We start from the raw sequence: 72,089 nt of genomic DNA, 5'->3' as shown, positions 1-72,089 counted from the left end.
TTGATAAATCATTTGTAGAATGATGTTGATGCTTTCAAAGTCTAGATTCTAACTATGAGATCTCTTTTCCTAACTTGGTTATCTCTACCAGTGGAACACACTTGAGTTGCTTTACAAAGTTTGTACTTAAAATATTTGTGTGTGTGGTTCCCTACTATTCACATGCAGTCCACTTGTAAATATCATGCCCAAACCTACTGGTGTGTCAGCTTGGATTACGTTTTCAAGTATTTAAGTTAAAAAATAAGTTATTTTGAAAACAATTAAAGTGTTTGGAAGTTACTGAAAACTATTTTTTTAAATGTATTTTAAACAATTTTCATAAAAATTAGTTTAAACAAAAATGAATTTCTTGAAAACAATTTTTCTTAAATCAATCCAAACCCACGTTAAGCTAATTTAACTCATTACTTATTAAGCATTCATATTAATTTTTTCCTTCTTCCATTATCATAGATTTATAATTAATTAAGATTTTAAGCAATTCATTTTCATTTTTAAAAATTACTAGTTCAAGTGTTCCTAAAAAGTAATTTTAAACGTGTCGTACGCAAAAAAAAAAAAAAAAAAAAAAAAAACTGAAATGCTATTTTTAGTTCATGAATTTTGATGAAAAAATTATTGTAAATGATAAAACTATTGAAAAATAATTACATTTTCAATGATTACAAAATATAACAAAATTTCAAATATATTCCTTATCGACACAATGTAGTTTTCACAAGGGGTGGAATTTGATCTACTATTACCTACGATAATTTAAATTTTTAATTTTTTAAAAATGCCATGAGGAGAATGGTGATGAGTACCGAAGAATAGTGGTAATTGTCAAACGTGAATGTTAAATAAGAAAATTTGGAATCAATTACAAATTGTCACCTCATTTACTAAAATAATTGTATTTGGGATTAACTAAATATTGGCATGTGTCCCAAATTAAATTTAAAGACAAGTTAGACAATTCTAATGATGTCACATATCTTTATTATGACAATTGGATCAAATTAATTATGTTGGTTCAATTAAATATTATTCACTTGTGCTAAAATTCAATTGATAAAAAAAATAAGCTTAATTTAGCCCAAAATTAAATATGTCCCAAATCCATAGACCGACCAGGCCCAAGTCCATAAAAGCCTACCAGGAAACTCTATAAATAGAGAAGTTCTCTTTATTTGTGTAGGTGGGAAATTTTTTACTCCAGAAGGCCTAGAGAGAATTCTCCTAAACAGCTAGAAGACTCCCCAACTCTTGAGGTCGACCACCCTCGAAGATTGAAGCTCATTTGAAGATACAAGCTTTCTTCCAAGGCTCCAACTTCAAGAACATCACGTGCTTCGTTTCCTCAAATCAAGCATAAACATCCAACCGAGAGAGAATCAGAGGATCAAATTCTAAAGATCGAACCACATCGCATCAAATTAACATAAATACAACATCAACACAAGTTCAACTCCACGAATCAAATTTCTCTGGAAATCTCGTGTGAACAAATTGGCACGTCCAGTGGGACATCTCTATCTCTCATCTCTCTGTCGTCATCCAAATCTATAGATAAGCTAATAGCACCAAGAAAAGTTGCATCCAAAGCTAAAGTCACAAACGACTCTTACACTGGACTTGTCACCCAAAGTCACTCAAAGAGAAGCATGCAAGAACAAGAACAAAGTTCTGTCCTCAAGAAGAAAAGTTGGAAATAACTGATAGAATCTCCTAAAGGCGGGATCACAATCAGAGAGAATCCTTTGTTCAATAACTTTATGTCTGCTTCTAATCTATTAGAAGAAGAATTACACCTTGAAGTAGTGTCTGTCATGATGGTAGGTGTGACAGCTGAGGCAGCCATGGAAGAGATGGAGAGGAAAATAAATTTCCTAATGAAAGCTGTCGAGGAGCGAGATCATGAAATCGCCGCCTTGAAAGATCAAATTAAGGCTTGTGAAACTACTGAGTCGAGCAAAACTCCTGCTGTGAAAGCTGACGATAAAGGAAAAGTTGTGTTGCAGGAAAATCAGATGCAACAATCCATCTCTATCGCCTGCCTGTTAGTCCAACAGCTACAAGATATGATTACAAGTTCCATAAGAGCTCAGTATGGAGGACCACAACAAACTTCTTTCATGTACTCCAAGCCATACACTAAGAGAATCAATGACTTACGAATGCCTGTTGGATACCAACCTCTAAAGTTCCAAAAATTTGACGGAAAGCGCAATCCTAAGCAACACATTGTTCACTTTGTTGAAACATACAAAAATGTAGGATCAAGAGGAGAACAACTAGTCAGACAGTTCGTTCGAAGCTTAAAAGAAAATGCTTTCGAGTAGTATACTAATCTAGAGCTGGAAGTAATTGATAGCTGGGAACAGATGGAAACAGAGTTTCTCAACTGCATCTATAGCACTAGGCATTTCGTTAGCATGATGGAGTTGACGAACACCAAACAACGGAAGGGAGAGCCAGTCATTGACTACATAAACCGATGGATAGCTCTAAGTTTCGATTGCAAAGACAAGCTCATAGAACTATCTGTGGTGGAGATGTACACCCAAGGTATGCATTAGGAACTTCTCTATATTTTACAAGGAATAAAACCTCGCATGTTTGAAAAATTGACAACTCGCGCCCATGATATGGAGCTAAGTATCGCCAAAAGAGGAGCAAAAGATTTCTTAGTTCAAAGAACGAGGAGTGAAAAGAATGAAATCAATGACACTAAAAAGATTGCAAATAGTGTCCTAAACGAGTCTATGGTTGTTTAAAAGACTCCATTCAAATCTTTCTCTAAAAGAAAAGAAACAAAACTTGAAAGAAATCATAATGGCGACAAAAAGCGACACCTAACTCTTAAAGAAAGACAGAGAAAAGTTTATTCCTTTCCTGACTCTGAAGTTGCAGACATGTTGGAGCTATTAATAGAGAAACAACTTATTTAGTTTCCAGAATGTAAACGACCAGAGCAAGCAGGAAAAGTAGATGATCCTAACTACTGCAAGTATCATCAAGTCATTAGTCACCCAGTTGAAAAGTGCTTCGTGTTGAAGGAGCTAATTCTAAAGTTGGCTCGTGAAAATAAGATTGAGCTAGATATTGAAGAAGTAGCTCAAACAAATCATGTTGCAGTCAAGATGACTTCAAGTGTTATGCCATCAATGTTGCTTTATGATCAAGGGAAATTTTGATTTAATTTAGGACTTTCGAACCTATACTTGTTCAATTCCAACAAAAGATCATGACGACAAACTCTAAAAATAAAGAAGAGCCTATTAAGGATGATGGCAAAGAATGGATAATCGTGGCTCTTCAAAAAGGGAGACAAATAAATTCCACTCAAACGAAGTCACACTTCTATCAAAAGCATTCAAAAGGAAACATCTCTCATAAAAATAAAGGAAAAAGAAACAAGAAGATGTCGAAGCCTAGGCCTATCAAAGGAAAAGACGATGACTTCTTCCGACCTCGACGATCGATAACTTTGATAGAATTCTTTCCAAAAAGATTTCTTGAGGATAATCCAAAAGAAATATTAGAAGTCACTACATGTCATGCTGTCAGCGTAGTAGAAGTCGATAACAACTATGCGTCTTCTGAAAAAGTCGACAATTCAAATGAAATTAAGCAAAGGACTTCTATCTTTGATCGTATCAAGCTTTCAACTACTCGATCATCAGTCTTTAAAAGATTGAGTATGGTCAAGAAAGAAGAAGAAAACCAATGTCCAACATCTACTTCCACTCCAACTTCAGCTTTTAAAAGGCTAAGTATTTCCACATCGAAGAAATATCGACCTTCAACATATGCTTTTGATCGTCTAAGATGACGAACGATTAACAACAAAGAGAGATGTAAATTTTGAAGATAAAGCTATTTCATGAACAAAACAATGATGACGGTAAGATTCACAGTCGTGTCCCATCACACATGAAGAGGAAGTTATTGGTTGACATAAGTACAGAAGGCTCCTTGACAGTGAAGCCAAGACTTATTATATTCACCAATTCTACAAACAAAGAGGGTGAAAAAATCCTTGATGAAAATATGAGCTACTAAACATGCAAAGCTCCTTATCGCAAGAGCCTAAACTACATGGTGCTCCTAGCCCACAAGAGCTTAAAAGGTGAATGGCCAAAAAAAAAATGTTGAACTACGTTATGACTTGATCTCTATGTTATAAAAAGGGAACGTAGGCAGTTTAAAGTTCACTTTAAGTTCAGTTGCATGCAAAAAAACAAAATTATGCATTGTGATGATGTAGGTTCATAGTAAAGGATGCATAAACATCACAAAATGAAATTCAGGAGCAGTCACACCAGAATAAGAACATTTTCATTACCATTCAACAAAATCTTGCATTTACAAGAATACAACGAAAAAAAAAAAGAATTGAGGCAAAGGGGGCAAAGTTAAAGCTTCCCCTTGAAGTTCTTAAATTCTTCACGTGTAGCCTCCAGGCTTATATGAACCGTAGCAAGGGCCTCGGTGGCTTCTTTGGTGATAACAAAGATGTTTAATTGTCTACCTTCTTCAGATAGCTAGCTTTGTCTTCCTCAAGAAACTTCTTCATTGCTTCTTCAAGTTCAAGTTCAAAGGCTTTAAACTTAATCGTTTCAGGTGCGGCTTCATCTCTTCTCCAAAATGTCGACCAGCGAAATCTACTCCTCTCCGATATGTTAAAGACGAATATCTTCCCATGTGTTGCGACCGAGAGGATCTTCATCTTCATCTTCTCACATGTGTTGCAGTTGAGAATGTCGTCGTTTAAAATATATTGCAGCCGAGAAGGTCATCGTCTCAAATATGTTGCAGTCGAGAAGGTCATCTCTCAAATATGTTGCAGCCGAGAATATCGTCATCTCAAATATGTTGTAGCCGAGAATGTGTTGTCTCAAATACGTTATCGCCGAGAAGATCGTCATTTCAAATATGTTGTCACCGAGAACGTCGTTGTCTCAAATATCTTACAGTTGAGAAGATCGTCATCTCAAATATGTTGCAGTAGAGAAGATCGTCATTCTTAAATATGTTGCAGCAAAGAAGATCGTCGTCTCAAATATGTTGCAGCCGAGAATGTCGTCGTCTTATATATGTTGAAGTCGAGAATGTCAGTGTCTCAAATGTGTTCCAATTGAGAATGTCGTCATCTCAAATATATTGCAGCTGAGAAGGTCGTCGTCTCAAATACGTTGCAACCGAGAAGGTCATCGTCTCAAATATATTGTAGCCGAGAATATCGTTGTCTCAAATATGTTACTGTCGAGAAGGTCGTCATTTTAAATATGTTGCAGCCGAGAAGATCGTCGTTTTTAAATATGTTGCAGCAGAGAAGATCGTCGTCTCAAATATGTTGCAGTCGAGAATGTCGTCGTCTCATATATGTTGGAGCCGAGAATGTCAGCGTCTCAAATATGTTGCAGTCGAGAAGGTCGTCGTATCAAATATGTTGCCATCGAGAAGATCGTCATCTCAAATATGTTACAACCAAGAAGGTCATCGTTTCAAACATGTTGCAGCCGAGAATTTCGTCGTCTCAAGTATATTGCAGTTGAGAATGTCGTCGTCTCAAATATGTTACAGTCGAGAAGGACGTCATCTCAAATATGTTGCAGTCAAGAAGAGCATTGTCTTAAATACGTTGCAACCAAGAAAAGCATCGTCTTCATTTTCTCACATGTGTTGCAGCTGAGGCAATCAACATCTTTATCTTCATGTGGCGCAGGAAATCATCATTTTCAATGTGGCGCGCGCGATCATCATCTTCCATGTAGCACGACGCAGATGATCATTATCTTCAATGCAGTTAAACGATCATCCTCTTCAATGCGGCACACACGATGATCATCTTCAAGGTGGCACAACTGAGACGATCAACATCTTCATCTTTAATGCGGCGTAGTAGAAACGATCATCATCTCTATCTTCAGTATGGGCACAGCAGAAACAATAATCATCTTCATCTTAAATGTGGTCGTCATCCTCATCTTAAATGCGACACAGTAGAGATGATCATCATCTTCATCTTCAATACGGTGCAACAGAGGCGGTCATCATCTTTATCTTCAATGTGGCGCAGTCTAAGCGATCATCATCTTCAATGCGGCACAGACAACCATCCTCTTAAATGCGGCACACACGATGATCATCTTCAATGCGAGGCAGTTGAGTCCATCTTCTCTTAGTTAGTTTCTATCAGAAAGTACTACGAGATGTCAGACTCCGGACAAGTATCGTTCTACAAATGAAGATCACCAGAAGCAAGTTAGTGCTGATGACATGGTCTTGGAACAAAGAATATATAAAAGCAAAGTGGACGAAGAAGCAGTAGGGCATCATGATAGAGTTACATCTTCTATCATGAACAAACCCCAAGAAGCAGCAAGGCGTCATGATAGAGTTGCATCATCTACATGAATAAACCCCATACACTGGCGAAGTAGTAGGACGTCATGATAGAGTTGCATCGTCTATCATGAACAAACCCCAGAAAAGTGAAATCTGAGATTTTATTCCAAAATAAAATAACATAAGATAATTCAATTTTAATTTTATTTAAAAAAAATTAAAAAATTAAAAAATGTTTAAATATCTCAAAAGTGAAATCCGAGATTTTATTCTAAAATAAAATAATAGAAGATAATTCAGTTTTAATTTTATTTAATTATTTAATCATTCCAGATCCTCTTAGAAATTGAACTTGTTAGCCTTATAAATAGATCAATACTTTGATCATTCTTTTCTCATCAAGTAGAACAAAGGCATGAGAGAAAAAACTTCTGTTCTCTTTTTTTTTTTCCTTTTTTTCTTTTTTTGTTAACTTTTAACTTAATTTTTTTTTTCTATTTGTTTAAGCCTTTGAAGGTACCATGCAAGTATATATGAGGTTTCAGTCTCCTCGACGTCCTGCTACTTAGATATTTCAACATTTTTTAATTTTTTAATTTTTTAAATAAAATTAAAATTCAATTATCTTATGCTATTTTGGAATAAAATCTCGAATTCCACTTTTTGAGATAATTAAGCATATTTAAATATTTCAAAATTTAGATTTTACCCCTAAATTAAAATTAAAATTAAAATTTTACTCTTATTTTTATCTCAAATTTAAATTTGAGTCATAAATCTAACTTTATCCTAAGATTGAGATCTCGTATTTATCTCAAAATTAGATTTAGTCATTTTATCCCAAAATTAAAATTGATCATTCCAAATTCTCGTGCATCTAAGGACAAATTAGGGTATGCTAGAAACCTCATCTTTGTCTCAAATAAAAATATGGTTCTAAATTTTATCAAAAAAAAAATCATCAAATTTTTATCCTCAAATCAAAGTAAGTTGAGGATAAAACCTTAAACTTTTCTTAAATTAAGGATTGACCATATTCCAACCTTTATTTCAAATTTAAATCAAACTCATGTACTAGATTCATAGTTTGATTAATTTGATATGTCAAATTGAGCAAAAAAAACAAAAAAACTCGTATTTGGACTTTAAATTTATCTTTTCGAGAATCACCTACCCATACATGTGCATAAATCTCGGAAGGGACATTTGTTGAATAAGAAATTTTGGAACCATTTACAAATTGTCACGTCATTCACTAAAATAATTGTATTTCGGATTAACTAAAAATTGGCATGTGTCTCAAATTAAATTTAAAGACAAGCTGGACAATTCTAATGATGTCACATATCTTTATTATGACAAGTGAATCAAATTAATTATGTTAGTTCAATTAAATATTATTTACTTGGGCTAAAATTTAATTGAGCCCAAAAATAAGCTTAATTTAGCCTAAAATTAAATATGACTCAAATCCATGTGATTGAGCCCATGGTATGATCCATAGACTAGAACAGACCCAAGTCCATAAAAGTCCACCAGGGAACTCTATAAATAGAAGAGTTCTTTTCATTTATGCAGGTAGAAAATTTTTTACTCTAGAAGGCCTAGAGAGAATTCTCCTAAATAGCTAGAAGACTCCCCAACTCCTGAAATCGACCACCCTCGAAGATTGAAACTTCTTTGAAGATACAAACTTTCTTCCAAAGCTCCAACTTCAAGAACATCACGTGTTTCGCTTTCTCAAATCAAGCGTAAGCATTCAGTTGAGAGAGAATCAGAGGATCAAATTCTAGAGATTGAACCACATTGCATCAAAGCAACATAAATACAACATCAACACAAGTTCAACTCCACGAATCAAATTTCTCTAGAAATCAACACAAGTTCAACTACACGAATCAAATTTCAACAGCGAGTTTTTAGGTTTTTTTATTTTATTTTGTGGGATTGGATTTCCATTTCTCAACCATTGCCCTTCATGATGCATGAAAGCACAAGTCTTATTCATTATTACCTTAGACCTATCATTTACCTATTACACTGCATATATATGAATTGATATGGAGAGGGTAGGAGTGGGAGGAGTAATATATATTCATATTGTATAATGTGAATGAGAGTATGACATGTGTGGACTTCCAAGAAATGACATGGACAGTTAATAAAATATACATGTCAATATAAAAAGTAAAATGTTTGTAATAAAGTTAGAGAATGAGAATGGAGTTTAATTACTAGGACAGATGAAAAGTTGTCTTTGTTAACTAAAAGTAGTTTTAAAACTTTCATGATGATTAGTTATCGACTAGTAAATGCTTGTGTGAGTGGACAAAAGAAAGTTTATCAAAACTAAGGTCATTTCTGAAAATTAAAAAATACGTGGTTCACCCTTTATTGCTATATGATTCATAAAAAAATAAATACATGTGTATAAAAATAAAAAAGTAATGATGTATGATTTTTAGATTCGTACATATCATCCAACACAAATTAATGTCAACTAAACTAACCTCTTTCTAATGGTTGAATTTTGGATTTTACTTGATTTTTAATTTCTTAATTATTATTTGGAAAAAATTGGGTTATGGTAGAATTTTATTGGAAATGATAAAATGCACGATTAGATCGTGTATTTTGAAATTATGTAGGATTGGTTATTGAGAAGTGGGCATTAATTATAACGTTACTACATGCCTCCAAAGATTGAAAAGTTGGATGGCATAAAATCAAGCTTATTAGAAAGTAAATGAAACAATTTTGTTTTTGGCAATATACATATCGAAAAATTTCAATTCAATAAATTTTAAAGTTGATAGTCCAAATACTATATGAAAATTGAATTATGTTCATTTTAACAAAAATGAAATATAAATACGAAGAAGTATAAAAGGAGATGGTGGGTCTAACCAAATAATAGTAGTAAGTATTATTATTATTATTATTATAATTATTATTATTATTATTATTTATTATTATTATTATTATTATTATTATTATTATTATTATTGCAAAATCTCCTTTTTGTTGTGATATTCCATTGGTGTATAGTTAAATAAAATATGGGTGACACGAAAATGTTTTGTGCCATTCTTGAATGCATAAAAAAGTTGCATAATTTTATTTGGAGGGAGAGAGAGAGAGGGAATCCAAAGAATTAGGGCAATCATTAAACCAAAACTTCTCTCTCCCTCACCAAATGGAAAATAAAAATGGAGAATGAGATATATATGATATATAAGGCATAGAATCTCTCGCTCTCTCTCTCCTTACTATCTTATCCTTTTCCAGGGAAAAAATTACCGACTTTTGGTGGTGATGACAAAGTTTGAGTATCCTTTAAGTTGAGTTTCTTTATTGTTTTCTTTTAATATAATAATAATCTATTTGGTTGTAAATCAAAAAAGTTGATTGGGCCCTTTTGGAGAATAAAGAAGTTGGAAAGCTAGAATGATGCTAAATGAATTAATCTTTTAGATACGAGATTTTTTGGTTTTTGGTGATTTTTAATGGTGAATGCAATATAGCGCCCAATAATTATATATATATCAATCAAGTCCATGGGATACTTATAGTCCCCATTGCAATATATATATATATATGTCAGATTTCTCAATACCCTAAAAAACAAAGAAAAGATATTTAAAGGAAAAGTAGCTGAAAAGCAAATAATATATGCCATCCCCTCCCTCTCTCCTCCCCCATATATACCAAAATTTTATGCCTCTAAAAGGTTCACATTTTGTCTCATGCATTCATAATTATGCCATGCTCTTTACCCTAATTATAATGTTTTCATTCACCATATTAATACACTATACATTTTGAAAGAATAAAAAATACAAATTGATCTACTTTAATTTTCCTTCGAATAAATAAAGATATCGCGAAAAGAAATAATAAAAAAAGCTTTTCTCCTTTTTCGGGTCCAATAAGTTAGAAAGAATTAATACACAATATGAAAATATCATAGTGAATGATGTTTGTTTTCGAAGTTAATAAACTATATTAGATTGAAAGTTTGATTTATATAACATGGATAAACATAATTTTTCATTTGATTTGGTTTCACTTACTATATATGTGGTATAAAATAGCAATTTAATTACTGGTATTCCATGTTATTCTAGTATTAAACATAAGAAAAGAGAGCCAAAAGAAATCAAGACCCAAAAGAAAAGGGTGTATGTGATCTGTAGGGTTTTGGCAATATCTAGCTTTGGATACCATGAAATCTAAAAGGAATCAGGGATGATGATGTGTGAGCATTTGCCTATTCTCGAGGGAGCGTGTGGGTTTGTGGTGTTTGCTTTCTTTTGCTTTGTTTTGTGGCGTAGTGGTTGGGTTGGACCTCTCCATTTTAAAGAGTGGAGCCTAAAAGAGTCTTCTCTTCAATCATATACCTTCTATAATTAAATCATACACACATTCACATCATAATCCTAACACCATAATCTTTTTCTCATTATAAGCACACACACACCTACTTTCTCATTAGCCATCCTCTCTCTTTCTTCTTCTTTTCTAATCTTCTACTTTTGTTTGGTTATTATATATGTTGGAGACTAATAGTCATCCCAAATATCTCAACTTTTATATGATATTATCTACCATAGGGAATATACCATCATGACTTTATTCTTAGTTTCATATGGTCATCAAAAAAAGTCTCATAACACTGGAGATAATTGTTATTACTTTGTTGTATCATCAGTAATATACTAATTACTATATATTGAATTGAATTCGCTTTACATCAATCAACCTAAAATTAAAATATCTTGGCATTGGGTTGGATTTATCATGTATCTAGGTTCTTTTAGTGTTGGATAAATTTTATATTGGAATAATTGAATTGTGTGTTAGGAAAGGATTCTAAAAGTAATCCAATGTAATTAAGCGAAAATGTCCTTTATAGAGTGATATGCAGGCAGTGGCAGATAAAAAAGTAGACACATCGATAAAAGAGCAGAAGTAAAAAGAAAATTAAAGAAGAAAAAGCATATAGTTTTCCAAGGAGGTGTGTGAGAGGAGACTGGAGAAGAATAATTTTTTAAAGAGAAGAAATGGGAAGAGAAATCGGAAGAGAACATGCATGAATAAGCTTGTTACTTTAATGAAATAGGGATGAACGGGATTTTTGCAAGTTTAGGAGTTAGTGGGCAAAGGAGATGAAAAAGAGGGGTGTGTATGTTTCAGCTCCAAAGAAAGCTTCGTCTTTTTTGGCTTCCAATGCAAGCCTTATAATCAACGCATGCAATGAAGTGTTACCAATTTGGAAAAGAAAAAGTGTTAGCAAGTAGTATGTAACATGATCAACCAAAGGTTACTCTTCATTTATTTTAAAAACTTACGAGACAAACAATATTTTGAGAGTGAAATTTAGATTATATATTGGAGTTTTTTCAAAAATATAACAAACCAGCAAAATATTTACACTGTATATAACAATTTTGAAAACAAAAAAGGCCCACAAGCTCACATTGAAAATATAAAAAATGCCCCAATCAATCGCGATTAATCGACCACATGCGCACGTGTAATTTTTTTTAAAATAATCATGATAAACAATCATGTAGGAAATGGTACACGATCGCGTAGTTCATGGTACACTATTGTTAGTTCATGATAAATGATGGTGTTGGAAAAGCCCTAGTAAACAATCGTGTAGACAATGATACAAGATTATTTGTAGTTTATGATATTTTTTGTATTTATTTTAAATATGTGAAAAGCTTGGTACACGATTGTTCAGATATTAGTACACGATCATTTAAATCTCGGTACGTGATTCTGCACCAAATCTAAATGATCTTGGTACATGATCTTGTACCAATTCTAAACGAGCTTGGTACACGTTTATGAACCAAGATCGTTTAGATATTGGTACATGATTGTTTACCAATATCTAAACAATCGTGTATCAAATTTAAACGATCTTGGTTTACCATCGTGTACCAACATCATTTATATTTAGTACATGATCTTAAACAAATATCGTTTATATTTGGTACACGATCGTGAGCAAAGGACAATCACTATGTTGACCTACTAATCCCAAGACTAAGAACCGAGTTGTGGGACTCGTTTTTATGAAGGAAAACTTATAGAGATGGATGGAGGAAGGTGTATCGTTTAAAGACTTTTTATGAAGTTTTTTTCATCCCCTTCCCATTCTGTAAATGGAAGTTTATAAAGTAAATTACATGCAAAATGCATGCAATTTATTTTATGAAATCTCAACACCTAATTAATTCATTAACTATTAATGGAATTAGTGGCTTATAAATTCATTACATGCTGCCACATTTCCCACTAACATTTAGTAATAAATATATTAGTCAAAGGGCAATTTGGTCATTTTTTCAATTAAGTCAAAATCAAACTTTGAGTTTTCTTAGTCAAAAGTCAACTTTTTGATTTTTGGCTTTTTTACCCGTCTTGACTAATTCTAACCTCCCGAGTATGAATCCACATTCATTTTTCTAAAATTCAAATTATATTTGAATATAAATCCTGTCACACCCCCTCCCGGACCACCTGCTGTCTTAGTCCGAAGGACGGCGTGAAGCCAACAGACATCGTCTCCTCTAACGATCCCTGTTGACCCTACTGAAACGTTAAATCTGATAAAAATACCAATCTTAGATATAGAATATTCAACATGGAACACCATACAGCGAAATTCACGAAAACCTTCCCAACATACACGAGATGCAGTCCTCACATCACTTGGTTTGTAAAATAACCTAATATAAATATTACGACCAAAACCTATACAACTAGAGTTTTACGACCACGACCTCTAGGACGATATTATACAAACCTTACAAAACATTTCAACATGAACAGACTCAAAATACAACTCTAACCACGTACTGGACTTTGATCCGGAACTTTCAGCTCGATCTCTACCTGAAAAGTGGGAAACATTTTGAAAAGAATGAGCTATGAGGCTCAGTGAGTGACTAAATTTAAAATTCTAAATTCTAAATACGGACGTCAAAACATGTGATAGACCTTTAGACGTATAAATATGCTCAATCAAAGCATTTAACATAAACGTGTAATAAATAAGGCTTTCTAAAATATCTTCCAAGTTCGTCACAAAAAATCTAGCAAGGCATAAAAAGTACATCAAACGTTTTAACTAACATGACCGATCTATGTGGTAAGGGCACGCCCAGTACAACCAACGTTTACTAGTCCTACGATGTAGTGGGGCCCGCCCGACACTCCCATCGTCTTTTTCGTAGTGGAGCCCGCCCAGCACTCACGACAGCATCGTTGTCACGGAGTACACAAAACGTCGACAACGGAAATATAACCTGTGTGCACACGGTACCATATAGCCTCAGGCTCAATATCTCAGTCATGTAGTCAATGAAAATCTCCACGAAGTCACATGAAAACATTTAAACATGCCTGTTTATCGTTATCTTTTGTAAAACTCAAGTTTATTCAACTTGCTCGTGAAAAACTTTAAATCATTATACAATATTTGCTAACACATGCTTTACTTTAAAAGATATCGTTTCAACTACTTTTCATAAAACCATTAGCCACGTGCTCGAATATAACCCTCATTAGAAAATCTAAGCTCAAAACTCATGTTTGAAACCATTCATAAAACCATGTATCATTCATAGAAAAACATGTAAAACATATAATTATGAACAACTGTTTAATAACATTTTAGAAATTTGTTTTGTCACTTACAGTCTTATCTAATTCTCCGATTTGTAGACTCGGCCTATTTCCTCTTAGCTTGTCAACAACCAAAACCAAGCATTAGAAACATAGATAGCTTTTTCTTTCCATGCTCGTGAATCTCTAAACAATTAGATTAAGAATCACATTACATCCCACTTTCCAGATTTTCCAGATTCGATATCCTAACTTCCAACACCCATAACTTCCTCAAGACTTAACCATAATTAATGAAATACACATAAAACTCTTCATTTTCGAATACTCTACAACTTACCAGAAGAAATGAAAACGAGATTCTCAACCAATTCATCTAGAATTGCCCTAAACACAGACAAAACAGAATTCGAGGTTCTCTACTACTATTTATCTATCTCCTGCAATTAACCCAACTTAAAATCATTTTTGGCTCACAAAATCTTCATAAAAGTTGTAGGATATTGAATAAGATTTCCAACCTACCAAACAGAGCTTCTGATTCGACTTGTGCACTTCCAGAATACTCAAAGCATCAGAGAACACCAGAAATCCTCCTGGTTTGCTCGAAAATTTTTTGCTTTGTTTTCCATTTCAAAAAACATTAACTTCTCATACTATTCAACTCAAGCTTCCTTCATGCAATTTGTTGGAAAATGAACTAACTTTCAAGAAAATCAAATCTGACTTCTTAGTTCCTTCTAGATAGCTCAAACCGAACAAAACAAACCAGAGGTTGATAGTTGCACCCAGATTCTACAATGGCTGGCTTTGCATGAACTTTTTCCTATCTTCTTCAACCTCAAACCACGAAATTCTTCTTCTTCTTCCTTCACTCTCTCCTCAAAGTGCTCTGAAAGTTTGGATGGAAAATGATGGAGGAATGAAATAAAATTGGGCTGAAAAATGAGCTTGTCGGTGGTGGGCTTTGTGCTGTCCAATTCCACTTCCTTTCTTTTCTTTTCTTTCTTCTTTTAACTTAGTAATCCCAACAATAGATGACAAGAGAAAATGATCCTAGGGAAATCTCGGGTTTACAACTTACCTCCCCCTTACGAAATTTCGTCCTCGAAATGTAGAAGTCCTTAGGTGAAGAGTGTCGAGTAACTCCTCCTTATTTGATCTTCTGACTCCCAGGTTGCCTCCTACATGGCAGGGGATTAAGGAGTCCTCCCGGCCTCTGCCTCACTGGTTTAACCTGTTGACAAATCAAACATCTATCAACATATTCAGCTATCTCTTGCTCCATACCAGGCCACCAATAAGTCTTCTTCAGAGTTCTATACATCTTGGTGCTTCCTAGATGCATAGCTTAAGCTGAATTGTGAGCTTCTTCTAGTATAGCACCCTTAAGCTCACTAATATTTGGAACGCATAGTCTTCTCTGCTTAACTATGGCTCCATCCGTTCTCAACTCAAATTCTGCCTTTGGGCCTTGCTTGGCCTTTGCAAGCATCTTCTGCAAATTACTATCCTCTGGCTGTCTTCCTACAATCTCTGCTACTAAGGAAGACCTAACCTGAAATTGAGCTAAAAGACTCCATGAGCTTTCTGCAGTCATAACTGCTTTGAAACCTCTTAACTCACTTAGCAAGCTTGCTCGAATACCACACAAGGCACTCTTCGAAAGTCTCGACTTTCTACTTAATGCATCTGCTACCACGTTAGCCTTACCAGGATGATATTCTATGATACAATCATAGTCTTTGATTAGTTCTAGCCATCGCCTCTATCTTAGATTCAGCTCTTTCTGATTAAAGATGTACTTCAGACTTTTATGATCTATGAAAATGTGGCACTTCTCGCCGAATAAATAATGTCTCCAAATCTTCAGTGCTAGAACAACTACTGCTAGCTCAAGATCATGGGTAGGGTAATTATACTCATGCTTCTTCAACTGCCTTGAAGTATACGCTATTACTTTCCCTTCCTGCATGAGCACACAATCTAATCCTTGCCTCAAAGCATCACAATAGATCACATACTTCTTTCCTGTTACAGGAAGTGTCAGAATAGGTATTGTCACCAATCTCTTCTTCAGCTCTTGAAAACTTTGTTCACATTTATCCAACCACTCAAACTTAGCATTCTTCCTTGTCAGAGCTGTCAAGGGTAATGCTAACCGTGAGAAATCCTCAACAAAACGTCTGTAGTATCCGACAAGGCCTAGGAAACTACGTACCTCTATTGCACTAGCTGGTCTCTCCCAATTGACAACAGCTTCCACTTTCTGCGAATCAACACTAACTTCATCCGCTGAAACCACATGCTCTAAGAACACCACTTGATTCAACCAAAACTCACATTTGCTGAACTTAGTGTATAGTTGTTTATCACGCAGTGTTTGTAGAACAATCCTCAGATGTTCCTCATGGGCTTTCTTGTCCATTGAGTAAACTAGTATGTCATTAATGAACATTATCACAAACTGATCTAAATACTGATCAAAGATCCTGTTCATGAGGTCCCTGAAAACTATTGGCTCATTCGTTGAACCGAATGGCATTACTAAAAACTCATAGTGTCCATACCTCGTTCTAAATGTTGTCTTAGGAATATCTGATTCCCTAACCTTCAACTGGTGGTATCCTAATCTCAGATCAATCTTAGAGAACACTGTTGCTCCCCTCAACTGGTCAAACAAGTATCAATACATGGTAGAGGATACTTGTTACGTATCGTGACCTTGTTTAACTGCCTATAATCAATGCATAATCTTAGGGTACCATTTATCTTCTTCACGAATAACACTAGAGCTCCCCAAGGTGATACACTAGGCCTAATGTATCCCTTGTCAACGAGTTTTTGCAATTGCACCTTCAGCTCCTTAAGCTCGCTCGGAGCCATTCTGTATGGTGCCTGTGAAATAGGTGTTGTTCCTGGTAAAGATTTAATAGTGAATTCCACTTCTCTATCAGGTGACAAACCCGATAGATCAGCTGGAAAAGCATCTAGATATTCATTCACTATAGGAATATCTTATGGTTTCAACTTTTCTTCTTACACCTCAACCACGTGCGCAAGAAACGTTGTGCAACCTTTCCTCAACAACTTCTCAGCTTTCAGAGCTAAAATCAAACTCATGGGGATAATCTTTCTCTCACCCCTAAAAAGAACTTCAGTCGAACCTGGTATCCTAAAAGTCACCTCTTTCCTATGGCAATTCATCGAAGCATAGTGAGTGAATAAAAAATCCATTCCCAGAATTACATCCAATGCCTGCAACTCTAGGGGAAGAAGATCCACCAACATACCTAAACCTTTCACTACAACCTCACAATCACGCAACACTTCATCGACTAATAAAATTTCGCCAACTGGTGTACATATGACTAACTCCTCAGATAAAGGCTCTAGCATCCTATTCAGCTTGGTTAAAAACATACTGGAAACTAAGGAATGCATAGCACCAGGATCTAATAAAACACACGCAGGTACATTACAAATCAAAATTGTACCAGTGATCACATCTGGTGCGTCCTCTGCTTCCTGTTGAGTCATGGCGTAGACTTTCCCTGCTGCCTAGGTCTCCCCACAACTCCCTTTTATCTTGCACCACTAGTTTCCTCCCCTACGGCTACTGAGATTCTCGACTGCTCAACTATGTGGGACTCAACTCCCTGGTCCCTCTGAACTGGTATTCTCAGTTGTGGACAATCCCTCTTGAAATGCCCTGTTTGTCCATACTGGTAACACACACCGGCGCCAACAAGACACTAACCTCGATGATTCTTGCCACAACTTACACATGGGGTTCTCCTGGATTCACTAGCAATAGACTCCTGACCCGTCCGCGATCTTGCTACTGAGTTCGCAGACTGACTGGAAGCTCTCTGACTCTGCCTCTAATAAGCACTACCTGAACTCATCTGCCTTCATGGTTTGCCACTCGGTAGACGCTTGAAGTCTTAACAACCTGAAACATTCACTCCATGTGTGAACCTCCGTTGCTCTCGACCTCGAATACCACTAGTTGTTAAAACTCCTCGACTAAGCTCCATTGCCGACTTTTCCTCTACAATACTCTGCTCTACACGTAAAGCAGTCTCTACTAGCTGGGAAAAATCCATCCACTTGGCAATAGCGGTCACTGGGGTACGTATCTCAAAACGTAGCCCTCTCTCAAACCTGCGACACCTGTCACTCTCAGATGCCACAATCACTTCAACATATCGCGAAAGCTCGGTATACTTCCTCTCGTACTAAACCACTGAAAGTGACCCTTATTTCAGCTCTAGAAACTCATCTCTCTTTGCCCCACAATATGTGGTGGGATAGTACTTTTCCTCAAATATGCCTCTGAATGTCTGCCAATCTAACGTACGTGCATCATTTTGTCTGGCTATAATGGATTTCCACCATCCCTCGGCCTCTTTCTGTAATAGAAATGTGGCTAATTTGACTTTTCCCTCCTGAGGAAAATTCATTACGTCGAAGCATTTCTCCAGCATATTTAACCAGACCTCGGCGTCAGCTAGATCCGTGGAACCCTTAAACATTGTGGCTCCTAATTTCTTCAACTGTTCAATGCCATACATCTTTTCCGAATCACTAGGCCCTGCACTCTCTGGCCTACCGATCTCCTATGCAGATCTAGCAAATCCCTCACTCCCTGCCTCATTCTGACCTCTCAAGATACTAAATCCCCTTTCAGATTCACCTTAGGTAGGATCCTGCGTCCCGTCCTGATTCTGCCTGCGTCGTCTGCTGGTACGTGGTGGCATGACTCCTATAACATACCAACACATTAGATATGCTATAGATACTTAACTCAGATATATGGTACTAAACTTATACCCACATTCTAGTCCTAACTGGACTTCCTCTCAATAATACTCGGACCTTACTTCACTAGTTCTACCTGAACTGACCCAACGTCTAACTATTTACTTTCTGGATTTTTCTTACCACTAACTACCATGTCTCTTTTCCCATGGAGCTAACTGCTCTGATACCAAGTTGTCACACCCCCTCCCGGACCACCTGTTATCTTAGTTCGAAGGACGGCGTGAATCAACCAAACATCATCTCCTCTAACGATCCTTGTTGACCCTACTGAAACGTTAAACCTGATAAACATACCAATCTTAGATATAGAATATTCAACATGGAACACCACACAGCAGGATCCACGGAAACCTTCCCAACATACATGAGATGCAGTCCTAACATCACTTGGTTTGCAAAAATAACCTGATATAAATATCACGACCAAAACCTATACAACTAGAGTTTTACGACCACGACCTCTAGGATGATATTATACAAACCTTACAAAATATTTCAACATGAACAGATTCAAAATACAACTCCAACCACGTATTGGACTTTGATCCGGAACTTTCAGCAGACGTTGGCAGTGTATCAGGAACCGGGAGCTCGATCTCTACATGAAAAGTAGGAAACATTTTGAAAAGAATGAGTTACGAGGCCTAGTCAATGACTAAATTTAAAACTCTAAATACGGACGATAAAATATGTGATAAACCTTTAGACGTATAAATATGCTCAATCCAAGCATTTAACATAAACGTGTAATAAATAACTCTTTCTAAAATATCTTTCAAGTTCGTCATAAAAAATCTAGCAAGGCATAAAAAGTACATCAAATGTTTTAACTAACATGACCGATCTACGTGGTGTAGGGCACGCGCCAATATAACCAACGTTTACTAGTCCTATGATGTAGTGGGGCCCGCCCGGCACTCCCATCGTCTTTGTCGTAGTGGAGCCCGCCTAGCACTCACGACAGCATCGTTGTCACGGAGTACACTCAACGTCGACAACGAAAATATAACTTGTGTGCACACTGTACCATATAGCCTCAGGCTCAATATCTCAGTCATGTAGTCAATGGAAATCTCCATGAAGTCACATGAAAACATTTAAACATGTCTGTTTATCGTTATCTTTTGTAAAACTCAAGTTTATTCAACTTGCTCGTGAAAAACTTTAAATCATTATATAATATTTCCTAACACATGCTTTACTTTAAAAGATATCGTTTCAACTACTTTTCATAAAGTCATTAGCCACGTGCTCGAATATAACCCTCATTAGAAAATCTAAGCTCAAAACTCATGTTTGAAACCGTTCACAAAACCATGTATCATTCATAGAAAAACATGTAAAACATATAATTATGAACAACTGTTTAATAACATTTTAGAAATTTGTTTTGTCACTCACAGTCTTATCTAGTTCCCCGGTTTGTAGACTCGGCCTATCTCCTCTTAACCTGTCAACAACAAAAACCGAGCATTAGAACCATAGATAGCTTTGTCTTTCCATTCTCATGAATCTCTAAACAATTAGATTAAGAATCACATTACATCCCACTTTCCAGATTTTCCAGATTCGATATCCTAACTTCCAACACCCATAACTTCCTCAAAACTTAACCAAAATTAATTAAATACACATAAAAATCTTCATTTTTTAATACTCTACAACTTACCGAAGAAATGAAAACGAGATTCTCAGCCAATTCGTCCAGAATTTCCTCGAACACAGACAATACAGAATTCAAGGTCTACCACTCTTTATCTATCTCCTCCAATTAATCCCACTTAAAGTCCTTTTTGGCTCTCAAAATCTTCATGAAAGTTATAGGATATTGAATAAGCTTTCCAACCATACCAAATAGAGCTTCTGATTCGACTTGTACACTTCCAGAATACTCAAAGCATCAAAGAACACTAGAAATCCTTCTGGTTTGCTCGAAAATCTTGTGCTCTGTTTTCCATTTCAAAAACCATTAACTTCTCATACTATTCAGCTTAAAGCTTCCTTCATGAAATTTGTTGGAAAATGAACTAACTTTCAAGAAAATCAAACTTCACCTCTTAATTCCTTCTAGATAGCTCAAACCGAACAAAACAAACTAGAGGTTGACAGTTGCACCCAGATTCTGCAATGGATTGCTTTGCATGAACTTTTTCCTATCTTCTTCAACCTCAAACCACGAAATTCTTCTTCTTCTTCCTTCACTCTCTCCTCAAATGCTCTGAAAGTTTGGATGGAAAATGATGAAGGAATGAAATGAAATTGGGCTGAAAAATGAGCTTGTCGGTGGTGGGCTTTGTGCTGTCCAATTCCACTTCGTTTCTTTTCTTTTCTTTCTTCTTTTAACTTAGTAATCCCAACAATAGATGACAAGAGAAAATGATCCTAGGGAAATCTCGGGTTTACAAATCCGGTCAAAGTTTTGTTTTTCAAAGTACAAAATCAACATGTTGACTTTTACAACTTTAACCGTTTCAAAACTTTCCAAGCTTCTAAATATGAATCCATATTCATATTTTTATTATTTAAATCATATTTAAACATAAAGCTTAAAGTTCATATTTACCGACTTATTTCATATATATTTGTTGGTTTCACTCTTTACCTAATTCGAACAATTCGAGTTATTCCAACACATTGTTCTAAGTTGAATCCATATGAGCTAGTAGGGGAACCTAATGGACCTATAGATCATGGGCTCCAACGATTCGAGATTAACTGGCTGAACTCTTTTAGACCAAGCTTAATCAACATTCGTTAACTAATAAGTCATTTCACTAAAGACTTGTAGTTGCACTCCCCTCACTATAGATATATTTCTGTCCACCTGATATAACCATGATAGGTAAGTTGATCCTTCACAGGTTCTTCGTAATCTTAGCTGGGTCAAAATACAATTTTATCCCCGAGATTACATCTTCCTCCTTAAAACCCATTGATCCACTATTGAACAATTGGTTTAAGGTCCAACCTATAAACCTGAATCCTTCTCGGGCCAATGAGAAGGTGGGGCCCCTTGTTCAAGACTTGGATTTAGTCCTTAAGAGAACAACCTATCTACCATCCTATAAATGGATAGGAGCGAATTCCATCTTGCACCCTATGTCTCTAGCTATCCACTCGGTCTTATCCCTGAAATGGGAGGCTTATTGGACCAGCGAAAATGAGCTGCCCTCACCTATGCAGATCGAAGGATACTATTGAATGAATATAAATTCATAGTTAGCTCATGATTAAAATCAGGTTACCTAGGTCATTATAATTGAAATAGTCAGTTTATATAGTTTACGGCGTTATAACTAAAAGTGACTATTTCGTGGTTCCAATCTTATGCAAACCATTTACACAGGATGCCCTCACTCCCATGTCTCCACATGAACGATTCAGGATTACATCGTTTGTACTAAGTACGGAGCTGGCCGTATTCATAGTGTTTTTCCAGAATAAGGTGCCCAACCTTATTCATACACTATAGACCATTTGGGCTATTAACTCGAACTTAATTCATGTTTATGTCTCTACATAAAGTTCAAGTGCATTGACAAACTTAGTAAAATAGCATCGGGACCTTAATTTATTGGTTTAAGATTATAGCATTTAATAACAAACTTACTGAATCAAATAAGAAAGTACGAGTTTTAGGACATAAATTCCAACAATTGAAGCTCAAATATCTACAGAAAATTTTGTCAACTACTAATATAACCACATGTAAAACAACAAAAACGAAAATAAACCAGAAAATGATAAATCGACTGCAAGAAGTAGCATTACTTACAAATGAGTCAAACTCTTGAGTTCACCTTTCAGAAGGTATGACATCCTGCAGCTTATTCCACCTCAAATTACTATGGGAGAACCAAACAAAAATCAGTAACAAATACTACAAATAGGAGTAAAGAAAACCAAAAGCTCAAACTTCTGTAGCAAATGTAAAAGGAATTCTAGATGAGAATATGTAATTTTGACACTCGAAGTGTTGGTGGCTCTAAAATTATGTTTCCTACTAAAACTAGATGAACTAGTATAGTTCCAAGTTTAGTTAGCAAACTGAATACAATAGAGCAACTGAAAGTACGTTGTTTATCAAAATCACAAACTAAATTGCAAATTTATCAAAATCAAAGGTTCAAAGACTAAATTGTTATCTCTTGAAGGTTTAAGGACAAAAAGTGCTATTTAACTATTCTTTTTTTCTTTCTTTTCTTTTCTCTCTTACACAAGTGATGACAGACTAAATTAAACCAATTACCAAACTAAACTACATTACAACAAGTCTAATATACTAAGTTAAAAATAGGCTTTAGTGTGTGTAACAATCAGACCATTGATAGAAAAATCTCACTGAAATTCACTACGATTATTTGAAATATCATCATAAGCCCATAGAATCAAATACACAATCCAAGAATTGGGAGGATGTGAAGTAATTTAGTAAACCCTGCAGACAACAAAAGGCAAGTAAAAAATGAGATAAGTTTCTAACACATAATGAAATAAAAGGAAAACAAGAATTAAGATAACTTTTTCAGATACATAATTATAAGAAAAAGAAGAAAGACATACTCCATGACTATGTAAACGTTATTGGCATCCTCACATGCATCATGAAATTTAACAAGGTGCTTATGCCCAGATAGAGACTTCAATATTTTCACCTCTCTCCAAACATCTTTACTGAAAATGTATCTTTTTTAAGAAACACTATAGGCAATGCAATCGATTAACCGAAGAAAATAAATATTATATGCAGCAAGCTATAGGTTTAGTTTTAGATGGAGAGAAAAGAATGAACCACCCAACAGTTTAACCAGCTAGAAAAGATAAATATTTGAGATGGACTACAACAATTAAAGAAGATTCAAAAGAGGCAATAATATATGGTAGTCCAATTAACCCTCCAAAATAGTTCCAATATAGATGACAAAACCTCTTCTGAAAATGCAAAAGGGGAGCGACGGCATTCGGATCGTGTGGGTTCGACGTTCGGATGGATCACTTAATTAACCATGGGGAGCGGCAGCGGCGTTCGGCGTTTGGCGAGCAACGGATCGGCGTTCAACGTTCGACGTTCGGCAAGCAAGGGAGCAAGAGAGCGACATTTGCGTTCGCGTTAGGCGTCAGCCATTCGGGATGGGTGAGCATGAAAAGCATCCACGACATTCAATGACATTTGGGTCGGTAGCGTTCTGGATGGTTAAGTTTGGGATCGCGTGGGTTATGAGAAAGGAAGAAGGAAATTGGGGTTTTGTTTGGAGGGAAAGGGAAAAAGTAAAAAGAAAGGGGAAAATTAGGTTTTTTTAAAAAAAATTAAGTTTTTGTTTTTTTTTTAATTATTTAGTAATTGTTGTCGTTTTTAAAACGTCAAGAAAAAGTATCTAACTTGACATTTAAAAACTATCAAGAAATTTGAAAAATTACTCCCCTCCGCCTTTTCATAAAAATTCTTGACGTTTTAAAATGTCAAGAATTTAATCAATATTACTTGACGTTTTTAAAACGTCAAAGATAAATACATATCATTTGACGTTTAAAAAACGTCAAGAATGTCGAATTTATAAAAAAAAAATTGAAGTTTTAAAAACGTCAAAAATTTAAATAGATAATACTTGACGGTTTTAAAACGTTAAGGAAATATGCATATTACTTGACATTTCAAAACCGTCAAGAAAGCTGAAAATTGATTACCATCTTCCTTTTCATAAAAATTTTTGATTGTTTTTCTTTTAAATTGTCCCTTTCTTGACGTTTTTTTCAAAAACCGTCAAGAAATTAAAATTGCGACCATCAAGAAAGACTCTTTTTCTAGTAGTGAACTTGCAGAATTAACTACTCTTGTGAAACAGGTATACCTTGCTCGTGGACAACAGCCTCAGGAGCTTGGTGTGCTAAGGTGAACTACGCAAAAAACCAGCAGAGAGATAAACTATACAATCAGAACCACTGGGGAGGCCAAGGAAATAGTTAGGGAGACTAAGGGTATGGAAACATTAGCAAACCCATGGAGGATGAGGTGAAAAACCTTTGGGACACTATTCTAAGCATGAGACTACCCTTGCCCATATGCAGTATATGATCACGCAAGTAACTCAGGTGGCCAATGCAATAGGGAGACTTAACATGAAGTATGGGAAGCTACCTTCCCAACCAGAGCCTGATGTACGGAATGTTAGTGTCTTCTCTATAGTCTGCTATGATGAGACTCTTGATCCACCTTTTGCTGAGCCTGACCTTAAAGCTATTGTTAATCTTTGGAGACCTAGGATACGATCTCACTACTACAAAACTAGGCTTACTTGACACTTTTTACCTGTCAAGTATTAGTTTACTTGACGCTTTTTAATGTGTCAAGTAATCCAATGTCAAGAATAAGGTCGGTTTACTTGACAGTTTTTAAGCGTCAAGTATAATTATAAGCGTCAATTATAAGTATAATTATAAGTTTTTAAAAACTTATAAGTATAATTATAGGTTTTTAAGTATAATTATAAGTTTTTAAGTATAATTACTTGAAATCTTAAAAACTTATAAGTATAATTATAAATTTTTAAGCGTCAAGTATAATTATACTTGACAGGTAAAAAGCGTCAAGTATATAAGATTTCTTGACAGTTTTTATGCGTCAAGTAAGTCGATGTCAAGAATAAGAAAGGTTTTGTTTTTGACAGTTTTTACATATTAAGTATTTGTGTACTCTTGACACGCTTTGCATGTCAGATTTTTTTTTTCAAATGAAAAATTATATATTTTAAAATATCCATATAATTTATCCTGCACCTGTTTTGAAGTCCAACAACATTAAAATACACATTAAATAAACAATTGAAATCAACTCACTTTCCATCGAAGAAATTGCATATATATATTAATGAACCATACATATATAAGTTGGTCATTACATACTTAATTACAACATATATATGTGCAGCCCAAACTTCTAACAATAGCCTAAACTTTCCATCTATATCTATATAAACAAATTATATGTGTAGCCTAAAGGTGTACCAGATCAAAACTTATATCACTTATATCCAGTATCAATAAAACTAGTTCACTTATATCCAGTATCAACAAAACTTGTCTATCTAACCCAAAAGAACTTAGCTATCACCATAATCACATATGGCCACCTGAAAAAGAAATAGGTGCGGTGGTGGGCACTAGGGCAAGCAATTGAGAGAATAGGATTTGGAAATTTTGTGGAGAATGGAAGAAGAAAGGAAAGAAATCGTGGGTATGGAGAGAGGTTGGAAAGAAATTTGGGAAAAAAATAAAGAAAATATTATTTTAGAGAAAAGAGGGAAAAGAAATAGGTAATTCTTGACATTTAAAAAATGTCAAACAAATAAAAGTGTAATTGACACTTTTAACATGTCAAGTATCGAGAAAAAAATTGAAAAATTATGTATTCAAAATTAAATTTATATAATAAAGTTTAATTAAAATAAATTTTATATTATAATGTATCACCATACATTATATCAATTCCCAAAGTAAATTTGAACATTTCAAATTACAACCAATACAAATAAATCTCATTACTCTTTACAAGCTACAAAAAGGATCTAATGGACCTATAGATCAAAAGCTACTACGATATAAGAATAATTGACTAAACTCATTAACCATATTAATCAATATCCATTAACTGTGTATACACTCCACTAAAGACTCACAGAACAATCAATATATTTCTGTGTCCATGAATTATAGGCCAATACCAGTAAGTTAGTCCTTCACAAGTGTTCGTAACACCAACTAGGTTAAATTACTATTTTACCCCTAGGTAACTTCTAGTCCTTAAATACTAGTGTTCCTCTAATGAACAACCTGTTTATGGTCCAACTACTAAACAAAAACCCCTCTTTTGTCATAAAGAGGGTAGGACCTTTTGTTCAAGTCCCAGAGCCACCATTTAAGGGAACACTTATCTACTTACCCTAATGTCGGGAAGGAGTGAGTTCCATCTTGTGTGACTATGTTCCCAACTTTTCACTCAGTCTTGTCCCAAAAATGATAAGCATATTGAGTCTGCAATCTGGCCACTCTCACCCATATAAATCAAAGGACATCCCTCGCAAACAGAAGTTCATAATACATTCAGGATTAAGATTAAGTTACCTATGTCATCCTAATGAAATAGAAACCTTACTAGCTAATGGAGTTACATCTAGTGGTTACTATTTCGTGATTTGGTCTTATGCAAACTCATTGCATAGGATACCCTCACTCGCATGTCACCTATACGAATGCGTTGGATCATTGCGTTTGTATCAAATACAAAGTGAGTTGTATTCATAGTGTTACCAGGACAAGGTACCCAACCTCATCCATATACTATAGATCCTTTAAGTTGTATCTCGAACATTGATCCATGTATGTCTCTACATAATGTTCAAGACTTATCAAACAACTTAGGATGTTAGTTTATTGGATTTAGGTTATTAAGACAAAACTAATAAAATAATCAATAGCACTTATTGAAATTATAATAATAACACTTTATTAATAATGGTCAACGGATCATATTTACTATCTACGAGTTTTAGGACATAAAACTCAACAAGGTGATCTTTCTATGAAGCATGAGGATCTAGGTACGATTTCTATTCCTGGTTTAATAGGGTTTATAAAGTCTAAGCATGTCATGTTGAATTTAAGATCTTCTTTTAATATCATGCTTGCCCTTGTCTATTCTGAGTTTCAATCGCATATCCTGCACCCTACTAATATCTTAGTGCAATTAGTTGATCAATCCTTAGTTAAACCTCTAAGTGTAGTTAAGGACATTATCGTTATGATGGATGACATGGTGTTTCCTATTGATTTTTTATGTGGTGAATGTTAATACTTTCGCTCCTCGTCTGATTTATCCATTCTATTAGGGAGCCCATTTTTTAAGACAGTGAAGCCATAATCGATATGGATAAAGGGTCCTTTGAAATTAAACAGGAAAGGAAATCCAAGACTTTTGTTATGTTTAGTGATGGTTCTACTACTAATCTTGAATGTTTCATTTCATCTATTTTTCAAGATAGTAGTAGTCCACCTCCTAAGTCTAGGGTGGAGAATGTTGACTCCAATTCTTCTAGAGAATATGGTTGATGAAATCGAGTACGATCGAGCATAATGACCTTAAAAATCTACGCTACCTAAAGGCAACCAGGAATTTTATAACTTTCTCAGTATAGGTTCCTTTTAGCTATATTTTTATTTTTATTGATCTAATTTTCCTGTCATTCTTTGGTTTTAGGAAATTTTAAGAGAATCCATCTTTTTGTGAGCCAGAAACCCGTCCTCAATGCATCAAATTCTAGAAAAGTTTTCTCTCTCTTTTATTTTGTCCCCTGTTTTACTATTTATACATTCAGGACAATGCATGATTTTAAGTTAGGGATGGGATGTGTCTGTGTTTTGGCTGGAGCCCTTGAGCATCTGAGCTAGGACTATCATATGCTTAATTGCTTGCTTCGTTGCTTTGTGTGGTTTTTCATGACATGCCTATAATGCACTCTTAGAGATTTTTAGCATGAATGAAGTATTATATGATAAAAATAGGTATGATTTTCAGCATAATTTGTAAAAAAAAAAACTTCCATCTCTTATGCATACACTAGTCTTTAGCTTGACTATCCTAGGTCATATTCTTGCTTAGAGTAGCGTTATCGGATCCATAGGTTTGTTGTCACCCAAAAAAGATCTTCCAAAAGTCAATTTAGTAATGCATGTGTTAAGATTAAACCTACCGATTTCCACACCTTTCGTCCAAAAGGAAACGAATGTGCAAAAATAAACCAACTCTATGTTAACTCAAATCTAGCATGAATTGGGATTTGAACGGGTTTTGTCTAAAATCTGAATTTCAAATCTCAATAAGGGCAAGATTCCGAGATAAGAAAAACAAAATAAACATAAAAATAAAAAAGGAAAGAAAATGAAGCACAAAGGAAAAAAAAAGTGATAGGAAAAGGGCTTGATGTTGGATTGCCTGAATGCTTGACATTACCAATTTTTAGGAAGCTGCATTTCAATCTTATTTTCGCCACAGTAGAAAGAAATCAAATTGAGGGTTGAGCTTAAGTAGAAGGGTTTTAGACTCGTTTATGCATGAATAGATCTGAAGTTAAAATTCTAGTTTTTTGCATCAAGTAATTGATTAGATTTTGATTGGAATATGAATTGCATATTTTACTCTTGTTGACTGTTAAGACATGAGAAAATCATGTAACATCCTAGTAAGCTATCCCTATGTGATTGGGTGTTTTATTTTACCTTGCTCGAGATGATCAAAGATTAAGTCGGGGGTGGTAATAGTGTATGGAATATGCTATCTGTTTCCACTTAATTTGAAATTGTTTCATAATTTTATAGCCTTATTTGATTGTAGTATAGGTATTACGCAATTCATAGATGAAATGTGGAGCTAAGGCCATTTTGTAGCTAATTTGGACCATTACGGAATAAATGATATTTACCAAGGCAAATCGGAGCAAGCTGAGACGTTTGAAAGTGCCAAAGAAGCCATTTGGCTTCTGCCTTGCAGCGCCACAATGCTCCATTGCACCTCGGATAGCACTGCAAGGTCGCAAGATTTATTTTAAGAAGAAGCGTCAAGCACCGCGCCGCTGTCCTTGAGCATGGCGACGCTCCAAAGTTTGACAGACTTATACATGAGTGCAAGTGGTGAGCTTCACAGTGCCTGGACATTTTATATATACATTCATTTTGTCGCCTGCTTTAACCTATCACGATTTCCAGTCATTTTACACTAGTTTTCTTCCAGTTTTCCATGCCCTTCCATGTTTGTGAATTTTCAATATCCCCTCGTCATTCGACATGTGGATGAAAGGCTAAGGTACTCGTTTCTAGCTTGGGTTTATTAGATTCTCCCTTTGTCCATAAGAATTTTATGAGAACTTAAACTTAGTTTTATTGTAATCTTTGGTTGATTTCTGAATTTAATTGAATATGGTTATATGTTGGACGCATGAGAATGTATGACTATCGCTTTGCACTAAATGCTTTGACTCGTGACAATTAAATAAGAATTGGTTAGAAGCAATAGGAGGTTAGTATGTAAATCTAATTTGATGCTCATTGATTCTAACCAACCTAGAATTGAACCTATTGAATGTTAATTAAACGCATGAAAATTAGATATTCCAACTAAGGGAACTTAATGCTAATTAGGAAATTCGATATTGCATGTTATTGGGTTAGAACAATTAGAACCTTAGGAAAATTTACATGGCAGTTCCAATTAAATTGGTTAGGTGAAGATAACACATGGCTAAGTAATGATAGTTCGATGAAAGAATTTCTAGGATAAGAAAGAAATTGCAACAACCCAAGCTAAATTGTTTTGACATAGAATTTTCTTAAGTTTTACTTTCTCGTAATTTAATCTCTGGCATAATTTCATCTCAAGCCTCCCTGGTTACCTCGTGGTTGAGAATTAATTTGTTTGAGAATCAGTGTGCTCCAAGTGATCGACCTGGACTTGCCAAGACTAGTTATTGGTGTGTAATTCGGTTTATTATTTGGCATGCGTTGGACAACAAAATCCATTCAACCAAATAACGTGTTCAGAAATTGAGAACACGACCCAATATGGATATGGATATATTATATGTATGATAAATAACAAAATTAATAAAATGATATTCTTAAAAACACTCGAAGCTTTCGACTATCTCCAAAGACATTTATTTATAAGTAAAATGACAAGTGTATGATGAATAACATGGACACTAATTGTGTGTTATCTTAAAACATTTGGACAACAAATGCAGGTCATATCTTGATACTTAACATTGACAATATGAATGAACATTTATTTAATACATATATTATAATATTTATAATACAAACAAACAAAGAGAAACAAAACTCAGATTTTACGCACCAATGACTATTGTGAGAACTGAATCTTGAATAATTCAATTCAAAGAGATGTCTACAAAAATTAGTTTCGGATCTTGGGAATGATAACAATCAAGTCTTGTTATTTTAAATTTTAGATTAAAATATTAATTCTAGAATACAATAAAGAAAATTAGTTTTACAATTATAATTAAACAATAATAAAATTTGTGCAAGGAAATGCATGTGTTGTGTTTTCAAGCTTTTTAGCAAAATTGCTGTATAACAAAAAAACAAATTATAAAAAAGCAGTAATAAACTAAGAGACTATTTAAGATTTATTAAAAAAATATAGAAACTAAAACTAAAACAGGTACAAAACATTGAGACCAAAATATTTTGGCCTAAATAGTTATTTATAGATTGCAGAATCATTAAAAAAAAAAAAAACGGTTGAAACTACATGAGAAGCCAACATAGCAAGGAGAGTGCCAAAGGAAATGTACGCAAAATTTTTCTTTTCTTAATTGAGAAAAATTTGACTGAGAACAATGTGTTTGTTACATAAATTATTTCAAGCAAAAATAACAGAAAGATTTACAGAATAATATGATGTAAGAGCAATAGATTTTCCTTTCTATAAATTTCAAAGAGTTTACAGAATAATATGATGAAGAGCAATACATTCTCCTTTACGTAAACTCAAGGTATAAGGCATCTACACGACCTTCCTTGAGGTTGAAGGTCATCTCCAACATTTTAAAAAAATTATAAAAGAAAAATCAAATCCTGAAATCTAGTCCTCAAATGAACTTTCAACCAAATGCCAAATGGCCCCAATTTTGTTAATCTCACCTTGCTTGAAACTTCCCAAACATGCTATTGAATAATAAAAAGAAAATAAATACTAATTCATTGTCTCAACTAGAATTCCAGTTTGCTAAGTTAGGGCCACGGAAATGTAGGTAAAACCAAAACAACGCCCAAAGATCTTGGCAATTTTGGGTAAAGAATAGTAGCATGCAAAGCATTGGCCTACAAAGGCAATGCTCTCCTCAGAAAATTTTGCTATGCTGTAAGATATATCCTGCGGTGCATTTTAACCATTAATCTTCAGACTCCTGGATTTCGCCGTCTACAATAGAAAGGACCACCTCATTTACTCGTGAATCTTATGGCAAACCTAAAAAAAAAGTCGCTAAAATTATTTAAATGAAGTATTACCAGCTAAAGTGAGAGCCAAGTTCGCTTGAGCATCGGCTTCTGAGTTTAGATGCTTTCCAGGATGAAAGACAGAACGTCAGAATTTCAAAGAACGCACAAGTAAGAATATCAACAAATAAGAGAAGACAAAAGGGTTGTAATAGCCATGAAGATTACAAAAGCAATTACATTGGGATCTAAGGGTAGTAAGAATATAGTCACGAAAGAAATGAGAGAATTTACACCAAGATAAAGTACACAAACAGGTGTTAAAAAACAAGATGGGAAGTCCGTATTTTTAGGCTTCGATCTCACTATTTTGGGAGTTCATTCTCAAAGTTGAGCTCCCTTTCTGTCAGATCGATTTTCTTGTATGTTGTATTCTTACATTTTTATTTTTGATTTATTTATATTTTTCCCTCAATGAATGAGTGCAAACTCTAATTTGTCTTACGATAACTGGTTTATCAAAAAACTGAACTAGAACAAGACAGACGTATAAGCCTGTATTTCTACGGTTTAGAGTTAGACAAGTTAAACATGGATGAAATCGACCCATAAATAATCATATCAATAAATCAATAAAAGTGAAAGTGGTCATATGACATCTCTGCCATCAATTTTTAAAATGAGAATTGTCATTGTGCGACAAATGAAATTAAGGATCAAAATTATTTTAGCCAGCTTCGGATCTCAAATAGTAAGGAACCTACAGCCTACACTAAATTCTTAAGAGCACAAGAAACAATAACGGAAAAGTACATTTATGCTTTCTGAGGTTGTTGAGTGCACATTCCATTTGTGTCTTTTAGTTTTCAAACTCAACAATTTTACCCCTAAATTTATTTGCCAAATTCTCCATTAAATACTAATGGAAAGTTGACTTGAGTACGTGACACTAAACTTTAACTAAAGAATAGTTTTCCTATCTTTTTAAACAAAAGAATTATAATTTTTATTAGTAAATATCGAAAAATAGAGACGAAGAAAGAACACAAGGTCTACGTGGAAACCCTAGTCTAAGGAGAAAATCCACGGTATAGATGCTTCTTATTATTTTTTGATGATAAAGAAAGGTACAAAGGAAACAAATTTATAGGCAACACGAGCCTAATTAAAATAATAAAAAAATTAGGGTAAAATCAATCTAAACTACCCCTGGACTTTCAACATGACCCAAGCCCACTATTTCTCAAATGAAAAATTCTTCTCCCTTCTAATCATTTATCCTTCCCCTTCCCTTCTCTCTAATCAATGATCTCGTTCGAGACTCATGTCAACAACAACTGCCAGATCTGATGTACCATTTGTCCAGTTTTGTTTTTCTAAAAAAATAAATTAAATAATTAGAAGGGGAAAAACCTTCAATGAAAGGGGAATTCGTTCAATTTATTTTAGATGAAAGAAAGGAGAGAAGTCGAAACAGGATGGGAAAAAAATGACACTCACCAATGGCGGCTAGTTCGAACTGGAGGAATTAGGAAAGCGAGGAGAGAATAAATAAGTAAAAAAATTTTATGTAATGAATAAAAATTTGGGGAAAAAATTTTCTAATAAAAGTAGGTGTCACATCAGCCTTCCATTGGTATTAACAGAAACCCGAGCACTTGCAAACCTCCGGGGTAAAATTATTGAGTTTCAAAACTTAAGGACCCATATGTAACCTAAACTTAAACCGAAACTTTGATCCCAAAAGTGTAATGTTCCCAACAGTATAAACAGAAACAAAACAAACAACATTGTGAAAGACGCAATTAGAGAAGAATTAATGGTACTGACCCTTAGTACATGATTGACCTCGAAAGAGAGAAATTTATTCTTCAGCTTCACAACTTCATTACATAACTCAGATATATTTTCATTTTTTGCCTTCCATAAACCTTGAACCTGTACAATGGAATATACAAATACATAATGAAAAGTGGGACAACGAAGATGCCATGAAATCAAAAAAAATAGATGGGCCCAGGTGCTTGCACAGAGAGGGTTCTATCAGATAGGGACGGTTTTGATTCTACGGAGGTTGATAATACAAAACACTTGCAGGTTCAGTCCAGTTTTAGAAGTCCCCAATATTAAATAACCACATAAACAATGTATTGCAGCAAAACTATTCTACTCGGGAAAATAATCTTAGAATGAGGACTTGAATATAAATCTCCCAGAAAAAGTGGCTGAATACATTTTAATCCTTTAATTGCAACAGCTATGCATTAATAATTAACTCCATATAAGAACTGAGTTTGGTTCAAATTCTCCTCAAACTTTATATTAATGAATCTTCACAATCAGCATCCACAAAAACCAATGCTAATATATTCAAAAGAAATCATATATGGAAGAAGCTACATCGACAATATACTTTTCAACTTGAAGACAAGACCTGTTAACATCTCAATAGAGGAAAGGTTTTTCGTCAATGCGGTTAACCAGAAAATTGTTCCGCTGTAGTAGACTTTCATCCCATGTGTTGACAAAAGGGATAATAGAAAGCAAGCAAAAGTTTTAGAATCAGAATGCTTTAAGTAAAAGTTCTACGACTTCACTTTGCATTTGTCAATTGGAATGTTTTCTTCTAACGCTCCTGCCTACTTGTGTTAGGGTTGGTTGTATGGGGGGAACCTTCACAGAGCAGGCACATTGAGAAAACGAAGTTGAGTCTCCTTCCCTTACTTGGAAGAAAAGAGAAGTACAACCCTTGATGAAATAGTCCTTTGACAGTCGCAAGTCAGGCCCAACAATACTATCGGAAGCTTCTCATGTCAGAAATGACAATATTAGCTTTCATGCAGTTTGGACTTTTTTTTCTCTTTTGACACAGAAACAAGACTATCTCATGACAAATTATTTCATGCAGTCTGGACTAACTATTTCCTTTCAAGTTTCAAGACAAATTATTCTTGCAATATAATAATAATTTTGCAATGTTTTATAAAAAAAAATATCCTTTAAACAAAAAGTTTTCACTTTCAGCTTCCAGATTCTTGCTTAACTCCAAAGATTAACCATTAAACCCATCCCTCTGAATATTTCCTAAATATATCATGACTTACTTAACAAGTTTATAATGTGAAGATACACAACAAGAAATAAATTGACAAGGGAAAAAAATTGCAAGGTAAAAAAATTGTAACCAACCTGCATACAGACAAGTTTGGAGTCACCTTGGACGTGAATCCTAGTGAACCCTTTCTTAAGTGCAAACTTCAACCCTAAAAGAATAGCTCGATATTCAGCAACATTATTGGTTGCTATACCTAGACCTTCACGCAGTCGACATATCTGTTCCAAGGGGGGAGAGAGATTAGATACGCCTTAATAAGAAGCATTAATAAGAATACACATGTTAATGTGGGTTCCAAAAGGAAGAATCAAGAATGTATACCACACTCCCATCATGAGCTCGCAGAACAGCTCCTGCCCCGGCTTGTCCAGGATTTCCTTTTGAGGCACCATCGAATTCTAGAAAGCAAGATTCCTGTACATGGAAAATTATTATGGCAATCAGAATCTGTCAAGTAAGTTGAAAATTTAAACTCAGGGATTCTATTCCATTGTATTTTGGAAAGATCGTTTCAGAATCTGGACCATGAAATCAAAGCATGACTAGCACTTGGTTTAGAAACAAAACTAAAATGAGATTCCACTTGCATGATTGCATCCTCGGTTCTTTTGTACAAAATATAATTATCATCAGGAGACCACAAACCATTTTTTAGTTTCGTTTTGGCCTTTTAAAATTACAAGTAATATTTCAAAACCCCAATTAAATCTTTGTATATGAATGGTCAATTAACAATCTTATCAATTTATAACGATCTTGGGTTTGGCTCACCAGTATGAGTTGAGTCAGTAAAATATATCAGAACTCATTGTTTGGCCCACCAACTTTAAATGTTGGAGTTGAGTAGGTATATTTTACCAGCTCACCCCAACTCTCCTTTCTTCGTTTTTCAATGTTTCATTCATTGGCCATCCAACAACACTCTGGGAACTAACCCCAACAACCACTTCACATGCCCAACTCCGACGACCAACCTTGGACTTCAACAACCACTTCTAGCGACCAATTTTGGGCTCCAATGACAACTCCAGCACTAACTTCACAGGACCAATTTTGGGTCCCCAACAAACCACCTTCGTGCGACCAACTCCAACAACCAATTACAAGCTCTAACATCCACCTTCCACAACAACTTTGATGAACTTCTTCATACAACCAACTCTGACGACCAATTGCAAGTTCGACAATCATCTCTGATGACACCTCCAGCAAACAACTCCGATAACCACCTTCACGCAACCAACTCCGTTGACCAATTTCAATCTCTATTATTTGTGAACGTGTAATTAAACCCTACTAACAACCCTATTTTTTGTCCAAGTTCAACTCATGCATTCTAGGATTGTTAAAGTGTATTGTATGGTTGTTGATTATATAAATAGTTGTATTTTGTCTACTTTAAATGCAATAGTTATATGTAAAATGAATTCACATATTAAATGAGTGTTAAGAATTTGGATTAATATGTATGTAGTAGAATGGAGGAATAAAAAGTTAATAAAAAACAAACAAAAACAAAAGCTCAAAACAAAAATAACAAATAACAAAAAAACCATAAAATAGATACTTGTTTGGAAAATTGTAGTGGGTGGCAATTTAGGGATTTGCAAGCTTGTCACACACTTTTTTCCATTTTGCAGATATGTCAAAAAATAAGTCCGACCCAAATGATACACCCAATGTACATTTGATACACACGATATATACTTGATACATTTGATACACACATAAATGTTGAAAATGACAAAATATTAAAGGTTTTTAATTTAAAGAAAATTAAGTAAATATGTCTAATGGCATTTGGGTAAATAAATCAATGTGACATTATAGGAGACAAGTTGATCTTTATCAACTTAGGGCAAAAAAAACGAGAAAAAGTTTTTAGGCGACGTCTAAGGCAAGGAATGAGTTAAATAATGTTAGGTTTTTATAGTTGGGTTATGATAGTGATAGAACTCTATCTTTGGTATGAAATTCGTATTTATTTCAATATAGATTTACAATCTGAATTGATACTATCAATTCAGAAATACACTTTGTTGATCTTTCTCTCAAGATGCAACAACTAAACTTCACATAAAATGCTAACTGACTTTCCCACCTAAACAACTCCTATTTATACTAGACAGCTCACCGACTTATCTCCCCCTACCACATTTTACACGTGCTTTATTCTTTCTTTTGTAAACAAACTTGATGGGAGGTCTAACAGATAGTTTGTGTTTGAGGTGTAAATTATTTTAGTTTGAGTTATAATAGTACGTGTTTGTGGTTTATATTTTTACAATAAATATATATTTTACTTTTCTCGATCATCTAACAAAAATTCAAAATCTTTTATCTTAAATTCCAATATTTGGTAGATCAAGTATGTATGAAGTGTATATCAAGTTTATTATGTGTGTATCAAATGTGTACCAAGTGTATATTAAGTGTATATCACGTGTATCAAGTATGTATTAAGTGCAAATCAAGTGTACCAAGTGCATATTAGAAGGGTATCAAATGTATATCATAGGTGTATCAAGCATAGCAAAGTAGATATCAATAATGTATCAAATGTATATTAGTAGTATATCAAGTGTGTCGTGTGTATCAAGCATATCAAGTATGTGTCAGTGGTGTATCAAGTGTATAACAAGGGTATCACATGGTTTGGGCTTTTTTTTTTGTCATTTTTGCCAAAGTAAATAAGTTTGTGCACTATGCTATGGGCCTATTTCTTTTAACCCTTTTTGTCAGACATGTACGAAGCCCTATTAGTTTTCTAGAGCATTTTCTAGCAAATAAAAATGAAAATGGACATTTTTCCTCTGATGATCCTCCGGAGGAATTGAAAGTGGAATTGATGAAACATGAGAGGGGAGATTCAACTAAAAAAAATTAATGACGGAAAAATACAGAGTAGCAACAAGAAGAAAAAGAAAAAGAAGAATAATATGTTGAAATTCATGTACAAAAATTGGAATCAAAAGTTCTATTTTCTCTTTGGTTTCCTATTTCATTTAATTATATTCTTGCAAAAAATGTAGTTGGTTAATCGTTGTTCATTACCAAAAAACAAAAATTGAAAAAAAGAAAAACTTTTTAAAATAAAAGGAAAAAAAATTGCAATCCATACCTTATTCAAACAAAAATGGGTAGAATTATTGCAAAAAAAACGTTTCAAAACAAAAATAGTAATCATTAAAACATATTGTGAAGAGTTTAAAAAACTTATCAGGTACTCCTAACATATGAACTCAACTCTGTACCCCAAACATATACATATGAACTCAGACAAAACAACGATGCACTCGTAAACACAAACATGAACTCTGTAGGCAAATAAACTCTCCAGGTATATGCACTCCAAACATTTTATATCAACTCAATGCCCCAAACAACCCCATGATAAGATTAACAACTTGATATAAGCAGCTGGCAGAAGATGGGAAAATTCTGAAGGTTTACTGGTTTAACATCTTTTGAATGATCATACACTTACAGCAACATAGGAAAAAATCAAATACATAACTAGTTTAAAAGCAGACTTCATACGATACATTGGAACATCCATTATTCACGCCTTACTCTGTTTGTAAGACCAGTTAAAGAAGTTACAGGGTTCCAATCAGCCTTAACAGTCATTACCTCTATTTCTGGAGAATAATGAATGGCAAGTTGAACCGAAAGGCGTGCTTAGGGATTAGATGGAATGTGGAAAAAGCATGGATGAATGGCTCATACAATGCGATGGCAACTGCCATCTAATGCAACTTGGGAAGCAATGGAATTCTACATGTGGCAGTTTCCTTTTTTCACCTTGAGGACAAGTTATTCATGAAGGGTAGGAACAGTATTAAGTAGGGAACTCTTTGGTTGTGCATTCTCAGGGTTCTTATAGTTGTGGGAAGTGTGTGCCTAGGGTATGTTTTTGGTATTGAAGTGAATATATGAGAAGTGAGAACCAACCCTCTCTCTCTAGAGTTTAGGGGATTGTATCTTGTCTTCTTAAGGCAAAGGGAGCATAATCGTTCTTTCGAAGTATAAATATCTCTGTATATTGAAGAACTCTCAATCAAACAGTGAGACTGTAAATATTTTCATTCTTCCAGGTGTCATTTGGCTGTATGTTTGCTGCTTACTTGTCTTTTGCAGAAAATATTATGTTAGATACCTAACAGCCACACAAGACAATAAATACCGAATCACACGAACACAACCCAATGACTTACGTGGTTGGAGGATAGGGACACAATGGAATCTTCCAACTTGATATGTTTCCTCGTGGGATCTTCTGATGTAGGAGTTACTGATGTAGGAGTTAAAACAGACGACCCCTGCAAACATTAAAATCTACATTAACCACATGCAAACAAACATGACAACAAAAGCCATAAGTTGCATATCAAATACAGTTTAGCAAGTTACTTTGTATACAATTAGAGGCATTATTTGCTTCAGTTAAAAACTTACAACATTTTCTGATACAATAGCCTCTCTTGATCTCTTCTTTATGGCATCTTGGCCAGAAGTCTCACCTGTAAGAGAAGCATCTCCATCCTGGCCGACAGAAACATTTTAACTCATGCTAGAGTGAACAAAGATAGTCTAGGAAGGATATTGGATAAATTGAAACATTTTAGATGTTCTTGATAGTACATCTAGTAAACACTGAATCTATGTATAATCAACATTGAAAGCCTAACCTCCTAATTTAGCTATTGGAAAAGACCGGTAATTATAAAATGCTTCATGTGGCTGTAGTTTACAGCCTTCAACGTCTGGCTTTAAAGTTCAAACTGACTAGTTATATGGTTCTGTCTATAAGACAATAAACCATGATCTCTACAAAATAGAAAGTTACATGGTAAGAGAGGAAGTGGAGCATAAACTCAAAGTGATGACCTACGGAGACAAATAATATGCCATTTCTTCACGAACACTATGATCCCTTGCTAACAATTATAAGAAATGGAAGACAAAAGCCGTAAAATTCACCCTCTTCTATAATGACCAACCTAGGATAATCTATTTGGGAAAATACCAACCAATTGAATCCTTAAATAGTTCCATAAAAGACCAAACTATTATCTGTTTCCTACCATTTTCTTATATAAACATGGCAGAAAAGGGTCTCTTAAACTTTTTAACTCAATCAACAAATTAATGAAACACCATACATGAAAAGTGCAAGGCACGAGCGAACCGAAAAGATCAGGTCTCATATCTGCAGCTTTAATAGTGTACAGAGCGTTCTTAAGCCCAATGGAAGCAAGATATTCCTCACTGTCTTTTGGTAATGAGTGTCCTTTAAACACACTAACAGGAAGATCGCATATCTGCCATAGAAAAGAAAAGATAACACCCGAGCTTAATCCACTAAATGATATGTACCAATTACAAGAAATCCGCAGGAAAGGGTAAAACTAACAAATAAGAAAACCTATGCTTCTCAAGTAAAAACATAAGCTTTATGCAATAAAAAGCCCGCAGAAGGAGAAGAACTGATCGATCATTGAGCTAATGCTTCGAAAACAATTAAATGTAACCAATATAAAACCCTAATGTAACTTCAAACAAGAAAGCCGAGAAGCACCAAAGCAGTCAAGTCTCAGAGAAAGCAAGAAAATAATCAATCAATTAGAACAGTAGCTGAAGAAGCAAGAAATCACTAGTGAAAACTGAAGAAATGAGTACCGAAGATCCAATTTGCGCATGACAATCACTAAAACTTTTATAGACTCCAACAACATCCCCTTTTCGAACGACAAAGAAGTCGCCCATCTCTGATTCCATAGGAGGTTCAGAATCCAACTTGGGTGAAGGAGAAGTTGGCTTTCGGGGTTTTCGGGGTTTTCGAGTGGAATAGCACCGTAGACCGAATCTGGAACACAAGGAGTCTAAAGCAGTAGCCTTTACAGCGACATTGTGAAAGGTTGAGCTCCAGTAGGGATTAGAGCAGCCATGAATGGAGGTTGAAGCCGCAAAAACAAGATTGGTCCTTCTGAAAATGACGCGAGTATAGGTAGAGACTTGGGAGAGGCAGTTCATCAGAAGGTAGTTTTCCGGTGACTATGAAGATTCCCAGCTTTCAAGGTCGTCCAATAGGTTTTTTTGTCCATTCAAAGCTGCTCACTGACTCCACCTACTTCTTTCCCTCTCTTCTAAGTAATTTTGTTTTAGGCTAAATTATTTGAAAAATTGCGAAAAAAAAATCTTCAAAAATGACAAATGATCTATTTTTTTAGATGAAACGTTAGTAAATCTAGTAATTAGATTTAAAGTATTAGTATATAACAATATTTTTATAAAAATATAAATATAACAAAAAGTTTCATAGTCTATCAATTTTATAACCGCTCTCTAGAGCTTTAGCAAGTGGGAACAAGTCGTCTCTGTTGAAATTTATGTTCTAAAACTCGTAATTTGTAGTTTAAATTACTTTCTATTCAATAAAGTGTTTATTGAAGATTTATTAGTGAAAATATAATACTATAATCTTGAATCCAATAAACTAAGGTTTGAAAGCTATCTAATGTAGACTTCAACTTTATGTAGAGACATAAACTTGGATCAAGTTCGAGTATATAGCCCAAACAGTCTATAGTGAATGAATAAGACTTGGCGCTTTATTCCGGGAACACTATGGATGTAGTCCGCTCTGTAGTTAGTACAAACGAAATGATCCTGAATCGTTCATGTAGAGACATGGGAGTGGGGGCATCCTATGTAAAAAGTTTGCATAAAACTGGAACCATGAAATAGTCACTTTTAAGTTATAACACTGTTGACTATAAAAATTGACTATTTCGGTTATGATGACCTAGGTAACTTAATCTTAATCCTGAGCTAACTATGAACTTTTATTCAAACGGTATTATTCTTAGATCTGCATAGGTGAAGACAGCTCAATGACGTTGGCCCCAATAAGCCTCCAATTTCAAGGGTTAGACCAGATGGATGGCTAGGGACATATGGTGCAAGACGGAATTCACTTATACCCATTTTAGGGTTAGTAGATAGGTTGTTCCCTTAAGAATGGAATCCAAGTCTTGAACAAGATGTCCCACCCTCTCACTGGCTCCAGAGGAATTCAGTTTATAGATTGGACCTAAAACCAATTGTTCAATAGTGGATGAATGAGACTTAAGGAACAAGATTTAGTATCGGGGGGAAAACGGTATTTTGACCTAGCCGAGATTACGAACAACCTATGAATGATTAACTTACTAATCATGGTTATATTAGATGGATAGAAATATATCTATAGTAAGGGGAGTGCAACTACGAGACTTTAATGGAATAACTCGTTAGTTAACGAATGTTGATTAGCTTAGTCTAAAAGGGTTTAGCCAATTAATCTAGGATCGTTGGAGCCCATGATCTATAGGTCCATTAGGTTCTCCTGCTAGCTTATACGGAATTAACTTAGAACAACATATTGGAATAATTCGAATTGTTCGAATTAGGTAAAGAGAGAGAAACTGACAACTACAAGTGATATAGTCGTCAGTTATAGTTTTGAGCAAGAGCTTTATGTTTAAATATGATTTAAATATTAAAAATATGAATAGAGATTCATATTTGAAAGCTCGGAATTAATGGAAATGATCAAAGTTGTAAAAAGTCAAAATGTTGACTTTTGACTTTGAAAAGTCAAACTTTGACCGACTTTATATTCAAATGTGATTTGAATTTGGAGAAAATGAATGCGGATTCATGCTTAGAAAGTTAAAATTAGTCAAGACAGACAAAATGGTAAAAGTCAAAATGTTTGACATTTAACTTAAAAAGTCAAAGTTTGACTTTTGACTTAAAAAGTCAAAGTTGGACTTTGACTAGAATGGTCAAATGACCATTTTTCCCCTTGACCAAAGTTAGTGAAAAAATTCAAAATTTTGTTGGATAATCTCATTAACTCTTAGTGGACTATGTGGAAGCTTATGGTAATAACACCAAGCCCATTAAGAGAAAATGGAATGGTGATTAATTCCACTAAATGTTAGTGGAATGCTAGGTGTTGAGATTTTGACCAACTAATTTTGCATGTAATTAAGTTATAAATAGTTCTCTTTTCAAATTGAAAAAGACTTTTGGCTATTTGATGTTTTTTATTTTCAAAACATTTATTTTTCCTTTCTTCCAAAATTAAACATATCTCAACCTAATTCCCTCCAAATTCCCACATCTCTCTCTAATTTCTTCAATTAACGAGTCCCACAACCCGACTCTAAGTTCGGAGATTCGTGGGTCAACTCTAATGGTGGTCTGGCTTGAAGATTTCGAGATTTCGGGAAGTTCAAAGGTATGTTTCTTTGAACCCTAATTTAGTGTAATTAGGGTTGTGTTTAATGTATGTTAATCTCTAAGTGTTTAAATGCAATTAGAGTAGGATTTTATCCATTTTTTCCGCTGCGAATGTTCGTATCAAGCAGTCTCTACGAGCAATCTATTACTTATTTGGTGTAATAGTCAAATTCAGAGGTAAAGGGGGTTTGTTGCTGATCAAGCGAGAAATTAAAAGTGCTCTTAATTAAATTGCAAGGAATTTAAGGAGAGATTAAATGCCTTTTTAAAAACTTAATTAAAAAAGGTTGAGTTTTATGTTCTAAAACTCATGATTTATGAATGTCGAGTACTAATAGATAAAGTTGTTATTAAGGTACCGCTCGATTAATTGTTATTGAATAAGTGATCGTTATAAACTCTTACTCCAACAAACTATGGTACATTGACTATAGCACGAATACTTATAGGTCGTTTGGCCTTAGAATTAGAGATGAGTGTAATAAACTATTTTGGCCCACTCCATGTTTGGCTGATTTTAGATTTTTTTTAATCTCAATATTATGATAATACTTGTTCTCACTCACCTTTCTTCTCTTCCTGATCACACGCTCTCTCTCTCACTAAGCTCCAAATATTTATCGAGTAAAGTTAGAAGGCTAAGCCAAAGCGAAAATCCCAATAGTAGCCACTACAAAAGGAAGCAACGTCGACAAAAGCTAAGATAATAGTTTGCACCCTAAATGCATACTATTATAATCCCCAGACTATTGTAATCCTCATACTATTATAAATCACTCCACACCACAAACGCCCCTTAAGCTTTATGTAGGATATAAAAGTGGATCAAGTTCTAGTTAATAGTTTGGGTTTGGAACATTATGGATGCGACCCACTTTGTATTTAGTATAAATGATGTGATCCTAAATTCTTCATGTGGAGACATGTGAGTGGAGGCGTCCTATGCAAAGTGTTTTCATAAAATCAGACCATGAAATAGTCATTTTTACATTATAACAACGTTAAATGTTTAAAACTGACTATTTTGATTTTGATAATCTAGGTCGATCTTAATCCCATTTATTTGGATTATCGTAGATCTGCAATAGCGCTAGTCCAATAGACCTCTCATTTCAAAGGTAAGACCATGTAGATATCTGGAGACATAAGGTACTAGACGAAATTCCCCCCTACCCGCTTCTAAGGATAGTAAAGAGGTTGTTCCTTCAAGTGTTGACTCCAAGTCTTAAGGAAAGGACCCTACCCTCTCATTGGCCCAAGATGGATTCAGTTTACTGGTTGGACCAGAAACTAATAGTTCATTAGAGGATCAACTAAAACTTAAAGAACAAGATGTAATTTTGAGGGTAAAACAGTTTTTGACCCAGCCTAATTACGAACAATCTGTGAATGATTGATTACTGATGATGGTTATATCAATTAAATATAAATATATTTACAATGAGAAGAGTGCAGCTACGGGCTATAGTGAACAGTTATGTTAGTTAACAAATATTGGTCAGCTAGATTAAAGAGTTTAGTTGGTTAATCTTAGATTATTGTTGGAGCTTATAATCTGTAGGTCTATAAGATCCTTTTACTAGCTCAGGTTGGAATAAATCTTAGAATAATATGATAGATTAATTTGAAAAGTTCAAATTAGATTGGAGAATGTTGCGTTAAAATATTCAATATACTAGTGGTGAGGTACTAACAGATATAGTAAAATATTTGAATATGATTTAAATATTTACGTGGGTGCTCAAGATTTAATATGTCATATTAAATAAAAATGGTCAAAAAAGTCAAAATAGTTTACTAATTTGATTTTAGAAGTCAAATTTTGACTATGTCGAAGTGTTGACCATAGGTATAAAAAGACCAAAATAATGACTTTGACCATTCTTGAGAAAGTCCAATAAATTGTAGGATAGTTCCACTAATTTAGATTTATGAATAACTAAAATTGCTTCCATGTAATGTTACTTCATTGTTACTTTGCCCATACAATGTTAATGGAGTTTGATACGTTAAATTATGGTTCAATTTCATTTGCATCATTTACATGTTAATTTCTTATAAATAAAGTGTTTTAGGAACTTGTTGGTTCTTCTTGGAATATTAGCTTCTTGAAAAAGTTAGTTTCTTTGAAAATTTTATGACATTAACCACAAAATACATAAACTCTATGACTCTCTCAATTACTATATATTCTGCAAAAATTATTTACGCATTGGATCTCACAACTCCATTCTAAGGTCGGAGAATAATAAAGAATATTCTTGTGGTAGTCTAGGGAACATTCATGATCAAATTCAACAAAGAAATCAAAGGGAAAATGAGCATCGAAGGTTGTATTTTCTCTCTTTTAGTTCACTGTTTTAGAGTTTATGCATGCATAATTCCTATTCTAAACACGCATTTAGACCGTTATTAATTAGATCATTTTTCTACTGCACATGTGTTCCATCCGAGATATACAACCCAAGGATAGAAATGGATTTGGCTAGGTTTCTTTTCATTGGATACAAAGAATCAAAAAACTTTTGCTTGAGCGAGCCATATTAATCAGGACCATAATCAACTGTTGTTATTAACTAGTTAGCTAAACATGCATAATGAGGCTTTAGCAAAACTTTGATAGAGAGGCGTTTATAAAGAAATTATCATCTAAAATTTATTTTTCTTGAAATTATGTAATAAATTTTGATAATCTAAGTTCATTAATACATCCTTTTCAATGGATAACATGACCAATCCTTTAATCTTTCTTGCGACATAGTTGACCATAAATAAGATTTAATTAATTTTGATTTTTGATTTGAAAAGCTTCTCTCTGCAGAAGCCTATTAATATTATTAACCATTTACTATTGTTAGTAATATTCAATAAGCAATATATGTATCTACAATCAATTTCATTTTGTAAGACTTCGCATAATATTTTGATAAAATATTTTTATATTTTTTTTAAAAAAATGTAATAAATTTTGTCTCGTCGTAGTTTTTTCTATGAGTTTAAATAATTTTTTTAATTTTTGAAAAAACCCAAAAAATAAATCTAAATTTTTATTGTTGAAAAATGTATCATTTTTTAATGTATTTTCAAGACGCAATTAAAAAGTGTTCTTTTCCCCATGACAACTTAGAATTCTATTTTTCATTTTTCACATTTGGCCTCATGTTGTAAGCCATCAACTTTAAGGCTAAGCTATTATAATATGAGTAACTTAATGTAAATAGATAGATAGATAGATATTATATTTGCACCAAACGCAAAGATGACATCAAGATATTTATTTAACAACCCTCTTGAACTGTGGATTTTAATCATTCTCATTACACTCATTAAGCAATAAAACTAATTAATTAAAATTCATGTTCATATTAATTAAAGATGTTAGTTGTTTAGTGAAAATATTGTTTCATTATTTAAAATACTTCTTTCATTTACGTATCATCACCTGGGATGTGTGATGATTGAAACATTGAAGGTAAATAAATCCAAGTGACCCTAGAGGGAACAAAAAAAAGAGATGATCAAGAGAATAATAGGAAGTAACATAATTCCAGAAGAAAACAAAATTACAAAAAGTTAAACTGTCGAAAATTTAATTTATGTCAATATCGAGAAATTCTATTCAATTACCAACAAAACCGTAATATTGTAAAACAAAAAATAATAGGGTTCGATTGTAACAGGATAGTTCGTCGTCATCATTTTGTCAGTTAAAAAAGTTACTTATGGATAACCTTTTCTCCATAAGTTTTGCAAGCATGATGCATCTCCCTTTCTTCAACTTTAATGGCAACCATAGAAGGAAATAATGAAGCTTCTAAATCCAAGTGATGATTCAAGAGTTTATCTTAAACCACGTTGGTGCAGATTGGCAATATCGTTCAAGAGAAGGGAGAACAAATGGTACACTTTCCATAATATTTCCAAAGCAAAATACCATTTTAAACATATTGCCTACTCTTTAATAATGAGCCCACTAGAAGATATAATCAAGTAGACAGAAAACAACAAAGACAAACTACAAAATTCGAAGCAGCCAACATAACATTAAATTACACCTACTTTCATATCGCCTTCTTTGCAAGTTAGAGATATCAATACAATTAGGACCTAAAGATGTTTTATGTAACAACCCGGTTTTTTAAGGTCCCTAACAAGGGTCATTACTACTATGCATGCAATTTTAAAACCAAAATTGGTTGGCCATTAGGCACACAAATCTAGCTTACCTGAAAGTACACAAATTTAGTGTGTACATAGCTATAGGTAGAAGGGTAGTTGCCACTAAGTTATACACGCAACGTGCAACAAGGGGTCTCACATTATATAATCATGTCATAGTAACTTATAACTTTACAGCACGTTCTTATAAATTGCCACTCATAAACCACACATACCATCGCATAAAGTTTCTCAGCATGCCTTAAAATTAAATTACATTTTGCCTGTCTCAAAGGCATTATAGGAGGTTGAAACTTAATATATATCCAGATAATCTTTCCTTTGGCTTATGGAACCCTTTTGAAATTCTAAACTATAGACCCAAAACAAATTTCAACTTTCATACCCCTTAATCAAAGCTGTAAATTCATTATAAAAAAATGTTCTTAAATGTTTTACCCAAGCTGTCCTTTGTCAAGCGACTGTCTCGGAACCATTAATACTGATAACACAAATTATAACATCAAAATTGGGCTCAAAAGTGACTTGGAGCAACACCACCAAAGAAACTCGTATAGGACGACACAACCTTGCTAAATAAGGTTCGAAATGTTTCCTACCTTTCAATTCCAACACTAAAACGGAGTGGATTACTCAAATCAAATCCGTTGGAACTGTGGGTCACGGTAACTGGATACAGATCGACGTAAGTTTGCAGTGGCAACTGCCTGGGTTTCCCTTCTGCACACATGAGAGAAAGAAACTCCCGAAGGGAGATAAGGGGTGATTGACAGTGATTCGATCGGTGACTGGTAGAAGTAAACGGCAGCTGGAGGCGATTGGTGGCTGATTATGACGTGCGGATGTGGCGAGGTCTAGAGTGAGAGAGAAAAAACTAACGGTGGGCTGGCTGTACCGACAGTAGAGCAGCGTCCCGATGTGGCTGGCGGCAATAAAGTTTGCGTTCGGTAGTTGGCTGTCGAAAGGGTTAGAGAGAGTAAGCTAGATGACGTCACGATTGGGGGTTTCACTCTACAGCCAAAGATTCATAATTTATTCCTCTATTTCCCTTTGGGGGGGAGGGCGGAGGGGTTTGGCATGTATGGCCATATTTATTTTAATTAAAAATAAAAATTAAATATATAAAAACGTTTTTAAAAAGTTTCAAATATAGCAAAATCTAGTGACAGACTCCAAACGAGACTTTTATGGACTTTCAGTGATAGACCAATATTTTTCAGTATGGTCTATCATTAATAGACCGCAAGGTGATTATAGTTTCTTATACGTTTGTGATTAAGAAACCATATACTATGAAGAAGAAAGAAATAAAAGTACACAGTTGGTTAAAAAGTTATATTTATTCACATATATTACACTATTATTAAACAACTATGTGCACATAGTGCTTGAACTGCTGATCTTGCAGATAAATTTGTAGCATCGCCTAATCCAAATGACTTTGCAGATACATCAATTGAACAACTTTCCATTCCAATGCAAGCTTTTTCCACAAAAAGAGCACTGTTTGTCACATCCCATGAACCTTGCTTAAACGAACCACATTTTCCCTCTGGATTTCCATAGCTAGCAAATTGGATTTCAGAGATGACATGTCCTCCCTGACAAGATAACTCTAAGGTGCTTCCTTCATTAGCATTTGCACATATAGTTCCGATTGTGATTGTTTGAACTGACACGTGTTGTGGATTTCCACCAATTTCTTCAAATAAAATCAATGTGTTTGTGTTGCTCGAAAGAAATGATCTTGGAACATGATACCATCTTTGAGAAGGATTTCCACAATTTCCCACACATTTGCTAGGGTTGTATGCACCTCTGTAGTCACATGTTGCGCTGAAACTATCATTGCCAGCAATGAAAGATGGCCAAAATCGACCTATGCTTTGCCCATTTACCCAACCTTGGCCTTTTCCCATTCCTTGCATGTCCAAGACTACTGGGTCAATTCCAGCAGGTGTCTTAAAGCTAGTCTTGTACCATGTCATTCGCCTTCCAATAGATTTTGGATTTAGTGCAATCCAATTTGTTCTCTGTGAGAACATTGGGTTGTAAATTTGCTTCATCTCTCCATTTAATCCAACCTTATAAGACCATAAATTTAATGACAAATTAGTTTTCACGTTTCCATCTCCAATTAGATAGATGGGACCTCCATCGATTCCCGTTGGCACCATATCATAAAATGCGTCGTAATTCTTCAACCCAACAGTGGCACTCAAAAGAGTTATTGTGTTGGTTCCTGATTTTAGTAGAATCGGTTTCTCAAACACAAAACTCTGGCCATTACTCCCCCACTGCGACCCAATGTATCTTTTATTAATGAAAGCATGAAGCACGTGACCCTTTGTATTCACTTGGAGAGTCACATTTTGAAGTGAAGATGTTTCGTTAGTGTCAACACTCGTCATGTACCAGAAGTAGTCGCTGAAATCAATCGTGACCCTTTTTTGTTCCAAAAGAAGGTTTGCTGCAAATTTACCATTTCCTTGCAGTGTGTCTTTTATAGGTTCTGGAGCCCAAGCCCACGAGAGTTGTGCATTTTCCTTCTCATTTTACTCCTTCACGAACATAGATGTTTGAGAATTTACTTTTGCAGTGTTGTAAACCTCGTTGCAACCATCAAGAATGCTCACAGACCAAGCTGGTACAAAATATTTTTCATCTGCTTGTAGATCTATGGTGGCATCATTTTTTCCATCTGTGTTGCTTAAAAAGCAAAACCTCTCCCCTGTTGTTGGGTTAAAGAATTTCGTTAAAGTTACAGAGCTACCAAAGTTTTGGTCTGAGCGTGTGCCGTTAGTGAGAATCTTCTCTCCTAACTTGATTGATGCATGGAGTTGTTTGAGATGCCCCCATTTAGGTTGATTCAAGTTCCCGTATTCATCAAGTGGGGCGTTGTAATCGTAAGATGTAGTGATGAATGGACCTCCCGATGTTCTTCCAAAGTTGGTGCCTCCGTGATACATGTAATAATTGTTGAAGACGCCGCCAGATTGAAAAAATCTTGCCACAGAAAATGCTACATCTTCTGCAGTTCTGTAAGGGTCTTTGTCGCCCCATTTTTTAAACCATCCCACCCAATTTTCAGTAAACATTTTTGGGCTCTTAGGATTGTTTGGAGTAAAGTTATCACAGTAGAACCCGTTGCATGTATTAATGATAGGTTGTGAGGCATCACTTTGTTGGCACATGATCCATGGAACGCCAATATTGAGAGATTCGACCATTTGAGCACACCAATTGATATATGCTTTTCCTGCATCTTCATAAGCTTGTGTCATCACATTTCCATACTCATTCTCGATTTGAGCTAATATTATTGGCCCTCCTTGTGAAGCAAAGAGATTGGCTTGTTTACACATATTCACTATCTTTGTCGTGAAAGTTTGCATTTCATTCTTGTAGACTTGATTGTTAGTTCGGAGTTGGATTCCTGGCATATTGTGCAACCACACTGGAAAGCCTCCGTAGTTTCACTCGGCACACACGTAAGGACCAATCCTCATGACAACATAAAGTCCAGCATCTTGGATGAGCTGGAAGAATTTAATAAAATCTAAACGTCCAGAGAAATCATATTTTCGTCGTTGTGGTTCGTGACGATCCCAAAAAATGTATGTCTCAATTGCTCAAGTCCACCATCTTTAGCTTTTTGAATAAGATCAGGCCACATTGCTTCAGTGCTGCGTGGATAATGAATTGAGCCTGAGAAGATAATACGTCGTTCTCCGTTGATAATTATCGCATTTGAATCATATGAAACATTATCTCCTATGCAAAAAGTCAAGCAAGCTAGAGTTGCAACAAGCCATTGAAGCTTAAACATCTTTGATCCCACAACTTATGTCTTTGGTTTATTTGTTTCCTGAATCGATGTGTTTATTTATATAGAATACATATAGTGATAAGGTGAGAGTTCTTTCCTATCTATATTTGTGTTCAAGGTTGTTGATCAACCCTAAACATAGAAAAACGACTGACAAAAGTTTTTTGATACGAGTTGCATCCTCTGAAATTGAAGAATTCTAGTTGACCTTATCCCTCAAATAACCTTTTACCGAATTACAACTATTGTACGCAATTAAAAAATTTGTGTTCTTTTCCCATGACAACTTAGGATTCTATTTTTCATTTTTCACATTTGGCCTCATGTTGTAAGCCATCAACTTTAAGGTTAAGCTATTATAATATGAGCAATTTAATGTAAATAGATAGATAGATAGATAGATATTATATTTTCACCAAACGCAAAGATGACATCAAGATATTTATTTAACAACCCTCTTAAACTGTGGATTTTAATCATTCTCATTACACTCATTAAGCATTAAAACTAATTAATTAAAATTCATGTTCAAATTAATTGAAGATGTTAGTTGTTTAGTGAAAATATTGTTTCATTATTTAAAATACTTCTTTCATTTACATATCATCACGTGGGATGTGTGATGTGTGATGGTTGAAACATTGAAGGTAGATAAATCCAAGTGACCCTAGAGGGAACAAAAAAAGAGATGATCAAGAGAATAATCGGAAGTAACATAATTCCAAGAGAAAACAAAATTACAAAAAGTTAAAGTGTGATCAGAGTTCCCTTGTTAGCTCTTCACTCACTCTCCCCCAAAGTAGGCTAATGGGAAAAAAAAGACAATCCTCAAGAAATGCAACATCCATGGTAACAAAGTGCTTACGTAAAGATGGGTGGAACCATTTGTAGCCCCGTTTATGTATAGGATACCCTACAAAGATGTAAATCTCTGCCTAAGGAAAGAATTTAGTTTGGTGAGGGTCATGACTATGACCATAGGCTATGCACTCAAACACCTGAAGGAGAAAATCAATGATAAAACAAGTGGAAGGGTAGGACTCGTTGAGGTAGTCTAGGGTTGTTGGGAGATGTAGAACACATAAAGGCATTCAACTAATAAGATGAGTTGCAATAAGAATAGCATCACCCTATAGAAAGGAAGGAAGGAAAGCAAACAACATGAGGGAACGAGCAACTTCTAATAGATGATGGTTCTTTCGCTCAACAACCCCATTCTATTAGGGGTGTAAGCATAAAAACTTTGGTGAACAATTCCTTTAGATGACAAAATCTCGTTAAAGGTGTAGTCTTGAAACTCACGATCATGATGATTACTGATTGCAATCTTTGTATTGAATTCTGTTTTGATGATGTGATAAAAGTCCTGGAATGTAGAAGCGATGTTAGATTTGTCAAAGATAAAGAAAATCCAAGTAAGACGAGTATGGTCATCAATAAAAGTCACAAACCACGATTTTTCTGAGGAGGTAGTGACCTTGGATGGTCGCCAAACATAGGGATGAACAAGAGTAAAAGGTCGGGTTGGCTTGTATGATTGTGAGGAAAAAGAAACTCGATGTTATTTAGCCATAATGCACACATCAAAAGCTAATGAAGAAACATCAGCTTTAGAAAAAAGATGAGGAAATAGGTGCTTCTTATATTGAAAGTTTAGGTAGCCTAAACGAAAATGCCAAAAAATACAGTCTTTTTTAGAAGTAGTAAAGTATGAAGATAAAAGACTAGTTCTAGAAATGCTACTAGAAAATGTATCATCATGAAGCAAGTAGAGTCTCCTACTATGTTGGACAATGCCTATCATCCTCCCCAAGCTCAAGTCCTGAAAAGAAATAGAATTAAGTAAGAATGTTGCTTTGCAATTCAATCCACTAGTAATCTTGCTTATAGATAAAAGATTATAGAAAAATCGGTGCACATGCAATACATTGTATAAGGTTAATCCTTCAAAAAGAGAAATATGTCCCCTACCGGTAATGGGAGCCAAGGAGCCATCTATGATTCTTATTTTCTTATTTCCAACACACGAAATGTAGGATATAAAATGCTCAGAAAAACCTATCAAATGATCTATGGCGCCAGAGTCAAGGATCTAGGGGTTCTTCCCATCAATACTAATAAGACTAAAGGACTAAGGTATACCTGTCTGAGCAATAGCTCATAATTTAGTCGGATTGGAATCTCCAGGTGGCTGAAAAGGGCTTACTCATTAACATCAGCTCGACTCAGATTCTGTTTGTCATTGTTATAGTGTCCTTTTACCTTCAAGGGACGACCATGTAACTTCTAACACCGCTCCATAGCATGCCACTATTTCTTGCAATGCATAGAGATACATATAGGTTCCCCATTGTGCCTCTCCCTATCATGACTAAGGGACTTCGCACTGAAGGCAACGAAGTCAATAGCAGGGGTCGTCAGAGTACTCGTAACAATGGTGTGATTCTCCTCAAGGCGAACCTCGAAACAAACCTTCATTCGGAAGGGTATAAATCTCTAACTCAATATACATTCGCAAACAATATTGAACTTAGGGTTGAGACTAGCAAGAAAAACATAAATCTTGTTAACCTCCTCGATTCTAGAGTATTGTATGCCATCGTTAGGACAATTCAAAACAATTTCTCTACATAGTTCCATTTCCTAACAGATAAGGGAGAGTCTGTTAAAAAATGATATCACATCCATTGTCCTCTTTTACACTCGTGAACCTATTTTTGTAGTGTGTATCAACAAAGACATTCTGACGCTTGGAATACAATTTCTGAGTCGTGTCCCATATATCCTTAACAGTTGCAGCATACAGTGAGGGTTTGTCGATTTGTGGTTCCATATTTTTAATCAAGCAGGACAAAATAAGAGTATCCTCCCCTTTCCAGTACTGTTCTTGAGGATCTCTCGATGGAGGACAAGGTATCTCACCTGTCAGAAAGCTAAACTTGTAGTGCCCTTCAAGAATCATTTTGATTGATCGGGACCACGAAAAATAATTTTGGTCATTTAGGTTTTCCCCTGAAAATATAATGTAGACTATGCCACTATATTAGACACATAGGACGAGGATAAAGAAGGGAAATGATGTTATCGGACTCTCAAGATATACTTATGGGATTACATAAATGCCAGGACTAGGACCGGTAGAAGTAACCCCCAATGTTGCTTCAATTGTCACATTTTTTTGTCGAAGCATGTCCAATTGTTGTCGAGCTATTCTTGGAGAGGAAACCTATACGTGAGGATTTGATTGTGCCAAAGACTCACCACCCTCAAAGGTTGAATGAATGTGCTTAGCAAAAACAGTAGGTGGCAAGTAAACATGGATCTGCATTAGGAGGTGACTAATTGGTAGTATGTGTGAGGCAACGACGATGCGTGTAGACTGTGCGACTAAGGAAGGGAGTGACCGAAAAGCTATGGCTAAAAGGAAGTGTTGGTCGTAGGATCTCTTGTGCTTAGAGGAAGAAGATCGTCAAAGTGTTGCGACTGAAGAGAAGGGTTGGTCACCGAACATCTTGCAGGTGGAGGAAGAAGACTGTCGACGTGTTACGGCTAAAGGGAAGAGTTGGCTAATGAGCTCTTTAGGCGATGAAACAACTCTCCATGGCGACGATGGTTTGAGCATCAATGGCGACAACGACAACGATGCTAATCCCAATGGTTTGTCTCTCCTTTTTTAGTTTCATCAAGTGTCAAGTCATCTAGGGTTTCATCCATATCTCTCTGATATCATATTGAAAAATAAAAACGAAGAAAGAACACGAGATCTACGCAAAAACCCTAGCACAAAGAGAAAATCCACGATATATATGTTTCTTAATATTTTCTGATAATCATAAAGGTATAAAAATGATAAATTTATAGACAACATGAGCCTAATTAAAAGAATAAAAAATCGGGACAAAATAAATCTTAACAACCCATGAGCTTACATCTCCTAAACAAAATAATTATCGCATTCTAATAAGTAATCCAACTAGAAAAAGCCACCCCTAGCAGAAGAATCCAGTCTCTTGACATGTAGAAAAGTAATCAGACAATAAAAGAACGAGACTCCTAAAATCAACAATCTGATTAACCACTTCCAATAAAATGTCCTTGAAGGATTTGAATCATAGTCAACAAATCAAAGAGAACCATAACATTATGGAACCCCGTTCCATCGGCCAAAAGGCCCAAAACAGTGGCTTCAGAACCCAAAATACTTGAAAAGAAATCAAAGTAACCACTCAAAACACTTCCAGAAGATGACCCCATAATCCCGCAATAACCCATCTTCATAGTACTTGGGTGACAAACAGCCTCCACATGGATAAAAAACAGATCTATCGTATCGGACCACCAACAGCCTGAACCAAATTGAGGAAAACCCAATCTCCTTATATTGGTCACTCACCCCACACTTTCCATATTATAATCCAGAATCCACGCAAAAGAATGAAGAAATTTATTCCTGGAATGAGATCGTCCAAGCAGTCATTAAATAACATTCATTTATTTTTCATATTATGATAGTACTAAAAATTCTCCATCAACGAATCCTGTTTTCAATCTTTCCTCGAGCGTTGCTTTGACTTTCTCATAAAGACGATTGCATCACCCACCTCAAAAAAGAAAAAATAATTAATAAATAAATACATTTGTTACTTCATGTCATAAACGTAGTCGAATTTCATGTCATAAATCTTTTCCTTGAGCGTTTCTTCATGTCATAAATGTAGTTGAATTTCAATGTCATACTACAATAAAAATTATTGGTTTAAAGCAACGGGAAGATTTTTCTGTAGATCGTTCATACTTCTAATTGGGCATGTCCTAATATTATGCCCTTTTTCATGACAAAGTTTGCAAGTGTATAATCTTCTAGTAGTCAGACCATTACCTTCCCTATCAATACTGGGACATTTCCATTGACTGTGCCCGCTTTTCTTGCAAATCCTACAATGATCCTGCCTCACTCTCCTATTTTCATTGCTCACCCTATATTCACTTATCAAGTTCGGCCTCAACATGTTTTGATGGCTCTGACGATGTACATCAGACTTCTGACAGTTCCTCCTGTTGTGGCCCTTCAAACCACATATCCCACAATGGCGCTGAATTGTTGGGATCATTGGTGTAACATTCAACACAGACTTCTCACAAGTCCTCCTGTTATGGCCCTTCTCTCCACATACTCGACATCTGAATCGCCTATCAATGGAATCTTCCTTAAGTTCGGGGCAATAGTGTCTTCGATGCCCTTCACGGCCACAGTTTTTACAGTAAAATTTTACTCCTGCATTTGACAAAAATGTCAGCTTCAGTTTAATATGATAAAAGACAACAGTTTTCAGCAATGTGCCAATCACTTGAGAAATTTCCACGAGTCATGGTACAACCTGCACATGCTTGGGCAGGTGAACACGGGCCAATCACCTTAGCAACTAAGACTTGTAGGTTGGAAGTTGTCTATCAATTCAACCACATTCTTAGAACACAACCTATAGAACAGATCTTGTTCAAGTAAGGTCATCAATTCAACATTCAGTTAAAAAGAAACTTTTATAACATCTGTAATTTTCATTTTGCCAATGATAGTCTTGACTCTTATTTTTGGAGCGACGATCGAGAGTTTCATGAATTTTCAGCATTCTCAATTTTTGGAAGGATTGCTGGAATGAAAATCAGCCTTACCCAAACTAGTCCAGTGAGGTTTTGACCCAAGCTTCTAATAATTGATGCACTATGAGAGAATGCCTTTTGAGTACTTGGGTATATCCCAAGGTGAGAATCCTAGTTCCTAGGCCTTAAATCACCGATTGACACAAAAACTTCAAAACAAACGTGATGTTATATACTCTAACACCCCATTTCACTCATAGGTTTGAAACATGTAAAAGACCCAATAAGTAGAATTCAATTTTAATTAGGGAGGAAATAACACTACAGAGGTGAACACAAGACTTTTGGGACCACCTGCTCTGAAACCATCTTAAATAACTGATTAACCGAAAAGGTTAAGCTGCCAACAAGAGCTTAACTCAATTGACATCCAAGTATACAAGTAACCACAAGATCTATCGTTTGAATCCTCCTACCCCAATTGTTGTATTCAACTCAAAAACTTAAGATAATGGGTGAAGACAAATTTCATATTATATCATCTAACATTAAGTTTGGTCAAATCTATTGAAAAAACCTAAAAGATTCAACATGCAGAAAAAGAAAAAAAAAAGGCGCTTTTCCACGAAGGGGAGGAGACCTACTATTCTCCTGATGGTGTTTTTGAAGTTTCACGTCTACTTTCCATCTGTATCTCTAAGGCCTAGAAACATTGTCAAGATTCTCGAGAAATGGGGTTTTAACAGTTCATGCAAACTTCTCTCCCAACAGAAGATGTGGAAAACTCTCTCCAACTTCCGAAAATGACGATAGTTTCTAATTTTTAGTTAAATGTTTGCCAAACCAAAATGTTAAGGTGAAATCATATTTATTACCAATCATTTTAGGGCGTAGTAAATTCTTCGTTAATCGTTTTTAAGGTCAAAGTAAATAGTGCGTCTAGAATGAAGTAAGATAGGATAGAACAAAATAAGGTAAGATTTAATCTATTCTTGATTGGGATTAGAAAAACTAATATCTTAATCCTACGAGGATTGAGATAAATCCTAGATAAAATCCCTTATAAACACATCATTATGCATGTGAGGCATCTAAGAACTTCAGGCTTCTTTTCTATTATTTAGTTTTCTTACTAACTTAGGCATCCACGCTCTTTTTCTTTGTTTTGTAAGTCTTTTCTACAGTTTCCAAATCAAATTTACCGCTATTCACGTGAAAGTCACATGTGTTTTTCCTTGGTCAAAATTTTGGCATCAACATAAAAAATTGTGATACCAAAATTATAGTGAAATATTTATTTTCTATGAATTTGAACTTCTGACTTTTTGGCTAAAATTTTGATCCCTTAACCAGTTGAACAATAATTGGGTTGACAATGAAATGTTTTTCAAGCTCTCATTCATTTGATTAGGAGTCGGATACGACTCCAAATCAAAGGTTCGAAGAAGCGAGACCCTTTTCTTGCAGGAGTGCTAACGCGCACCGTTGTTGCTTTTGGGCTTTGCCTTCATACTTTGGGTTTTGGGGTGGGGTATACTGACTCCTTCGATCGAAGGCGCAGGGACGGAGTCCTTGCGAAGAATGAAATGGATAAATCAGTCCGACTATCCAGAAAAAGTAGCTCGCCTTTAGACAGCTTCATTTTATAGGTATCTAACCCCTTAGAATCTAATAATATAAATACTATAGCTTTCGTATTATAATAAAGCTGAACTAGGTATTGATATTTTAGTACAAAAACTGACCTTTCATTGCACTGCTCCGCTTTCTACGGTTTTCTGGGTCACTAAAGAATGCTTTCAAAGCCTCAGAAGTACGTTTTCTTGCTTCAGCACTTCCTTTGGCTTTCTGCGTTACAAAGAAAACATCAAATATTTGTAAGAGCTTATAGGTTGGGGGGTTCAAATTGACAATTACATGCATTTGAAAACATTGTAAAATGAAAGTTAAGCTCGTTTAGGATGCGACTCATAAGTGGTATTCAGGCATAATTCCCATTTAAAAATAAAAGGGAAAAGAAAATTTGTAATCCACATAAATATCACATGCTATCAGAAAACCATCCAGTGCAGAACTGCATCGAATTTCACTTGAATTGTGTTTGCAGTAAACCTCCAAGAAATAAATATCTAATAAAATGAGTTTTTTTTCTTTTCTAATATTAGGAGCAACAATCAAAGCAATATATTTAAAATACACCAAACTAAATACAAAATCTAATTTGTACCGAGTATGGTTATATTTTGTAAGTAGCTATCAAGCAAGTCTTTCAATAATTGTTGAGAAAATTCTATTTAAGAATTTCCTACTTTTGTTCCAAGTGTGAATCGATTTAAATTTAACAATAAGGGCAAAGTGGTAATTTGAGTGCCTTAACCTTCCTTTATAGGCACTTGTAATAAAAGCTTGCAAGCTTGTTTTTCAAATCCAAACAATAGTTACCCGCCTGTTAAAGACCTCTCACATCTCTCACTTACCTAAGCATTTTGTTAATTCAATCTTTTTTTTAGAAAGAACAATTTTCTGAGAATTTTCAAATATAGCATAATAAACCAAAATATTTACAAAATTTAAAATTCTATCAATAATAGACTTCAATTAGCGTCTATCAGTGCATTAAAAGAGATTTTGATAGAAGTCTATTAGTGTCTATCATTGATAAAATCTTAAATTTTTTTTATATTTTATAAATATTTTCAGCAGTTTTGCCATTTATAATAATTTTCTTTTTTATCTTTTTTTATTTGTATTTCTTGTATTTCTTTTTTAGGAAAGTTATTTTAAATACAAAACTACTTAAAATATTTACAAATATAACAAAATATCACAATCTACTTCCGTGATAGACCAAGATATACTACTATTTGTGTCTAATTATATTATAAAAAACAAGAAATAAGAAACCGTTATCAAACAAATTTTTTTTTCTTTTTCTCAAGAAACAAGAATATTAATAAAAACATATTTTTGTTTCTAGTCCTTAAAAAGTAGGAAGTAGGGAAAAAGAAAAAAAAAACAGGAAACGATGAGGGTCCTAAATTTCCTCCGCTTTTGATATTCAACTCCTTATATTTCATTTCACCATGACAAGGTGCAACTTAAAAGTCAGAGAGACCAACCCTAAATTTTAGAAATAAATTTAAGTCATATCTTAACGTTAATGATAAAAAAGTAAACAACCATAAAAACTATGCCTAATAGGAGAAATAACTTCTCTTTTCTTTTCTTTTCTTTTCTTCTCTTTTTTTTTTTTTTTTTTTTTTTTTTTTTTTTTTTTTTTTTGCAATATTAGGAGGCAACTTATACGAGTATTGTGAGTTGGTACATGTCTCACTTGGCCAGTAGAAGAACAAATTTTGCGATGCTTGATAACTACTTCTAGACAGGTCTATATGAAGATTATGGCTATGCTAGAATTGGATGTATTTGACTAACCAGGCAGGACCTAAAAATAATAAAGATATCAACTTCAAGATATCGCACTTTTAAATGTGGTAACATACTCAAAGGTTGAATGATGACCCGATCCCAAAATTGAATCTGTTTTACATACTGACTAGGTAGAACCTAAGGATGATAAAATAGCAACTTCGAGATATTGCATCTTAAAATGTGGTGACATAATCAAAGGTTGAATGATGCCACGATCTGTTTGTCAAGTGACATGAATATACCAAGCAACTTCCTTCTTTTGGATGGAGAAACAAATTTTTCATGGATAGATGAAAAGATAGAAAATCGTTCAAGCATACAAACTTCCAAGCACATTCCTGACCTACAATATGGCTTCTAATCCAATACTTTATACGTTTTATTTAAAAATGATGTTTGAATATTTATTGACAAAAATAGAGAGAGCAAAGAAATGACAAAACTAGGGTAGCAAAATCAAGGGCCCGGTCCACAAGTTGCCTCCACATCACTGCCATATTCCCAGCTGACCTCCCACCCTCTGACATTCAGCATTGATTGTTAGAATCCATGTAATGCCTAAGTTTTTGTGAGGGAGACATGAATGAAACGATATCATATATAAATGAAAGGGATCCTAAGAACATGAAAGTAAGGTTAAGAAAGATTAAAAAGAATTAAAAGTTACTACCTGTACCAATAAGGTACACCTTCCTTTTCGATGGCTCGATCATAGAAACTCCAAAATTAAGTGTGTTTAGTTTGAAACAATCATATGTTGGATGACTTTCTGGGAATTTTCCTAGGATGCATGTGAGTAAGAATAAAGCATGCTGAAAGGATTCGTCTTAGTTTGTAGGGACAACTTTCACTCTCACAAGTCTTTAAACAAGGATGATGTTGCCAAGTCGCAAGGGATGCAGGGGAATGTCAGGGATCTGAATTCCGAATCCTGAGCCTAGGTCATTTCAGTTGCTATCAGAGCCTAAGTTTTGAGGTTCTATAAACTGACTTACGATGTGAGTCTTTGGTTTTTGTCCCTATGGCTATACAGTCCTTCGTCAATCGCTAGGTATGTTTATGACTATGATTATGCACATGACTTTGCATGTATTAAACTAGAATTACATGAATGTTAAGACTTATCTGTGAAGGATTTTTTGTGGTAGAATTTAGAAAAAATGTCGCCACGTAGAGATGCACGAAGGAGTGGTCAGAAAGTCAGCCTGCTATACAAGCTGCCAACCTCGCTTCTCCAGTCACCCATGCTGACCTGGCCACTATGTCAACTCAGCTGGAGCTAAGATTCAGAGATATTGTAGCAAAGGCTTTCTTTCTTTCTTTCTTAATTTATAGCGTAATCAATCACTATGTCAACCTAACACGCTTAACTTTGAAGTTTCTATGATTGGGTCACCGAAAAGGAAGGTACGTCTTATTGATATGAGTAGTAACTTATAATTCTTTTAAGTTTTTCTTAACCTTACTTTCATGACCTCAGGATCCCTCTCATTCAGATGTGATATCGATTCATTCATGTCCCCCTTCTAAACTCAGGGTATCACAGCTCATGATTGTTTAACTCGTGGACCGGGTCCAGACTTCGTGGTCCGATCACTCCTCTTTGCCTCTTCTCCTAAAATCTGCACACTTCTCTCCTCTTCAACTACCATCCATCGTCCGGTCCCCTACCTCTGCTATGTAACGAATTGTCGATAATCTTTTCCTCTTTTTCTCATTTTCTTTTCTTTTCAATATATGATATTGTGGTCAATATCCTTAGATCTAGAGTTTTTTTTTTCAAATATGTGCATAAATAGATCTAAATTTGTAGATCTAGTGTATATATTTGGATTGTTTTGTTTAAAATTTGGACTGTTGAGTTTGGACTTGAAATTTAGACTATTTTTGGTTTTTGGATCATTTGAGTTTGGACTTGAAATTAGGATTGTTATTTTGTTCACTAAATTATTAGTTTGGATTGATCAAGGGCGATTTGTTTGGACTTAAATTTGGAATGTATATTATTTAACTTTAACAGTTGTAAACAAATTGGTTAAATATGCCATTGTGTCCCAAAAATTTGGTCATTCTTCAACCTGAAAATGGCATGAAAAGTGATATTGAGGTAGAAATTGATGAATTATTGGGGAAGAAATCGAATGCAGAAAATGAAAATGAGTTAGTACCTCCACTAATATTCACACAAATAGATTGGGGAACTAATAATATAATTTGTGAACAAGGATCAATATTGGAGGAAAATGAAAGAGGTCTAGAGAACTCTAGTCTCATACAAAAAAGAGTGTTATTCAACACCAAAGAAGACCTACAAATGGCTCTAAAAATATTGCAGAAGAACATTTTCGTGATAGAATTGAACCAAGATATACATCTTGATATGTAAAATGCAAACAATAGGAAAGTTGTGATTAGAGATTATGTGCTTGTCACCATAAAACCCATGGGACGTTATAATTACTAAACTTGAAGGAGAGCACTTATATTTGTACTCATAATTGTCACAAGATCATTCGCAACTTAATTCAAACTTTATGAGTACTGAAATTCAAAATATGGTTAGAGTTGATTCTAGAAGTGATTTAAAAAAATACGATGTAATGTTATTTATAGACGTGTGGCACGCAAAGCGAAAAGCATTTATTAAAGATTTTGGTGATGGAGAGAAATCATATGCAAAACTTCTGTATTGGTTGAGTGTTGTTGTGTGTTAGTGATATATAATTAAATTTGTCATCAACCACTAGCTTAAACTTTTGGGCGAATTGATGGTTTAATATTGTGCACTATAATCCTAGAACACTAGTGGATCGGCATTTTATTCCATATAAGGCGCCAGCAAAGAATATTTTTGGTCGAGTTATCTAATCATTTAGTCCTATAAGAAAAGCTTTCAAATATTGTAGGTCATTCATTCAAATAGATGGTACTCATCTCTACGGCAAGTATAAAAGGAAATTGTTGACCATCTTATCTATTGACTCAAATGGGCATATATCTCCCGTAGTTGAAGAAGTGGACATAATATCATACATTGAAAAGAAAAGGAAACAAAAAGGAAAAAAGATTACCTACAATCAACTGAACAACGGACAACTGGATAGAAGAGAGAAGAGTGCAGTGCAGATTTTGGGGGAGGAGGCAGAGAGGAGTGACTGATTCAAAGGGGAAATGGGGGCTTTGGGGACCATGAAGTCGTGGCCTCGATCCACAAGTAGGGTGATCATGAACCCAGTCGACGTGTATGGTAATAGTTGATACCGTCCAAGAGTCTCAAGACAACACTAAATGGTAGGTTAGGCGCCAAGTCAACAGGTTAGCAGGGAATATGGCAGTGATCTGGAGGCAACTTGTAGATTGAGTATGTGCTTTCTACTAATCATGGACTCAATCCATGATTTATGGACTAGGTCCACGATTTTGCTACCCTAATTTTATCATTTCTTTACTCTCAATCCTATTTTTGTCAATAAATATTAGGGCAAATAGAACTTTAGGGGTTGTATTAATTTAAACTCTAAATTAAAAATGGTATCAATTTAAACCTTGGACTTTGAGAGTTTATAAACTTAAACCCCAAACTAATAGTTGTATCAATTTAAACCTTAAACTTTTATAAGTTAAACCCTGAACTTTCATAAATATATCAAATGCATAAGTGTATTCAAATAAAACATATTTGGGCATTTAAATTGATACACTTACGTAAATTTAGGGTCTATATTGATACAATTATTACTTTAAGATTTAAATTGATACAAACATGGTAGCAGAATTCAAAGATTAGATTCTAATTGAAACAATTCTAAACTATTTGTAGTTATTTACTAAATATTAGTTGACAATAAACTATTCTTAATTTAATTTATGAACATAATTTATGTTTAAAACATTGTATAATTATTATTTTGTAATATTGTATAATTAATGAGATAAATCGAAATTTTGGTGCTATAGTTTGGAGGAAGTTATAATTTAGATCTTATGGTTTGATAAAAGCCTAATAAATTGTCCGTATGGTAGGGTCTATTTAATACTATCAAACCATAGGAGACGTTATATCAAACCAATTGAACAAAATTATAACTTTTAAAACCATATAAATTAACTTATAACTTTATACCAAACCGAAGCTCAAAGATCTATGAACCAGTCCATCTTTGACTACCCCCCCCCCCCCCCCATTTTTTTATTTCTATTTGTATAAGTATTTGTGCAATTTATAAATAATTGACATGACATACTTTATTTTTAAATATTTTTTATCTTTATTTAATATAAATCTACATTTAAAATTTTAAATTCAAATTCTACATACAATGAAAACATACAAATATTGTTTTCAGAATTTGCACTATTTCAAGTCACTGGATCTAAAAACAGATTCAGAAATAGAATATGGATTGTCTATCAAACACATAATCATTCAACTCTATGAATATGAAAACATAAAACAGAATCTAGATTGTCTAAAAAACATGTCATTAAAGGTTACACAACAAAGCTCTGTTGGCCAAATGGCTTCGACGATTTGCTCTTGATTATGATTCCTAGAGTTGAAAGATCATTGTGAGCAAGTATGGTCCCCTTCCCAGGGTGACAAAGGGGTTAAAGGCACATATTTCATCTTCCCTTCCTTTCTCTCATCTGGTTTTTTTATGGTGGGAGATAATAGTGAAACGTATATTTAGGAAGATCTATGGGTGGGGTATAGATCCCTCACCCCGTTTCCTCGATTATATCACCTCTTCCTTAAAAACCCATCAGGGATCATATTTTTTGGTTTGGTCGGGGAATTCAATTACTTTCTCATTTGGTCTCCATTGATCTGTGACCAATAAGGAAACGACAGAGGAGGCTTCTTTCCTTTCCTTGATTTAGGGTTAAAAAAGGTCTCTACCCAACCCGTTTCGGTTCAAGTTGAATCGGCCATATTTGAATGAACGGGGAGAATCAATGGAATAAAAATTAGAAAAGTGACAGTCTCTTTTGTTCTAGGGTTTTCAATTGAAGAAATCTAAGTTTTCAATTTTTTGCATGCTTTGAGATAGTTAAAGATCGATGTTCTAGGGTTTTTTGTTTTTGGAAGTCTGTCATTCATTTTAGTCTATCTATGAAAATTTGGTTGGGAGTTATTCAAGACATGTATAGCAATTTCAAGGAGCAAACTATTGAGGTACGTGAAGCAATTATGTGTAGCAGTCAAAATATGTAGAGGTCAAAATAAATGAAGGTTTACTGGATTCCTCCTAAGGGAGGCAAGTTCTACTTCACTCCTCCTCAAGGAGACTACTTCTACTTCTTAGAGAGAGGAAGGTTAGAGAGAGAGAGGTGGTAAAGGTAAAAGAACTGGAAAATGGTAGAGGGCAAAGGAAGATGCAACAGACAAAAACCCTAATCTTATTATTAAATACTTGGTTTCAGGCAAAGCAAAATCGAACCATGGTTCGGTCTCATTTAAGAATAAAACTGAACCAAACAGAAGCGGTTCGGCTCAGATTCCTACACCCCTACCTAGATCGAGAGTTTTAACTTTAGGATTGGGAGAAAAGATGCTCATGTGTGGAACCCCCCTTTCGGAGGGCTTCTCGTGTAAGTCTTTCTTTAGAACTTGATCCCCCTCCCTTTGTTGAGTTAGTTTTTGATGTTTTATGGAGGATCAAAGATTCCAAAGGAAGTTAAGTTCTTCTCTTGGCAAGTTCTGTTTGGGTGTTTGAGCACATCAAATAGGCTCATGAGAAAGACACCTTCGTTATTGGGCCTTAGGTGTTGTATCCTTCATCGGAAGGCAGATTTTATCTGGATCACCTTCTCTAGGAGTGTCAGTTTGCTAAATCTGTGCAGGATGATTTCTTTCAAAACTTTGATTTTGCGCTTGCTCATTAGAGGAATGTTCCGTTGATGATTAGGGAGTTACTCCTCCATCTGCCTTTCAAAGAGAAAGGTCATTTTCTTTGGTTTGCAGGGGTGTGCACGATTTTGTAAAATCTTTGGGGGTAGAAACAATAAAGTGTTTCATAGAGAGGAGGGAGACCCTAGAAAAATTTAATGTTTCTCTTTGGACTTTGATTTTGAAGACTTTTTGTAACTATTCCCCAGGCAATATTTTACTTAGCTAGAGATGTTTTCTCCAAGGAGTTTTGTGGGCTTGGTTTTTTTTTTTTTATGCTCTTGTTTTCTTTCATTTTTTTATAAGTGAAAGTAGTTATTTCTGAAAAAAATAAATTAACTTGCTTTAATTTAAGCGCAACCACCATCAACTACAATTCCCTTGATAAAATTGGTAAATATCCAAAATAGCTAAGAAGATTAATATCCCGATCTCCAGACGACAATACTTAGTCTCAAACCGATTCTTAACTAAAATTAGCAAACAGAAGTATATGATTTTATTCAATAGTAGAACTAAAGGACACCAGTTAAATATCATTTAACTTCTAGTGATGTAAAAGTGACTAAACATAAACTCGTTTGGTTTCATGAGATCCCAGTTATTTGTTTTATTAAAATTGCTATTATTACACTATAGCTTATTACTTTTAGTAAGTAAATCAAACTAGTAGGTTAAGAAAAGAGAGATTGTAACTATATCCAAAACTAGAGCGCTCGGAAACAAATTATTTCAAAAAATTACCTTAATTGCAGCCACTCTCTGAGCATGAAGAGCAGGGTCACGATGGATAATCCTCATTCTCTTACTAAATATACCTGTTTTGGCATTGAGACTCTGCAATCATTCAACTAAACAACAAAGATTAAATTCATGAACTGGTAAATAGCAAACAAGTATGATTGGAAACGATATTTCCCCTCTTGGGTTTGCATATTTTTTCTCTTATTCTCTTCGGCTTGGAATCTTTTTCCCCAAAAATTTATATATTTTCAATTGATCAATGAAAAGTTGTGTTTCTTGTTTCCTTAAAAAAATCAGTTTACCAAATATACCTATATTCCTCGGCATCAACAGGATTCAAGAGACTACATTCTTGTTCTATTATTGAGACTAAATAATGTCCGTGCATATTTTCATCCACAATCGTTTAGGTTATCGATCCAACAATGTATGACATAGCTAACAGGTCACAGTAAGGAAAGGTAGAGAACAAACTTTTAATGATCGACTGATCTTTAAACCAACTTCAGGAGGAGGTGATTGGTAAACACGCTTCGATTTCTTCTTTTCTTCCAGCTTTATTTCCAAGTTATCAACTTCATCATCCTCCTTCATTCTTAAAGGAGAACTGGCATGAAAAACACGTGAAAAACTTAGATATTCGAAACCACAAAGACTTAACCGGAATAAACCTGTAGAATCGAGACAGCATAGCAAGTATGCAAATTTGACAAATTTATAGAATACACAATTTCAGAAACATTAATAGGAACTGGGTCTGGGAAATAGGGTACTCATATGTTATTATTACTACGAAGTGAGGATGCATGACATTGACATGTAATACATTCACTATTGCAGTTGTCTGGATAATAAACTGTGGCACAGTAAGATTGCTAAAAGCAGAAAATAATAAAAGAACCATCACTCAGAGAGTAAGAACCAATCAATAGACAACTAAAAAAATATTTTAAAATCTGCAAAACGAATACCAATTCAGAGACAGGACAAACCATGCGAACATTCTTTGCAGTCTGTCAATCTAAAATGTCTCCCTCACACTTTTTATTGTATTGCAAAAACTTCGATTGAGAAAAAAGATTGTTCCCTAAAATTTTCAATTGAGTTCACCCAAACAACCTTCTGATCTATTCTAAGAATCTGGTCCGTACTTTGTAGCAGAAAAACCCCACCCTCATTGGATAGAGATGCTCATGATTTTCAGTTTTAGACTTCCAATTTTGGAATGGTAAAGAGGCATGTGATTTCTTCCAGTAAATAGAGAATAATGCCAGATATCAATTTTCCCTCAGCTTGATTTCTGTACTGCCTACAAGCTAGAGTCCAATGAAATTTAAAATGAAAATAAAAGTCAATAGGAATAAAAGAAAGAGAAGGATGTTAGTTACGTGGATCGTGCTTTCTCCCACGGTCTTTCATCAATGGACTCTTCCCATATGACACGATCCCCCAAACATTGGTGGCAGGTCACTATACCCTAACAACATTGGGGTAAAAGGTAAACAAACAAATAGGAACGAGGAACAGCCAACATTTCTCCTTTTGTTCTGAAAGAAAAACATAATGAATCTGATTGATGAATGAAATGAGGAGTTAAGACACTCCCAACCACCAATGGTGGATTACAAAAAAAATCTTCGATTGGAAATTAAGGAGAAAATACTATAACCAGTATAAAGATGTTTACGTGTACACCAATAAAGCGCACTAAAAATAACTAAATCCATAAAGCTAAAAGAAGTGGAGAGCTTATCCTTGAAGATTCACCTATTCTTCTCACACTAAAGATTCCTGAAGAAAGTTTTTATGATAGCAAGTCAAAGAGTTCTATTGTCTCCTTTGAACGAACGTAACATGAAAATAGAAGCCAAAATATCATAAATATTTCCTGGAATGAACTTTCCACCCTTATGTTTCTAAAAGATAATTCCAATATCGTTTTGCCAGGACAGCAACCAAAAAAGACGGCATTGTGATTCTGCATGCATTTTACACCTGACAATCTAGGATGAAGACAGATGGAAGTTTGGCATCCTTCTTTGAAACCAATTAACCATTTTAACCCTCCATGCGTAAGTTCCCAAAGGAAAACTTCAATCTTGTTTGGATAAGAGTCATTCCAAAATATGGAATATAGATTGTATGTCGTTGGCCCTTTGAAATCAAATAAGTCTTCCATTTCTTTGTAAAGACCGATCGGCCAACTACAAGCATTTCCATGCAGTATGATTACTACCAAATTGAGATGAATGTGCTATCCAAGATGAAAAAGCTCATGTCCGACAAATCATCTAGCAGTCATTTGTTACCATAGACGTCAATTACTAGGCTTTCTAAATTCAATTCTTAAACAGGTTTGTATCCTTGGGCTCCCTAAATTTACATATTAAAATCCAACACTAGGTGAAAGCAGAACAAGTTAAATTGATAGTTTGTTGGGCGTGCTTTTGAAATGGTGAATCTTAGCAAAAGTACTCTGATTATTGAAGTGTCCGATGAAAAATTGTATGGATGTATTGTTCTACTACATCCTTAAATGTGTTTTTAAATGCTTCCTTAACAATCAGCTAGGTCTAAAGCTCTTAACAAGTGAAGTGCTACCTCATCAAGTCTTTTACATGCTTTAGACTTTTTAGCATGTATAAATCACTCCCAAACACGATGATTTTAAGTGGAAAGTACTCTCGGTTATGACAAAAGTGCTTTTAGCATTGCAAACAGACCCCCCAAAAATCCAAGAATCAACAACATAGTTGAAATTAAAATAGAGGATGGAGGAGCTAAAATGGTCAATTAGTCAGCTAGAGCAATTACCTTTCCATTACACACAGAACAGTCAGCACGGGATCTTTCAATTCCACATTCCGTACAAGGCGCATAACCCCTACCTCGGCAACTTGGACATGGTAATTCTTTAATATACTGACCATTTGGGCCAAACCAGGACCTGGGTTCAGGTGCGCTAGAAGCTGAATTCCTGAAATGCACAATTAACTTCTACGCTCTGAATTCAAATCTAAGAACTGAAGCGCGAAGATGAAATAGACAGCAACCACAACCAATTCAGCACAGAATCTACTTCAAATCACAAGAATTAAACCCGAATATACTAACCTGGGTTTTAAATCGACGTCAAGTCCGTACAGCTCCTCGGCGGGATCGAAAGCCAGCTGCGAAACCAGAAGAAGTAAACAAAATGAGTGTAGACGGTCGAAATCCAAAACAAAAGATGAGGAAGTGAATACCGGAGCAGGTTTGGGTATTGCAACAGAGTCGTCGTTTTTCAAGCAAGCAACGAAGCGAGGTGCGAAGCAAATACATCGGTTTGATTGAAGTAAAAGGAAGAATCCGAAGTTCTTCGGCCGCCAGTAGTGCGGCGTCAATGCCGGAATTGAGAAACAGAGCGATGAGGACATCTCGAAGAAGGGTTACATGGGAAGAAGTGGATATGAGACTACCAAGTAACAATGGCCATAGTGTTCGAACTGAAGAACCAAAATTGAAGTATTGTGTTTGTGTGGTCAGAAAATGCCACGCGCCGTTTTGCTTTTACGTCGTCGTGTTGTGGATAGTATGTGATTGGAACTTTGGATGCTGGAATTAAACGCAACAAGATAAGCCCTTTTCTATGAGTAAATATGGGTTTTAACTAAGCCGTAAAGAGTGTCTTATTAGGAGTAAGACCTGATGGTACTAAATTTTTTCGGGACGACGAAGAAGAATAGCAAAATCTAAGTTTTAGTTTGGATAAATGAAAAATTTATTTTAAATTGTCAAAATAGCAAAACAATTAATTTTCACATATTAAATGGGATAAATATGCCTTAAATGCCCCTACTTAGTTTACTATATAGACTCCTAAATACAAAAATATCTTGTAATTAATATATACTATGCTCCTAAATACAAAAATATCCTATAATTAATACATACTATGCACTCCCTTCAATTTCCTAATTTTTCCTCCAAAAAAATAAATCATCTTCTGTAAAGGTTTTCTAGCGCATTTCCACTGTCGCTTTTCGTAGCTTTCTCTTCCATTTTTCCACCGTCGCTTTCTCTTCCGTAGCTTTTCCATCGTTTGCATAATAATTATGGGATATTGAAACCAATTGAATATATTTAGGGATCTTTGAAAGAATATAATAATTTTTTGATTTAGTTAATAATTATCATAAGTGGGTTTGTTCACAAATACACCGTAATCGAATATGTGATATTTTATTTGATTTTTCGATCTCTTTAAATATACTATATTTGAATCTGGATAGTTATCATCTGTTGAGGGGTAATTACGGACCAAAAAAGTGGGAAACTATTTCGTTAGTTAGTTTTGCCATAAATTAAAAAAAAATAACAGTTTGCTATTTTTCTAATTTTCATTCTTATATTTGTCATTTACACGGATTCCCCTAAAAATAATATTGCAGATGAAAAGTTTAGTTTTATTTTTATAAAAAAATATAAAGGAGGGATGAATATTAAATTAAATTATTGTTTCATATATTATACGGGTACTTGTTTCATTTGTAGGGATCACGTTTTAATTTGATGTAATGGTCTAATATTATGAAAATATGGTAGACAAGGGCAAAGAAATAAAATGTATATAACATAATCTTATGAATATAATGTTGGGAAGACAATATTAGTTATTTTTCTAAAGTAGTTTAGAATATAAATATGTTAAAATTTCAAAAAGAATATGTTTTGCTTCGTTCATCGTTGAAATTTATGTTTTAATGGTCATGAACGTTCCTGTGAATTTTGTATTTTCCTAATATATTCAAATTTGAGATTGTCTTCGGTGAATCTTATGTTTTGGTTTCCATTAATTTCGGTTTGTTGGTAACATTAATGATAGATCACAATTTATTTGGCATGATTTTAGGGATAGTTGGGATTTGAATCTAAACTTAAGCATTCCCATTATATTTGCCATAATCTTAGGGAATGGTTGGAATTTAAATTTGAATTTTAGAGATTTGAATTTTGAATGTTTTAAATGCTTTTCCATTACTTTTTTTAATGTTTTTGTATATGGTTAATTATTGCATCATATTTATCATTATTTTAGGAAGGAAGAATTCATTGCATTAAAATTTTAGAACCTACTCATTGCGTTAATAGCTATTGAAGGAAAAAATCGGTAGCTAAAGTTTGAATATATAATTATTGAAGGAAAA

The 72,089-nt window shown here is 34.6% G+C and overlaps 2 protein-coding genes, 1 long non-coding RNA gene, 1 other non-coding gene and 1 pseudogene across 11 annotated transcripts; all 5 read right to left on the bottom strand.

Annotated features, from left to right (window-relative positions):
* Positions 1-23,105: 23,105 nt before the first annotated feature.
* Positions 23,106-23,192, bottom strand: LOC127151091 (small nucleolar RNA R11/Z151). The gene has a single exon (XR_007823829.1). It is a non-coding gene; the product is annotated as a small nucleolar RNA R11/Z151 (small nucleolar RNA).
* Positions 23,193-31,284: 8,092 nt separating this feature from the next.
* LOC103503315 (uncharacterized) lies at positions 31,285-41,084 on the bottom strand. Of its 5 annotated transcripts, none has more exons than XM_008467460.3 (9): positions 40,619-41,082; positions 40,102-40,260; positions 39,395-39,481; positions 39,154-39,258; positions 35,258-35,350; positions 35,011-35,154; positions 33,652-33,759; positions 31,894-31,945; positions 31,285-31,804 (listed from the first exon to the last, which is right to left on the bottom strand). In XM_008467460.3, the coding sequence occupies exons 1-9, from the start codon at positions 40,970-40,972 to the stop codon at positions 31,776-31,778; spliced, it is 1,131 nt and encodes a 376-aa protein (XP_008465682.1). In that variant the 5' UTR covers positions 40,973-41,082; the 3' UTR covers positions 31,285-31,775. The 5 variants fall into 5 exon arrangements, with proteins under 5 accessions (XP_008465682.1, XP_008465684.1, XP_008465683.1 ...); XM_008467461.3 differs by having other exon boundaries at positions 31,560-31,804; positions 31,894-31,932; positions 40,619-41,083; XM_008467462.3 differs by lacking the exon at positions 31,894-31,945 and having other exon boundaries at positions 31,285-31,852; positions 40,619-41,083.
* A 7,675-nt stretch (positions 41,085-48,759) lies between these two features.
* Positions 48,760-51,236, bottom strand: LOC103503417 (beta-galactosidase 7-like; annotated as a pseudogene).
* A 1,622-nt stretch (positions 51,237-52,858) lies between these two features.
* Positions 52,859-70,416, bottom strand: LOC103503314 (uncharacterized). 4 transcript variants are annotated; one of them, XM_008467458.3, is made up of 8 exons: positions 70,018-70,416; positions 69,718-69,880; positions 68,292-68,380; positions 67,378-67,510; positions 66,904-66,996; positions 58,583-58,685; positions 56,116-56,511; positions 52,859-53,058 (listed from the first exon to the last, which is right to left on the bottom strand). In XM_008467458.3, exons 1-8 carry the CDS (start codon positions 70,317-70,319, stop codon positions 53,018-53,020), a joined length of 1,320 nt encoding a protein of 439 aa, XP_008465680.2. In that variant the 5' UTR covers positions 70,320-70,416; the 3' UTR covers positions 52,859-53,017. The 4 variants fall into 4 exon arrangements, with proteins under 4 accessions (XP_008465680.2, XP_008465681.2, XP_008465679.2 ...); XM_008467459.3 differs by lacking the exon at positions 52,859-53,058 and adding an exon at positions 55,291-55,837 and having other exon boundaries at positions 70,018-70,415; XM_008467457.3 differs by lacking the exon at positions 52,859-53,058 and having other exon boundaries at positions 55,904-56,511; positions 70,018-70,073; positions 70,149-70,412.
* Positions 60,621-63,334, bottom strand: LOC127150974 (uncharacterized). Its single transcript, XR_007823644.1, has 2 exons — positions 60,940-63,334; positions 60,621-60,827 (listed from the first exon to the last, which is right to left on the bottom strand). It is a non-coding gene; the product is annotated as an uncharacterized LOC127150974 (long non-coding RNA).
* Positions 70,417-72,089: the final 1,673 nt, after the last annotated feature.

Source organism: Cucumis melo, chromosome 9 (assembly GCF_025177605.1).
Source record: "Cucumis melo cultivar AY chromosome 9, USDA_Cmelo_AY_1.0, whole genome shotgun sequence".
NCBI classification, from domain to species: Eukaryota; Viridiplantae; Streptophyta; class Magnoliopsida; order Cucurbitales; family Cucurbitaceae; genus Cucumis; species Cucumis melo.
The sequence above is the reverse complement of the archived record's forward strand: the minus strand, read 5'-3'. Positions and strand labels throughout refer to the sequence as shown.

Bases quoted from the DNA above. Each gene is read 5' to 3' on its own strand.
- LOC103503315 (XM_008467460.3), bottom strand. From the start codon at position 40,972: ATGAACTGCCTCTCCCAAGTCTCTACCTATACTCGCGTCATTTTCAGA. The intron at 40,261-40,618 runs GTACTCATTTCT...TTTCTATGGCAG, and splicing joins ATGCGCAAATTGGATCTTCG to ATATGCGATCTTCCTGTTAG. The intron at 35,351-39,153 runs GTAAGTCATTGG...TTCCATGTACAG, and splicing joins TGTCCCTATCCTCCAACCAC to GAATCTTGCTTTCTAGAATT.
- LOC103503314 (XM_008467456.3), bottom strand. From the start codon at position 70,319: ATGTCCTCATCGCTCTGTTTCTCAATTCCGGCATTGACGCCGCACTAC. The intron at 68,381-69,717 runs GTAATTGCTCTA...CAATGTTGTTAG, and splicing joins GTTCTGTGTGTAATGGAAAG to GGTATAGTGACCTGCCACCA. The intron at 67,511-68,291 runs GTAACTAACATC...TTTTCATGCCAG, and splicing joins TGGGAGAAAGCACGATCCAC to TTCTCCTTTAAGAATGAAGG.